Below are 60,948 nucleotides of genomic sequence, written 5' to 3'. Positions count from 1 at the left end.
AAATCAAGGGAGGTGCATTATAAGATAAGAATATTGTAAAAGATTGTAAGTGAAAGGATGTAAAAAGATAATTCTGCTCTTGACCTGGCCACAGGGTTTTCTGCAGTGGACAGCAATGTAGAGACTCAAAATAGGTTAAATATTGAAGACAAATGACTATTAATCATATGTATATATGATATGATATATATATATATATATATATCATATCATATCATATCACTCAGCCCTCAGTGAGACATCTCTATCAACCCCGCCCCCACAAGGTTTAGAGGTCATTGTGGGAGAGGGGGATGGAAAGAGCATACAGCTGGAGAGTGAGGAGGAGTACTCTGAAATGCTGCATTCTGGACATCACTACAGCTATGGTTACCTGCACAAGACATGGATAACACCAAACCAATGAGATCAGTCAAGTTGGATTCAGTGGTTACAAAAAAAGGAGCAGCATGAAGATGAGATTGGGACATGTTAGGGGGTGTCTTGGGGAAGTGGGAGAGGGGAGTTGGAGGTGGTAAGTGTGCTCAAGATGTATAGAATTTTAAACACGGTCCTTACACACACAGCTGTACCACAGGGCTCGTCTGTATAGGGGCAGTCCTCTCCCCCTTTAAAAGATTATTATGAAGGATTTGGATAGCACATACAGGCTCAGGCTTCACAATTACAGAGTTTAGAGGCAACTGTGAAAGCCTGTGATAGACAATTCAAGAACAAACAGGAGGGAATGCCTTTACTGAGTCCACTTTATGGTACTTTTTATTCCCTAAAATGTAGCACAGACCAACATGACAGAAAAGTTCAGACCTTGGGCAAAGAAATGTGTGATGGTGTCATAATGGGCTATTGAGGGGATCAAGGATTATTTGAAATAAATCATATTACCATTAAGTATCATCATACCACCAAATTTGGACACCATGGAGATTTAAACAGCCTCAGTGATGCTTCCAGAGGCAGACAATAGAAGACATGGACCACAGGACCTCAAAGGATGCTGACAGGGCTCTTTCCCCTAGTGGGTGTGCTACACAAAATGTATTTGTATTTGTTATATGAACTCTCTGTCTAATCTGTCTCTCTTGTCTGAAGAAAGGTACAGAGCAGTAGACAGTCATGAGTTACTGCACGTAGCAAACATCAGACTTCTTGCTACCACACCCAGTGGCCTGGAACTTATGAACCTTCTGCCTCTACCTCCCAAGGGCTAGGTTTCCAAGTATGTATCACCACAGTTGGTTTATGGGGTGCTGGGATCAAACTGAGGGCATTGTGATGCTAGGCAAGTACTCTGCCAACTGAGCTACATCCCTAGCCCTAATTCCATAATTTTTAAGAGGCACATTACATTATAAACCACAGAACTTTATGTAAATGTTAGTAAACTGATAACCTATGTCTTTGTGTGCATGTGTGGTATGCTCCTGTGTGTGTGTGTGTGTGTGTGTGTGTGTATGTGTGTGTATGGGGTGTACATGCATGTGTGAAGACAGGTTAATGTTGGGTGTCTTCTACCATTTTTTTTACTTTATTTTTTGTGTGTGGGGGTCTCTCTCTGAATCTGCAACTCATCAATTTGACCGAGATGACTGGCTAAGGATCTCCAGAGATCATCCAGTTCTCCCTCCCAGCCACCCAGCGCTGGAGTTACAGATGCACGTTGTCAAGTTTGGCTTTGTACATGGGCACCGGGGATCTGACTCAAGTCTTCATGCTTGGGTTTGAGGCACTTTGCCACCTGAGCATCTCCCCAATGCCCCTGATTACCTATTTTGATAGCAAAAGTATTTTGTTTGAAACTCTTTCCAGAAATGTAATCTGACTCATATGGTCTATAAAACAGCTATTTTGCTTAAAAACCAACCAAAGCAGTCATTAGCCAAAGCAAAACGCATGCTCCTAATTAAATACTGAGCTATCAACAAAATGGTCAAACTACTCATTCCACTAGCAGTTTCTTCGAGTTCTGCTCTCTGTGTAGTCATGCATGCAAACAATTCCTCAGAGTCTCATGTGTTCACTACAGAGACCCAAGTAATCAGGGCTTGAAAGGCTGCCGGGGATTTTTCTATTTGATACGGAGTTTGTCAAAGAGAAGGATGGAATTTTGCAATGTGGAAAAAATAGTCTAGGAATAGAGATGAGCCCATGATAAACACTAGCTATGCACAACTTACAGTACCCCGTTCTAGAGAATAAATGGTATTTTGGAATTGGAGGACTGAGGTTGGAGTTTGGTCTATTTAAAAGCTACAGATCTTGGAATAGTCATTTTCTCCCGGCCTTTGATTTCTTATGTATTGAAATGTGAAACCTCTTTCTAGGGGCCGCTTTTTTCTTCTGGGCTGTGATGCCTCTTAAAATTGATGTGAGAAGCTAACTATTTGAAATGAGTGATCTAAGATACTTGACTTTATTTCTTTTGGTTTATTATATTTCACTTGTTTTGAGAGAGGGTTTTACTATGTGTCCTGACTGGCCTGGAACTGGTTTTATTAAAAGTGCAGCTCACTTTATGAATGTGCAGCAGGAAGACTGTCATAAATATCTGCATCATCACTTCAAGCCAGCCGCTCTGTATTCCCATTTCTCATTTCCACTCTGCAGTCTTGGACTTGCTCCTTGTTGCGTCATCGGGGGTGGGGCAGGTCTACATGGTCAGCGTTATCTTCAACTTCATTCCCCTCCTTTACCAGCACACTGTTTTCTTCAAGTCTTCTAGTGACTAAATCCTTTCAAGAAGAACCACTGTCCCAGCTGTGGAAAGTCTCGAGGCTCTATATCTTGGCCATGAAGTTTGTGTTCATAGGAAAAGAGCAGGGCTTTCTTGGGACTATGACTGGCTCTGTGCATGGTCCTTGCTCTTGGGCTCCAGTGTCAGAGATGCCATAGGTAAGAGCCACATTAAAAGCATCAACCCAGTAATTCCTGAATATAGTTTGATTTGTTCTCCAAGACTCAAGAATTTGCTGCAAAGCCTTTGTCTGTCATTCCCTGAGACAGGGCTGGATGACTTCTGCTGCACAAAGTAGGAAAATCTGAAAGTTTCACCTATGCCTCTTGGGAGAAATGAAGAAGAAGAGGAAGGGAGGGACTTTAGAGACCTAGTGAAGGCAATAGTGTGTGTGTGTGTGTGTGTGTGTGTGTGTGTGTGTGTGTGTGTCCCTTCCACAAGTTCAGCCTTCCCCTGTCTACCAGTCTAAGATCACCCAACATTTTTCGTATATTACTCAGGGGCTACCAAGTCCTTTTGGAAGAAATTGAGTTATTGGAACTTGGGTAGTCCTGGGGATAACTGTACTTTCCCAGAGTTTCATATTATTCATTTCCAGAAAGTAATTTGAGTTGATTGCCTTGTGGTCATTCTGAATGAGGCGTTTTAAGAAATAGGAAAAAATTGAAAGGGTTGGCTTGACCTCAAAACATATCCCTTCTGAACGCTGCTAAGAGCTTGGCCTCTGCCAGTCTGGGAGGGAAACTTGTTGGAATTTCTCCCTGGAGGGTTGTAATGTTAAGGGTTTAGAGTTAACAGGCAACTCTCCTTCTTGGTCCATGTAGCTGGACAGCTGCCCAGGACAGGAGTATCAGGTGATCCTGTAGTTATGTGGAGGAGTTCAGGCTGGCTTTATGTTTGGGTGGTAGATCATGAGGGTCTAGTAGGCTGTTCTGCATCTGTTTTAATATTTTGTTCAACGTTTCTTCACATTGACTCTCCAAGAAGATCTTGAATTCTTTGAGATCTGGCATTCTATCTTATACTTCTTTACATCCCACACAGGAAAGGAAGAGGCTAGGTAGAACTAGTGAGACAAGGCTCTGGAAGAGAGGTATTGAGGAAATGGGAACAAGGAAAAAAATAATCCAAATACTCGTGAGTTCAGAGGGAAAGAACATATGTTGCTGTGGCTTGGTGTTGTAGACTGGTATATACGCCTCCAGCTTTTATACCTTGTGGCCCTAACCCCAGTGTGGCTATATTGGGCTTAAGGAAAGAATGCAAGTTGATTGAAGTCATAAAGATGGCGCCCTGATCCAGTAATATTGGTGACCTTATAGGAAGTGAATCAGACAGCCTGCTCAGCACCATCCCCTCTCTGTGTTCACACACTGAAGAAAGGCCGTGTGAGGACATGGTGAGGAAGCAGATAGCCTCTTCAAGCCAATAACCAGGCCTTCACAGACACTGAATCCTGCCAGAACCTTGTTCTTGGACTTTCCAGCCTTCTGAACTGTGAGAAAATATGTCAGTTATTTGAGCCACTCAGCCTGTGATGTTCTGACAGCCCTCACTGACTAACACGCTTCATCTAAGTACATTTCTATGAAGAAAGGATGAGGAGGCACTCACTCTGGAGCCCCATTTTCATTGACAAAGGAGGTATCAAGGTTCTAAGAGGGGCAGAATCTGGATGGATGTACTTGGAGTGGTTACTGGGGGGATGACAGCAGACACTAAGTACAAGTGGCCAGGGAGAACCAGGAACAAGGAGCGGGCCAGTGCTGTGAGCTGACAGGCTTTTGTCTGCAATGTGGAGGGGATGGGCGTCATGACGGAGACAGGGGATTGTGGCAGTGGCCAAGGGTTGGGGTTTCCTTGAGAAATGTGATAGCAACGGCAGGAAAACAGAGTCACGGAGGTTAGCAGGGAAAGAACACTTTGGACAACCCACTTGGAGGGGTGGGGAGGCTTGGTAAGGCAAGGAGAAGTGCCTCTGTTTCTGGAGGGGTGCAGAATGGAGGAGCCAAGGAATGGGTTGACCCCTGTGACGCCAGGGATCAGGTGTAGCAGGAGTAAGGAAATGAAGACCATAGAACAGGGTCGAGGAATGGATAGCAGAGTTCAGGATTTTTGGGGAACGACAACCTTGAGTTTGGCTGTGGCGATGGGAGGCTCCATGAAGCAGGGTAACTGTGAGCAATGTCGGGGGGGGGTGTGGATTTCAAGCTCTCAGCGTTGGGTGGATTGTCACCCAAGTGCTTATCTTTGTGGACATGCCGTGTCTACTAGGATTTGGTCAAGAGGGAGAGTGAAATGCACGGTAATGAGGGAGGTCTCAGGAACTCTGGAGGGGATACTCCAACCCTTTGGGGACCCACAGAGAAGTCTCAGTTCAGAGGAGCAAGGTTAGGTCTCAGGGGTGTCATGGCTGGCATGCTCCTGAAGGATAAGAGAAGTTATCCAGGGAGGGAGAAGAGCAGGAAGGAGAGCTGGGGACAGAGGGCCGGAGTGTTCTATGTAGATGCAAGTAGAGCCATGTTTTACAAAATCCTTGGGTTTATAGAGTGACCTATATATATATGGAGATGAAGCCTACAGCTTGCTAATTCTGACCACTTCCAGCAACACCCCTCTTTGTCGTTTTAATTAAAACCTTTTAAATATCAACTCAGTTCCCGTCTTCAGGGGAACAACAGACTTTGAAACTTGTGTCTGGTAGGAGAGGAAATACTTTTCAGAAATGCTATGCGTTCTCCACATGCCATGTGATTTAACTTCTCTCTGTATTCATCATTGCTTATGGAACTAACTAACTAACTAACTAACTAACTAATGAACTAACTGGTGTGGGTGGCCGAGTAGAGGAGATGAAATGGTGGATGATGAACAGCAAAGCTGAGAACATTTTGACTCCTGTGAGGTGAGGCACAAGTGGAGATGTTATTAATGTGTGTGATGCCCATGGGCAAAATGTGGATTAAGAAAAGAGAAAGGCACTCGGATAGCAAAGCCAAAATGTCTGCCAGGGGGAAAATGTCATAAAAGGAGCCAGCTCTATTTTGACCAAATGCCTTGAGCTATGAGTTATTTCCGAGGAGACTCGGCGAGCTGACACGTTGAACTTGGAACTGTATTCCCTTCACTGCATTCTCAGTACGGCTGGGGCTAGATATGGTGCAGTACGAAGAACCCAGGCTTTGGCCCAAGATGGCCCTGGGCCAAAATGCTGGCTCTGTCACCCTGCAGGTGATCGGCATGACCTTGACTTTGCATCCAGGCTGTTTTGAGTCCCTGTTTCAGCATCAGCAGAAGACAAAGCAAAACTGTAGGTCAAGGGCGAGGGCTGGGAAGGTCCTTAGTACGAGATCTAACACATAAGCTGTACATGGTCGCCTGGATGCTATGATGAGCTCCCCTGATCAGTGAGTCTGTACGGTAGAAGCAGGACTTGCAAGGGCTGTGCAGATACGTCTATGCTGCTCTCTTAATAAATGATGGTTTTAAAAAAAATTAAAAATGCAAATGAGCCCCTGCAGTGCTGCAGACAGGGTAGAAGATGTCTGTGAGCGTGTGCGTGTGTTCGTGCTGATGGGGGTCTCAGCCCTGGGAAGGTGACAAAGAGCCAGGGGTGGCTTCTTTTCTGGCCTTGTAGGACTTTCCTCAGACTGACCCAGAGAAACAATCCAACCCTCATAACCATTTCAAAACTGCTGCAGGGACCCACTTTCCAGAGGGAAGAGAGTGGCGCTTTGGGGTGTCCCCAGATCTGAGAGGGGGTGACATTGGAGTGACTGGTGTGAGGACTCTGACGGGCTGGGAAGAAGAGTGCCTTGTAAGAGCAGCTGGGGTGCAAGAATTGAGGGCCTCACTCTTAGCATTCCTGCGTGAGCTACCCGTTTCCAGGGGGCTCTCTGGACTTTCAGCCTGACTGTGCATCTGTTCTGAGGAGACTCTAGGGAGCTTCATCTTCCTCTTTGGTGCAGGAGTTAAGTGACATTTAAACTTGACTGTTTCATAGCCTCTAATAAATAGACTTAAAAACATGTAACTCCTGTTTTGATGACTCCAAACAAATAAACACAAACAGACAAATCAGGCTTTATTAGGAAAGCTTTGGGGAGGGCTGGGGACATAGTTCGGTGGGCAGAGTGCTTGCCCAGTATGGACAAAGCCCTAGATGAAGTCCTCATCCCCTCGTACACCAGCCCTGGCAGTGTGTGTATACCTGTGATCTCAGGCATGGAGGAGGTAGAGGCCGGAGGACCCCAAGCTCAAGGGCATGCTGAGGTATGTGAGACCCTGCCTCAGAAGGACAAGAAAGCTTCAGGAGAAAGTGTCTTTGAGATAATACAGTGACCAAGTGGAGGCGATTGAGACGGGAAGTGGCTAGGTGATTTTAGAACTGGGAAGAGCACACCCCTTCTGGAAAAGAAGCTTGCTTGGTTTTGTTTTCTAATGTTTGAATTTTAATCAATTCAGGAAATTCTAGGAAAATCACCCGAGAAAAACATGTTTTTATTTTCTCTGGACTCCCTGAGGACAGGTCTGTGAGCACCCGGGATGCAGGAAGAAGACGACTTGCTGACAGGCAGGGAGTAGATGGGAAACCGCCAGGCCCCCTCTGGACCTTCTCCTTCCGGGTTAAAGGGCAGAGTTGCTGACATTAATCACAGTGCTTAAAGACGTTTAGATGAGCAGGTTTCCAGAGCCGTGCAGCCAGCAAAGCGCTTGATTTTCCCTCATCCACAGAGGCGAACCTGGCTTGTGCTGGCCGGTGATGCCGTGAACTCACAAGATGCTCCTATTGGTATGGAGGCAGAGCGTCATGCTGTTTGAGTGACATGCCTTCTTGCCCCACTACTTTCAGTTTTTGCTGGCCAGAACCTCAGGATTGACAGCCCTATTTTGACATCTATGTACAGCCTGGACCTGTTGTCTGGGAGGAAACATACGGGCATTTGGTCACTGTGTCATTCTCTGCCTCTCAGTCCCATCTTGGGTCCTAAGGCTCTGAGTGATGAGGGCTGACTGTATCTTGTACCACAAATATTATATTGGAGTCACACTAATCTCTGGTGTTAATATCTCCAGTCAAAATTCTAACATGATAGAAGATGCTCCTGGCAGGCCCTACCCATCCTAGAGGAGCTCTCGGCCGTTGATGGTGGCTGAGGGAGGGAGAGCCACTCTCTTGGGAGTGTGTCAGACGGTACGCTGCCCATATTCCAGTGGATGGCTGCACACCATGTGCAGTGGCATCTGTTGTTATTAATAACTCATGATGTTATTAATAACAATAGACAAATAGGACATGAAGCTGGGAGGGAGATGGGGTGGATGCTCTAGAGGAAGTTAGAGGTAGGTAATGGTGGATGGATTTGAGCAGAATACATTCTAAAATGTATGAGAATTTTAAAGTGAATGGGAATATTATAGAAAGGAGTTAGAAAACTTCTGACATTTTTGACTGTTTCCTACGTCAGACATGGACACTAATCTTCTTTATGAGCTTTAGGCATAAAATTACACCTGTGGTTGTATACATTATATTTAAAATTGTAAGATATCAAGCCAGGGGGGTGGACTCAGGAAACAAGTGGGATGTTTCCATTGTATAGCCCAAGATGGCCCTGAAAACACCATCCCCCTTGCCTCAGTCACCTGGGTTCCAGGATTACAGGCATGTGCTATCACCCTGGTTCTAAAGCTAACAGTTCTAATGATGACACCATTTAACCGAAAATTTAGCTTGATTGAGGGAGATACACAAACAGGTAATGGAACTCATTAGCTGATCACACAGGCACATATCTTTACCAAGCAGGACATAGCATCACATTTGTTATCAGATATATGATGCATATATCATATACACACAACATATCATGTTATATATGTGATATATGTGTATATATAGATATACAATAACATGGTGTATATATAGTTATTGTTGTTGGATCTCACTACATACCTTAAGCATTGAACTCACTATATATCCCAGACTGGCCTTAAGTTCCTCCTACCTCAGCCTCCTGAGTACTAGGATCACAGACATGCAGCACCACACTGGTTGTCATTTACTGAGTCTTGGAGCAGGAGAAATTCTGGAACTCAGTCCTTTTCCATGATAATTCACTTCAGGATTACCACTGCAATCTCATTTACAGAAAAAGAAGTTCTGGGAGATGTATATATGCTTCACAAAGCTCTAATCATCCCATTCATCTCATTGAAATGAATATGGCACTGAGATGGTCTAGGTCTGTGAAAGGTCATGGATTGATCAACCGATCCATCATCCTCATCACGTCACAGAAGCAATCTTTATGTCATCCTTCAGAGTTCACAACATTGTTACCCAAATGATCTTGTTTGGTTCTCCTGACAGTCTCAGAGACGGATGGACAAGTCACATATCATTCACCCTCGTTTTTCTGATAAGTAAATTATGGCCCAGAGAGGTTGATTGACATTTGTGGTTTGAAGTCAGGAAGTGTCATGGTGTGGACCAGAAGCCAGCACTTTGAAATCTGAGTCTGCCCCTACGCCGATGTGCTGTTGTGCATTGAGTGTTTATAGTCAATGATGCCAAGGACCTGCCAAGAGCTTGGCTGACCAATGACCACATGAAGTGTTTTCGAACCACTCCCCACTACAGTCTCTTCACCTGTGATCATGCTGTCTGGATTCCAGAGAGGGAGGCCAGCCTGGTCACCCTGGGCATCCTTTGCTGCTCCTGTGCATCTCAGTGATAGGGGTTGAGCTGTCCCGATGTGAAGCCTGGGATACTTGGATGTTAAATTCCTGGAGAGCCAGAGGCTTATGGCTTTGTGTCCCACATCTATAAAATGGGGTGATTTGTCTAAATTGGATCTCTGTTTTCAGGATGATCCAGACTGCAGACTTGAGATGGCAGAGCAAAGCCAGATTTGGCAAGATGATGACGGGAGACTCTTGCTATGTGGACACATGAGAGGACACAGGTTCAAGATGTCACCATATGCACTTTAGAACTTTGTGGAGGGGTTGGGGATTTAGCTCAGTAGTAGAGCACTTGCCTAGCAAGCACAAGGCCCTGGGTTCAGTCCTCAGCTCCGAAAAAAAAAAGAACTTTGTGGAACATTTTCACATATGTTTTTTTTTTCTATGAGTGCTCCAGACTCTCATGGCTGACCCATTTTACATATCAGGAAGTAGAAGCTTTTGTTTAGGTAAAGGCAGAGGCTTTAAGCTGCCAGCTTATGTAGGAATATGTAGGCTTTCCTTTATTTCTTTCATGCATGGATGGTTTGGTTTTGGGTCTTATTCCAACTTAAATGGTCTATGTTTTGGGTGACTGCTCAATTGTTTTCTTCCTAGGTTCTCTTTTGTTATAGAGTATTGGGAAATACATTCTCCATATTTAAAATTTTATTTTTGATAGGAATAAAAGCTCCTTGATTGGGGTCCAAACTTCTACAATGAGCATAACGTAAGACTCAAGATGCTTCTTATAGTAGTTAACACTCCAAGAACACAATTGCTAATGTTTTCACAGTCCGTACTGTACCATACCATACCATTACCATACTGTACCTATGATTCTACCACATTCTTTGGTTCATGGCATTCAAACACTGGGTTTGCCTTCATCTTTCAGGTGTTGTTAGAACTATCCACATGCAGTCAAGGGTCTTGTGGGCATCTGGGACGGGGTGGGCTGTTCTCAGCTAGATAAACAGCTTAGTCGTTCTGTGGGCTGTTGCCCACTGGTTGTTCTGCTGTGGCTCTCTCTACCCATGCCCCTCCTACAGAGATGTGGGCAGCAGCTGTGGAGTTGTATTAGCTACTTTCTTGTTGCTGTGATAAAATGCCCTAGCAAAAGCATCTTGAGGAAAAGAGCATTCATCTTAGCTCACAGTTCCAGAGGGATACAGTGCAGCAGGATGGCAGGAAGACAAGGCAGCAGGCAGAGAAGGCTTGGTGACAGGCCAAGGACACTGCTGTAGTCTGCACGCAGAGGACAGTGAATGCTTGTGCTCAGCTCCTTTTCTCCTTTTTATAGTTATAAGGTTGGGGATTGCCACCCACAGTGGGCAGATATTCACACCTTAATCAGTCTAATAAGATAATCTCATCAGGCACATCCAGAGGCCAGTCTCAGCAAGCTGACAATTAAGTTTAACCCACAGACGTCTTTCCCTCTGTAATCCTATCTGAGAGACTTACTTACTTATTACTGACCTTTCACACCTTTAGCCTCTGTCTGGAAAAGGGAAATTCTCTGTCCAGGGTGGGCCATGTCTGGGTAGTGGAGGCCTGGAAAGCAGATTTTGGGGAAAGAGTAAGAATAACCAGGAAACCACACAATGTCACGGTAATAGGGTTTCTGATAACATTAGGTAAAGATTCCCAACATCACAGCCACAGTGCATTCAGGTCAGAAGATGCTCAGACTGATTTCTGCTGTTAAGAGGCATTTCAATTCATGTCACACGAATGCTCCTGCAATTTCAGTAGGAGGGAGCATAATTACTGAATGGGCATTCATTACAGACTGCATCAATAATACATTGGCTTTTGCAGTATGCTCCCTTCTGTTATCACTGTGGTGATAGATTGTGAGTCTAAGCAGAATCAGTAATGTCCCCGTGATTTATGACAATATGATGTGTTCAGAAAGGTCTGGAAGTAAACTGTTCATGGAGGGCGGAAGAAAGATGTTGTCATGATGGTGAGCAGCAGGTGGTAACTCTTCTATTTTGTTTAGGCTTTGGAAATACAGATGCATCCCTGGATACTCTATTAGCCATCTCTTTTCCTTGTCTTTTGTATCCCCTCAGGAATTGTGAGTATTTACATTTCTATTTGTAGTGAGATATGGTAGAGCAAAACAAAAACAAAAAACCCTATTTTGTATTAATATTTACAGAAAAAGGAAAAATTGGAGTCAAGCTTTGGTGGTAATATATATCATGGAACCTGATGGGTCAAATACATTTTGATCGTTAGAATTATTTGTTTTTAAATTTATTTATCCAAGTATCAGTTCCATTAAATGAAAGCATTACTGAGTGCCTGCTAGGATACAGCAGTTGATGTGTCCTAGAAATAGACTTAACACAAGACAGAATGAAGTAAGTGCCACTCACAAGCTCACAGGTGGAAATGAGGTCAAAGGAGGACAAGGTCATGCTTATTTAGTGTGCTGGCTGTAGGCCATGAGAACAGAGTCTGCGGTAAAGCTGCATGTATGAACGCCTTCCTGTGGGCACAATCCTGGGTACCAATAGGGTAGGAAAAGTGGCAAGTGAGGTGAGAAAGGGGGGGAAGGTAAGGCAAGTGCATTGGCAAGCTGATGTCAGTGGTTGGAAAACCAGAGGGCTGCTCCAGAGAACCTGGGGGAGTGGGTAGCTCTGTCCTATAGAAGGTGCTCTGGAGAGCTTGCATGGAGTGGGTAACCCTCCTACAGAGGGAAGGAGAGGACATGAATTGGGGGTTCTCCCCTCTTTCCTACTTCCTAGTAGACAAGTCAAAGTCTTCTCCTGAGACACTGATTTTCTTACTGTTGACTTGTGTTGTTTAACCCTCCAGGAGACTGCTCTTGAGGCCAGCACCTCAGTGATGGGTCAAATTTGTCCCAAGATCAGGTATAGTAGTGAGTACCTGTGGGTACCTCTTCGGTCTGTGATGGAAGTAGCCATGGCTTGTGTTCTATGATTACTGAGGCAATACGAGACATCTGAGGACCACTCTAGCTTGTAATTAGGACAAGTAAATAAATCTAAGGATGAGGAAAGAGTCACCAGGAAGCAAACATGGAGTGGTCCATATCTTTCTAGTTAGGATCAGGAAAAGCTTTATTGAGAGGTAGAACAGGAGAGGGCACTTAAAACGATAACCACATATGATGGCAATTCTTGATTGTCAACTTGACTACATCTAGAATTAACTAAAACCCAAAGGGCTGGGCACACTTGGGAAGGATTTTTTTCTTAATTAAATCATTTGAAGTGAGAAGACTGACTTCTAATTCAGATTTTTGAGGTGGAAAAACACACCTTTAATCCAGATTTTTTTTGAGGTGGGAAGATCTACCTTTAATTTGGACCACATCTTCTGCTGGCAGCCTATAGAAAGGACATGTAAGAAAGAAGCTTGCTCCCTTTGCCTACTTGCTCTTGCTGACAAGTCCATTCCCTCACTGGCATTAGAGCCTACTTCTTTGGGATCCTGGCATATACTGCAGACCAGCTGAGACATCCAGCCTTGTAGACTGAAGAACTACTGGATTCTTGAATCTTCTGTTGGTAGACAACCTTTGTTGGACTAGCTGGACCACAGACAGTAAGCCAATCTAATAATTATCTTTCTCTCTCTCTGAACACACACACACACACACACACACACACACACACACACACACACACACACACTCATTCTATAAATTCTGTTCCTCTAGAGAACCCTGACTAATACACTGGACATGGCAATATTCCTCATGTCTAAGTTACAGAACCAGACTAGGTGCCCATCAATACATGAATGGATTAAGAAAATGTGATATGTAATACAGTGAAGTATTATTCAGTCATAAATAAAAATAAAATTCTACCATTTTCAGCAAACATAGGAAAATATAAAATGAAATGCATTAGACACAGATGAGCACTCCATGCTCTTTCCTACTTGTCAGAACTAAAAAAAAGGTTGACTTGAATGTAGATAGATGAGTCATTAATAGAGGTTTGTAACTGGGGGAAAGGGTGGACAAAGTGAGGTTGGATTTGATGAATGAATGCTGTGTACCTGTGTGAGCATATCACACTGAACTCCTTCAATAAATATAATTCATGTGTTAATAAAAATGATGGGCAGTGTTTTGACCGAGATACAAAGAGATGTTAGCAGTGAGATTTAAGTCAACTTAAGGCATGGAGGTAATGCTATGATTAGAATCTAAGGTGTTCCCCCAAGGGCCTATGTGTTAAAGGTTTGGTTGCTAGTTTGGTGCTATTTGGAGGTGGTGGAACCTTTGAGGAGTGGAACCTAGTGGCAGGTCATCAGGTGTTTGGGGACAAGAAGGACATTGGAGCTTGGTAACTTCCTCTTTTGCACTTCCGGTCCATGAGATGACTGGGTTGTCCCCTCCACATGTGCTAGTGGAAGTCTAGAGGCCATGGGGCCAACGGAACATGGACCTTTCACAAAACTGTGAGCCCAAACAACCCTTTTCTCTATAAAGTATTAGTTGTAGTGACAGGAAGTTGAGTAGCTCTAAGATACATGTAGAAGAGAAGTAGAGATGAAGTTAGAGACGTAGACCGAGGTTTGCTTAGCAAAGGCCTTGAGATCTAGTGTGTCAGTCTGCTATTGCTGCATAACAAAGAAATGACATGTTGAGTGTCATAACAATAGGCCTTATTTCTTGTGTCTCTGCTAGTCAATTGAACTAGCTTTTCTTCACACTTCAGGTCCTTGGGTTCCTTGGCAAGTCTATGTCTGTCAGTATTTAAAGTGTCAGGTTAATGACAGAACCCATGCTCCACTTTATACGCATTTATTCTGGTGCTTACACTAAAGTAATAGGAGATCTCTAAGTGGTGGAGGCGGGGGAGTCTTCTAGTGGCAGAGGTAAAAACTAAAGATGCTCTTGGTGTCACACTTGCTAGCATACCACTGTCTCAAGGAAATCACACGTTGAGACCAGAACAGGTGGGGCCAGGAAATGCACAGCTGAGAGGGGGAAACCTCTATAAGAGCCAGTTGTAAGGCATTTTCTTAATTAGTAAGGTGGGAGGGCCCAGCCATTGTGGGTGGGGCTGTCCTTGGGCTGGAGGTCCTGGGTTCTGTAAGAAAGCAGGTTGAGCAAGCCACGAGGAGCAAGCCAGTAACATCATTGCTCCATGGCCTTTACATCAGCTCTTGCCTCCAGGTTCCCACTTTAAGTTCCTGCCTTGGTGTCCCTCAGTGGACCATGTGATTCAGGATATGTAAGCCAAATAAACCATTTTCCTCCCAAAGTTGTTTTGGTTATGATGTTTCATTGCAGCGATAGTAACCTTGACTAAGATGCATTCCATACTAGATATTTACATTTTTTTTTTGGAGCTGAGGATCGAACCCAGGACTTTGTGCTTGCTAGGCAAGTGCTCTACCACTGAGCTAAATTCCCCAACCCCTGAGAATACATTTTTAGGAAACACAACATAACACAACACACACACACACACACACACACACACACACACACACACACACACACACCAAAAGGCAGTTGAATGAGATAATGGGCGTGTTAACTTACTTTGCTGTATTAGTTACTATATCAGGATAACATATCATCCACCTTAAATAGATGTAATGGAAAACAAGGGGAGTAAAGCCCTGTGTCAAAGGGGAAGAGAATGAGTCACACCCCCCTTTCTGTGACCACCAAGCCGCACTTCTTTGCCTTAGTAGCCTGTATCCTGCTGCTCTTGCTGTTAATGGTCTGCTGTTCTCGGTGGCCCCTCCTCACACTACTGGTACCCAGGCAGTGTACTAACCACAGCACATGATTCCGTTTCACAGGAGAGAACATCCATTCTCTTTAGGTGGACCTCGTGCCGACTACATAAACATGGTATGAACATACCAGGCTGTTTTGATTTCTCCCTCTGAAACCATGAGGACAGTGAACATGGCTCTCTCTCTGCTAGGGTTGAAAGGGGCAACTGACTTTGTCCTTTGTGGCGAGGAAGATTCTGTTTTCCTTATTTCCTCAGAGACATCCTCCCTCAGAGTTGTGCTGACTCAGGGACTCGCTGAGGGAAGCTGTTTTTTCAAGCGGTGGAGGCAAACACAGGATCTGGCCTTCCTGTGTCACAGGCTGCTCATGGCAGTGGGCAGTTCTGTTGATCCAGAGGATGTCCAGGGAAACTGGGACCGATCCAGCTTTGTCCTTTGTGCCCTTCCGTTCCTCTTTCCAGATCCTCTTAGTGCCCTTTTCTCTGGGATACCTTTTCTCTACCTTCTTCAAAGCAGCACAACGATGTCCTTACAAACTTAGGGGATTTATAGGAACATGGCTGGGATTGGGAAATGTTATATTAAATGTGGCGATTCCGGCTCAGGAAGGCAAACGGCGTGTGCTCTCTCCTACGCAGGTCCCAGCTCCCAGGTTTTACATGTGTGTGTTTATGTGAGAGTGAGTGTGGGTTGAGGTCAGAGGACTAGAAGGGACCATGAGAGGGAATAAGAGGTTCTGATGGACGGGGCTGGGAAGGATGACATGTGCGGCGTGGAAGTGGAACATGGGGGCAGAAGGGTGGGGCAAGGGGACAGAGGAGGGGGTGGGGGACAAAGTCCTTTTGGAGTGGGTGGGACGGTGCAGCCCCAGCTTTATTTACCTTTTTCTCAACTGCAAAACTCAGCTAACCAGTGCTTCGTGCCCTCGGGGCCGGCTTGTTGTCACAGCTTTTTACTTTCATTTTTTAAAAAATTATTTGACAGGCTCATACATTTACATAATGAATTTTAGTTGTTTTTGTTCCCAGTTTTTCTCTTTCCTCCTTCCCTCTCTCTGGAACCCTCTTCTCAACAGGTCTCCCTTGTACATAAAAGGACTGTCATAATTTTAAATTTATTTTTGTTTTACTTTATTTAAAAAAATAATATCCAAAATTTTTATTCCATACACACTTGTTTTTTACTTAAAAATTCTTTTCATTTTACGTACCAATCACAGTTCCCCCTCCCTCCCCACTTCCTGCTCCTCCTCCACTTCTCCCCCACTACACCTCCCATCCACTCCTCAGAGAAGGTAATGCTTCCGTGGGGAGTCAACAAAGTCTGGCATATCAAGTTGAGGCGGGATCAAGCCCCTTCCCCTTGCATCAAGGCTGAGCAAGGTGTTCCTCCATAGGGAATGGGCTCCAAAAAGCCAGTTCATGCACTAGGGATAAATCCTGGTCCCACTGCCAGGGGCCCCACAAACTGACCAAGCCACATAACCGTCACCCACATTCGGAGGGCCTAGTTCGATCCTATGTAGGTTCCCCAGCTGTCAGTCCAGAGCCTGTGAGCTCCCACTAGCTCTTTGTTTTACTTATATATATGGGTGCTTTACCTACCTTTATTCCTATGCATATATTCCTATATTTATTTAGTACTAGAGGGGGCCAGAAGAGGGCATCATGCCCCTTGGGCTGGAGTTACTGATGGTTGTGAGCCATCATGTGAGTTCTGGGAATTAAATCCAGGACCTCTGGAACAGCAGCCAGTGCACTTAGCCACTGAGTCATCTCTCCAGCCCCTGTTATAGTTTAAAATAGATTCATGAACACACTTCTTTAAAATTAAAAAAAGGGTTGATGTATTTTGCGTGTATGGGAATTTTGCGGGCAATGTATGTGCACCACATGTGTGCCTGGTGCCTTCAGAATTCACAAGAGGGCATCAGAAGCCCTGGAACTTGAGTTACAAGTGGTTATGAGCTAACATGTGGGTGCTGGGAACTGAACCTGGGTCCTCTGTAAGAGCAGCAAGTGTTCTTAACCACCAAGCCACCTCTCCAGATACACAACATACTTCTTAAGCAGAATTTCCTGGTGACATTAAGAAAGCACTCCAAGTCACAGGACAATCCACATGTTCTCCAGAGTCAGTCTTATTCAGTGAGAAATCATTTTAAGTATCTCAGGATCCTAATGTGAGTGCTGGTAAACCTGGGAACAGAATGTCAAGTTCCAGTGAGGTTTTAGGTTAAACCATGAGATTTGAAAATCATGTGCCATGTATGGGGCATTTTGTACATGTGTGAGCAGTATGGGATATTTTGGGCTGTGTGCCCTCTATTCACCCATGCTTTTATTCCTAAAAGCTTTAGAGGGTGTGATGGTTGGTCTTGTCAACTTGTTACAACGTAGCATCACCTGGGGAGAGGGTCTCAATGGATTATCAACATGTGTTGGTTTGTGGGGGCTTGTCTTGGTTGCCTTAGTTGATGTGGGAACACCCACCTTAAATGTGGGTGGTACTTTCTGGAAGCTACCAAGGTAAGACGACAGAGTAGGAAAGCTTTGCTCTTTCACTCTTGCTGTTGAGTTCATCTACCGTGTTGTTGCTACTGCTGATTCCTTCGCCGATGTTAGAACCACCTTCTGGCTTTCACTGTGGACTGAAGACAAGTACCCTTCCAGGCATCCTCTAAGCCTTCGGAGCCAGATTGGAAGTGGCAAGGCAGCTAGTCTGGTGGACTGAGCAGCTACTGAGGTCTTAGTCTCTCTGGTGTGAGACGGCCTTTGTCGGAGTACTCCAACCTTATTGTCTAAGCCAATCAAATTCTCTGCTAATATATTCATTCTACCAGTTCTGGTCCTCTAGAGAACTCTGACTACTAGAGAGGGCAATGTTTAAAAAGCATTTTGGGAACATTCTCTGGCATGGTGAGGCTGTGCACGTAAACTGACTTCTCACTGAATAAGACTGACTCTGGAGAACACGGGGGGGGGCAGTTATCCTGTGACTTGGGATGCCCTTTTGCTGTCACTAAAAAATTCTGCTTAAGAAGTATGTCATAGGGGCTGGAGAATGGCTCAGTGGTTAACAGCACTTGTTGCTCTTACAGAGGACCCAGGTTTAGTTCCCAGCACCCACATGGTGGCTCACAACCATCTGTAACTTCACTTCCAGGGCATGGAGTGGACGAGGGAATCAGCGGATCAAAGTCAAGGTCATTCCAAGGGCAAGATACACCACCTCGCAGGAAGGCTGCTGGGAGAAACCTAGGGCCCAGAAAGACAGAGGCTAGGATGCCAGGGCAGGATTGAGGATTGGGATTGGAAACTTTGAAGTCTTGGAGGACTTTGTGCTGGTTCTACTGATTCAACTAAAGGGCTAGTCCAACTGTTTGGCATTAATTTTGTTTGGGTTTGAATAAAAGTACCTCCATCATGGTCAGTTTGGGAATGATAGACACACAGAAAGGTAACTGTGACTCAAACAGTTCTCACAAAATAATAACTTAGAAAGCATTGCCTGTAAGGGCCATGGAGGCTGCAGTAGAAAACCCTGTAGAGTACCTTCACAGATAAAGGATTTTAGAGTTGGGAGAAGCCTCAGTGGAAGATAAACTCCCTAACTCCATCTCATGTTACAAGCTTTAGTGGAAAGGTTGACGTGTCTTTTTTCAGTTCACCCAAGATAGACTACTGTATCTGTGTATGGCCAGCCGTATACTGTATACATCATAAGGTGAATGATAGGGGTTTAACCTGAAATGTCCCCCATAGGCTCATGTTATGAACCCACGTTCTCCAGCCGGTGGCTGGTGGTACCTTATTCAGAGGCTGTGATGACCTTCAAGAGGAGAGGCCTACCTGAGGAAGCAGACCACAAGGTCAGCTCTTTGAAAGGTATATCCTGGCCCTGGTTCTCATCTTGCAGTCTGCCTCCTGGTCTGCTGTGAATGGCCTCCAACACACGCTCCCACAGTTGTGACTATTGCCATGCCTTCCGCGCTATGATGGATGGACCACCGTCTGAAACCGTGAGCCAAGACAGACCTTTCCTGTCTTCTGCTGTTTCTGTCGGGTATCTGGTGACAGTGACACAAAAGTAACTAATCCAAGTCCAAGTCTGTTGTATCTAACTCTTACGTTTGTTAATCCAGAACAAATGCCTTGCCTGGATGTGTGGGTGAAGGTCTAATGTCTCCTTGGTTATCATGATGGAATGGTAGAACACTAAGGCCAAGGGACAGGCTAGAGGTGTCATGGTATGTGGGGTATGAGCTCTTTCCTGTGCTCTGATCAAAACTTCATCTTTACTCCCCTCACCTTCACTCCTTTCCACTGAGATTTTATATAAGAAGTAGTCACCTAGCTTTGTGATAGGCTGGGAGAGCAAATGATGCATACAGGGAGGGATGGGGAAGAATCTGGACCCCTAGAACTTAATAGTCTCTGGGGGTCCTTTGTGGACTTGAGATATGATAATTACTAGCAATTACTGATGCTTCAGATGGTCTCATTTACTCTTTAGGTTGGAATGTAGACATTACAGTAGTCATCCCATAGATAGACCCCATAGGAAACACAGAATCAGGGTAGTGGTAGCCCTTGCTCGATTAACACTATCAGTTCATTTACTGCTAGTGGTTATGGCATGCTGCATCTCTGTGGGCATCATTCATGTGGCGTTCTGATGGTGACAGCATGTGGTGGTGCTCTCTGGAGCAGTGTGGCTGCCAGAAGAAAGACTGATTAGTGAAACCAGAGCTGTTTGCCCCTGAGGACTGTGCTGAGACATTGTGACAACATGAGGGACTGATCGTTGGCTGAGACATTGTGACAACATAAAGGACAGCTCTCAGGACTGATAGCTGGAGGAGTGGGTGACACTTCCTTCCTCTCTCTCAACCTGTGAGTGTGTTAGGCATGAATCCTAGTTGAGCTGGACCAATACCAAACTAGTTCTGAGTTCAATAGAGTACTTTGAAAATAGGTTGATGCATGAGACCTGGGGAGGTCGTGTGTGTGTGTGTGTGTGTGTGTGTGTGTGTGTGTGTGTGTGTGTGTAAAACTGTGGCTCCGTTTGCAAGAGATAAGAATTTTTCTTTTCTTTCTCTCTCCTTCCTTCTTCCCTCCCTCCCTCCCTCCCTCCCTCCCTCCCTCCCTCCCTCCCTTCCTCCCTTTATTTGAGACAATGTTTTACTATGCATCCCACGCTGGTTTAGAAATTGAAATCCACTTGCCCAAGCTTCCCAAATATTAGGAATATATGAATGGCTACCATGTCCAGCTGAAGGCTTTGACTTTCGTGGGAAAAAGATGAAAAAATGTTAGACAGTCCCCCTAGTGAACTGTCTTGATCTCCATCCCTCTTTAGCCACAACTTCATGTGTTTGTGCTTACATGTATGTGGGGAGTTCTGTGTGTGTGTGTGCTGGATCTGAAATTCCAGCGTGGGTGAAGAGAGATTGATTAGTGGAGGAATGGAAGGCCATGTACAAAGCCTCTCTTTGTAGTTGGCTCTCCTTGGAGGAGCACATGAGCCCCTTCTGTGTGAGGTGGAGGAACACACATAAAGGTTATACTCCTGACCACACAGGACCAAGAACACAGACAGCAGGGTTAGGAGTAAGAAGGCAGGTATTGACCGAGTCAGCTTGGTGACCTGGTGACCCTGTGGAAGGTGAACAGACATAGAGCTCTGGCTTCCACATAGTTCACCAGTGAGAAAACCACCCAGAAGCCATGCTTTGGGAGAAGGTAGTTTTAGCTCCTTTCACTAATATTGGTATGTGAGATTAAAAAAAAAATGTGTGTACATGTGTGAGTGTGTTTGCTTATGTTAGTGCAGCACCCATGGGGACCAGAAGAGGCACAGGATCCCCTAGCCACAGACCTTGTTCTTGTCAAATTGTCAATGTTACCAAAACTGACTTCTAAAACCAATATAGACATTCAAGGACCCTCCCCCATCCTAACATTAACCTTCAATTATACATCATTGTAATCATATACTTTTCCCTTATGCTTATATAAAGCAGACTGAGGGTGGCCATTTGTATGAGTTTGGTTGTTGCTGAGACAAAACTGCCAATAAAAGCAACTTACAGAAGGAGGAGTTTATTTTCGGCTCAGTTTGAAGGTACAGTCAGTTCATCATGCAGTCTGAGGACCCAGTGCTTGAGATGGTACTGCCCATATTTAGGATGAATCTTGCCTTCTCAGTTAAGCCTTTCTGGAAACATGCTCACAGACAGAGTCTGAGATGTATTTCCATGGTTATGCTAAATCCGTTTAACTTGACAGTGAACACTAATGGTTTCACCACGTGCTCTCCAAGCCTCTTAAGACCTTCCTCCTCTCACACTTGACATTTGAATTATATTTGATTTTGGAGATTGATGCAAGCAGAAAAGTTGCAAAGCATAGCCATCTTAGCACACTGCACCGTTTCCAAGGAGGCGATGGCGTATGCTGGTCACACAGCTTCTATGCTTTGTATGCAGCACAGGCTCCTTGATGGCTCTTTTGTTGTTTATTTCACGGTGCCCGTGACTGCTCCCCTGCAGCCGTAATTACAGATGCTTCATGGGGAAGGTCAGTGGACATCCTCTTATACCAGCTGAGTTCTACAAAGCGCAGCTAGGTAATTCCTGTCTCCCCTTCTGAAAATGCATGAAGGTTCCTCGCATTCATCTCATTCCTCCAGTTGACAGGCAAACGGTTGCCCTCGCCAGGTGCTCATTCTTTTCCTGCGGGACGTTGAAAAGTGAGTGTCCTACACTTCTCAAGGTGGTTACTGGGGGAAGGGTGGAACTGTGTAACAAAGGTCAACCTACTGTGTCCTTCTTGCCTCTCCTCTTCTGGAAGCTTTCACAAACATTGGCTTCACATCCCTGTGGAGTTACATTGGCACCATTTTGCTGGTGGCAGGAGGCCAGCGTGGACAGTTTCTCCATGTCCCTTTCTTTAGATGGCTCCTACATATACCTACAGCTTTCGGTGTGCAATATTTACAGCCATGTCTTCACGTTTACATAAAAATCAGCTTATCAAGACACTCTGGAGGCTCCTCCTCCTTCATGCCCCTTAGGATCAGTTGAGTGTTAGTCTGTAGCCAAATCCTGACTCAGGAACTCAGCCTGTGTCCCTCCCTTATGGAACTCTGTGGTGATGCTGCTGAAGGGAGAGGAGCCTCCTGGACCATTCATTCTGCCTTGAATCATGCCACTTGTTCCTTGGGGTGACGATGTCTTCTGCTAAGCTCTGTCAGAGCACCAACAGTTTTGCCTAACTTCACATGGGGATATATTCTGGGAAATGCATTGTTAGGCAGTTTAACATAACTTTATGTGACACCATAAAGAATCAGACATGCACTAAGATGGCTACAATGTCACCAGGTGGTATAATCTTATTGAGGTCACTATTGTTGACCAACATGTCATTAAGTGGTATGTTAGCTGTGCTTCCTAGTCTTCTTAGGCATTGTGGTTTTGGAAAGACACAACTTCTCTAGAGGTGGGGTCAGGAAGGCATATGTACCTAGTTCCAATCCCTTTGCTGGGAAGGTCTCAGCAGAAGGGGAAGGGCTGGCAAGGGCATGTAGATGCTCTCACTGTGGACATGTGAAGTCTGTCTTTGATGATGCTGTACTTCAAACAGGCCATTCTCTTTCTCTTGGAGTTAACACAGTGTGACGCCATTAGGGATTCAGATATATGCATCTTCTGTGGTGCCTCTTGTTATCTGTCATCTGAAGCCTGTGCAGTGTGCACTGGATGGTGTACAGGCTCTGGAGTCAGTCTGTCTGGCTCTACCACTTACTGGCTTTGTGACCCTTTGCAGTTACGTACCTTCTTTGAACCTCTGTCCACTCATTTGTAAAGTAAGGATAGTAGTCATACTTACCTCATTTTTTTCTGGAAGCCTTAAAATTAATTCAGAAGTGTTAAGAAGAGCATCTTTTACATAAAAATAATCAAAATGTCTCCCCCTCTGTACTGATGATTGAACAGAGGGCTGTCTTCAGCCCTTTTAGTTTTTGAGACAGGGACAACAACTCTCTTAGTTGTTGAGGCTGGCTTTGAGCACACTGTGTAGCCCTGGCTGGCCTTGAACTGCTCCTCCTGTCTGCTTCCCGGGTAGCTGAGATTATGAGCATGCACCACCACACTGAGCAATGCCCAGTCCATTCTTCTTATGCTGTGTTCTGGAGCGTCCCACATTACTGGGGTACCACTTTACCGTAAACACTTCAAGGCAGAAGAGATGGCTGGTTTATGCAATCGGCTCACTTAGCACTCAACAAAGAGGGTTCTTACATCGTTCCTGGTACGAGAATAGACAGGCAGCCTTGGCATCTGCCCCTTTTGATGTTATTATCATCAATACCTATTAAATGTTGAAATTAATGGGACTCACTGTGATGCTCTATATACTCATCCATCATACGCTGATCATGTCTATCCATCCATCTCCCATCTTCAATCATCCTCCCCCCACTCAGCACATTCTTCTCATTCCCTAAAAATCCCTCTTAATTTGCTTCTGTTCTCTCCCCTCTACGTTCCTCATCCCCAGTGACCGTGATTCTCTACCATTCTTCTAGGCTGACATACTGGTTTCCATACTTGAGCGAGAACATGTGGTCTATGTCCTCCTGTGTCTGGTTTCTTTCACTCAATAGACAGCCTCCAACTCTATCCATGCTGCAAAGGACAGAGTTTCATCCTTTTAATGGCTGAGCACTATTCAAGACTGCACTTTCTGCATCCATTCACCCAGTGAAAGGCATTTGGTTGCTAGTGAATTTTGGCTGTTCTGAATGATGCTTATCTGTTTGGTAGAAAGACTCCATTTCCTTTGAGTATATATACCCAGGAGTGGACTTGCTGGATTGGTTGGTAATTCTAGTTCTAGTTTATTTATTATTTATTTATACTTTTTTTTGAGGAACTGTCACAGTATTTTCCATAATGCTTGTATAAACTCACAGTGTCATTACTTGTGTATAGGATCCATTTCTCTATATCCTTTCCAGTGTCTGCCGTTCTCATCCCCACCCTGACCCTTGTCTTCTTCCTCCTCCTTTTCCTCCTCCTTCTTTAGGATGATAGCCGTTTGAATTGGGATGGGATAATACCTCATTTGACTTTTTCATTTTTCCAATGACGGGTGAAATGGAGTGTGGTTTCATTTATTTTGTTGGCTGTTGGTATTTTGAAAAATGTTTGTGTATTTTTTTTTTTTTTGGTGCTGTGTATCTAAACCAAAACCTTGAACCTTTTCAGGTAAGCATCTTGTGTGATCGACAGTCCATGCTCTGTGATCTATAGTCCGTGCTTTGTGATCTGTAGTCCATGCTCTGTTTTGTGCCCCTTCTGCTGAGACCTTCCCACCAAAGGGACTGGAACTAGTCTCACTCTGTGGCTCAGGCGGGTCTGGAATGCACTGTATAGTTCAAAATGGCCTTGAACTTGGATCCTCTTGCCTTTGCCTTCTCAGTGGTGGGATTACAGGCACGAGACACCATGTTTGGCTTCTGCTTTGTTCTTTAGCCTATCTCAAAGCTGGATTCTTTGCTTCTCGGGGTCCAGCTTTTCAAGTTTCTTATACTTGCTGCATGCCAGTTCCTTGTCAGATCTACCATTGGTAACATTTTCTCATGCTTGGTAGGTCGTCTCTTAATCCTGTTGACTGTTCCTAGGCTGTGCCAAAGCTTCTAATTTGTCTAACTCTGCTTTGGTTATCTGAACTTTAAGGGCCCTAAGTGGCTTTGTGTGTGTGTGTGTTTACTTGAAGCAATTTCATAGTTTGAAATTCAAGATTTAGGGCTTTGATCCATGTTGACCTGGTTTTTTGAGCATGATAGGAGAAAGGAATCTAGTCTCCTAGCCAGCATCATTTGTTGGAAAGATTTGTCTTTCTTTCATAGCATATAGTATGTTTTGGCTTGTTCCTCCCTTTTTTCCATTTGTGTGTGTGTGTGTGTGTGTGTGTGTGTGTGTGTGCGCGCGCGCGCTGTGGATTGAATTCAGGGTCTTGCACATGAAGCACTCTGCCCCTGAGCCACACTCCAAGCCTTTAGTCACACTCTAGGGAACTGCTCTATGTCCCATACAACTCTGCTTCCCTTCTTTTGGGGTGGTGTGGGGGGAGGTGGGGAGGAGTGGGAGAAGGAGAGAAGGAGGAGGAACTGTGGTTGGTATGTAAAATGAAAAAAACTTAAATAAAACAAACAAACAAACAAAACAATAGATAGCCACCTTAAGCTGGAGCTATAGTTGTTTGGTAACAGAGTACGTACTTAACATGTGCGAAGTCCTGGGCTCAATCTCAATAACTCTCGCTCCTATCCTCTCCCTCTGAATAGAAAACTATGACTTCCAGGTCCGTAAAATGAAAAAGTTAGTTAAAGCCTTGTACACACCGAGCAAAGATCTGCAGGTGGCAGGGGAGGCAGCTGTTTCTATAAGAGCTTCACACTCATAGACTCTCAGGGTTCAGAGCAGCAGCAGAAAACACAGCCAGGTAGTACCAGATGCACAGCCTGAGGAGCTTTTCAGAGCCCTGCTCAGGTGCAACCAGGATCTTGGCTTATGCCACAGAAGAGAATTTTAGGACAAATTGGTATAAAGCACAGTTATTTGGAATTTATTAAGGAAAATCTGGGAGGGATAGGAGAGAGAGAGAGAGAGAGAGAGAGAGAGAGAGAGAGAGAGAGAGCAGTTGTACATGTCCAATGGCCTTCTCAAGAGAAAGAGAGAGCCACCTTCGTCTCTGCTCTTGAAGAACCCGTATCCTAACACACCAGCTCAGCAAGTATGTTGAGATGAAGAGTGATGTCACAGGTGTGTCCCTGTGGTCAGCCATCTCTGTAACGCAAGGCAGTGAGAATAACTCAGCGTTAGCACCGGCACTTCAAACTTGGACGCTTATTTCTGCCTGTGAGAACTTAGAGAAGTTTCTTCCCACTTATGTGAATCAATTTGATCATTTGGAAAATAGATGTCATAACGGCATGACCTCCTAGGTTGTGAGGAATAAGTGACAAAATGCCTGATATTAAAACACCTCCCCTCCTCCAGTCTAAACACACACTATGTGGGGTGTTCCTTACTCTCCAATCCCGTCTGTATTGGTGAGATTATTAGACTCCAAGGATCTAGAGATTGGACCAGTTCACTCATTCATCACTTCCTCTCTCCCTCTCTCCCTCCCTTATTCATCATTCACATACTCACTCATTCATCTCTCACACACTCACTCAGTCACTCATTCATCTCTCACTCACTCACTCACTTGCTCACTCACTCACTCACTCACTCACTCGTCACTCCCTCCCTCCCTTCCTCCCTCTCTCCCTCCCTCCCTCACTCATTCATCACTCACTCACTCACTTACTCACTCACTTGCTCATCACTCACTCATTCATTCATCACTCACTCACTCACTCAACCAGGACTCACTAGAGTCCTTCTGTGGGCTAAGATTTGTTCCATACATTGGAGACACTGCACCATGAAGATGTGCTAGTATATTAGTTACTTTTCTGTTCCTGCGATATGATAACCTAATAAAAGCAAGTTAGATGAAAAAAGGCTTTATTTTGGCTTAGAATTGCAGAGGGGATGCACTCCATCCTGGCAGCAGAAGCAGGGCAGCAGGACTATGGGTGGGTCTAGTAGTCGGCAAGCTGATGATCACATTTCATTTACACACGGGAAGAAAATAAAGAGAATAGGAAGTGAGGCAAGGCTGAAAAATCTCAAAGCCCTCCCCCAATGATGTGCTTCTACCATCAGCTGGGGACCAAATGTTTAAACACATGAGCCTAAGGGGGCATTTCGTAGTCAAACCACAATAACAAAAAAAAAAAAAAATCCTCTCTCAAGAAACCTTTAAAGGGATACACACAACTCAAACAACCAATTATAATTTTTACAATGTTAAGTATAATGAAGAAAGTAGTGACTCAAACAGTTCTTTACATGGTGGTGGGTCTCTCTCTCTCTCTCTCTCTCTCTCTCTCTCTCTCTCTCTCTCTCTCTCTCTGTGTACAGGGTAGAATGTAAAATCACTGGTCTCTTTAGAGTTATTCAGGGAAATGAGAGCCTTTGCTCCGAGATCATCCCTCTAGTGCCTACAGTTCTCTAGATGAACTTTAATTTGCCACCATCCTTCTTACAAAGTGATGCTCAGAACTGAACCCTGACCCCACCCCTGGGGTCTGGCAGGGTCCAGGAAGAACTGTGCTGTTCTTTTGGTTGCCCGCTAGACACATCTGTGATGCAATCCAGGCCTGTATTTGCTTTTTGACAACCAGAGACTGCAGTTATAAACGGAGTTCTAGAGCTCTTCAGGGCATGCTAAAACACTACTCTGACTCTCTCCTAGGTGTCTACAGATATATCTGGGTCTCCCTTTCTCAGTGTTTCCTTGGTTAGGTAGCTGAAATTGTCTAAAAACCTGATGTACCCCACATTTCCTAGACAGCCCCCATTCTTCATGGGATTGTGTGTATCACCCAGGTTGAAAGAATTAAAATCTGTTTCAGGAAGACTCTGAAATGGTAACTGAATGGAATTTCTGGTATCTCCAAAAGCTATGTAGGCTGGCCCAGGGGATTCTGATGCAGAGTCCCTGCTGTGGGCAGACAGTATGTACAAGCTCTCTTGGTCCCCACCTTGAGAATCATCACTCTGCAGCTTCTGCTTCTGCAAATGTGAGCTGCCAGCTGGGGTGCTAATCCACCTGAAGACGGACCAGATGTTGTTGTTATAAGTCTCCCAAATGATCTGAATCTGTTTTCTGGCTCTAATGCCTTAGACTGAATAGCATTTCCAGTCCTTGATCTTGATGATATACATGTATCCCCCTACCCTTCCATTATCCCTTCCTTCCTTTGTAGGCTGGCTGGAACCTGGGTGGGCTGGTGAAATATGAAGGCCTCTCTCTTTCCCACCAGCACTTTCCAGGTCTGTCCCAGAAGGGAAAAAGTTACTTTTCAAAGAATAAATCTGTAAAAGTAGCAACATTTCAGGGCAGTAAATCTTTTGCAATGTGTGTACAGGTATGCATGCCTGCACATGTCTGAACTCCATGCCTGTGTGTATATCTGTGGGTCTGAGAGAGGAATTCTGTGCCTAGAGACCTTTAATTTCAATAATAAGGATTTTGGAGGGAAAGACATGGTTGGAGAATCCAGGGAGGCATAAAACTAGGGGAGAAACAGGGTCAAGGGAAGGGGAGCTGGGCAGAAAGTCTTCCCGTAGATTGCTTTAGCAGAGATAGGGAGAAAATGACATAATTTGAGGGGATTGTGTAGTGTCAGAAGGAGCCCCCCATTCTTGGTAAGTCCCCTTTGGTGATCTTTGGAGGTAGTGGAAGGAACTCCTGACTTCCTCCTCATCATTCAGCCATGTTTTCATAGACACTATATTTCTTCTCCAATCCAGAGGAAGCAGTGAGAAGAGGAAGAATGATGGAGTGGAAATGAGTTTAACTCTATGAAAAGCTGTGAATGACACAAAACCCCTTCAGCCAAGAGCTGATGAGCTCATCGACACTCCCTCTTGCTCCCCTGTAGAAACCAGATGCACGGAAATGGTAAAAACACTGGGCAGAGATACAAATTAGGTTTCCATTACTGTAGGTATGAATGAGATAGGGGGAGGGTAGCATAGGTCAGCCAGGGACAAAGCTAATGATGAGGAAGGGTCCTTCCTTGGACCGCAGGATTGCTGGGAGGATGACTGAAAGTCCTATGCCCTTATAATAGCCATCTCCCACCAAATTACTTATGAAGACCCCTGGGATGGATAGGGTGATGAAAGGTAGCAGAAGGACCACAGAAGGCATGGGTTTGGCTGATGAGACAGGTCTGGGGAGATATATTGAGGTCCTATTAATATGTATCATTCAAAGAAGGACCCTGAATCTTTTCAACCATAAGTGGAATGTTGTTGCTGGAGTGTCAGAGGGAAGTGAGGTGGGGTGGTAGGATGTGGGACTCACAGGAAAGAGGAGTCAGAGGGCTACGGAGATGTTGTGATGGAGGAGATGCAGGCTTCAGAGATGGAGGGAATCAAGAGCATGCTGCCTTAGCTCAGACAAGGCAGAGAGGCTCTGGGATTCAGGCGTGCCTAGAGATGGCAGATTCTGCCTGAGTCAGCCATGTGGGCCACTGCTGAGAGCAAAAGCATCTTATTGACCTGGAGGCAGAATGAATAGCTGTCAGGCTCAATTGTGAAAGCCTGTACTTTCCCAGGGACAGAACTAGCTGAGAGGGTGGTTGATAGCAAGTCTCCAAATTACAGTTTTGGGAGGGAACTCTTGGGCTGGAAAAGAGATAACAAAGGAAATGCCCGGTAGACTTGTTTAGTTCCTTCATCCACAAGGGAGGGTTGTATCATATGGCTGCATCTAAATGGTGACTTTGTCTGGATTGGGCAGGAGTTGGGCCTGGGGTTTGAGTGTGCTGAGCTGAGTGAGAATGCATGCAGGGAAAGCCTGGAGGAGTCTCACATCATGTGCATCATCTTTGATTCAGTGCTCTCCCTGCCCCCCTACGACTTCTAGCCCCTTTCAATACCTGTGTGAAGGTGAAATCATATCCAAGAAGTATATTTGGGGCTAGAGAAATGACTGTTGGTAAAACAGGCCTTGATATGCAAATGTGAGGACCTGAGTTCAGAGCCCAGAACCATGTAAAATCCAGGTACAGTGACACAGGTCTGTACGCCCAGTACCTGGAGAGCCTTGGGAGACTCGAGGGTCCCTGGGGTTAACTGTCCAGCCTAGCCAATCAGCGATCTTCTGGTTCAGTGTGAGACCAGCCAATCAGCGATCTCCTGGTTCAGTGTGAGACCAACCTAGCCAATCAACAATCTCCTGGTTCAATGTGAGACCAGCCTAGCCAATCAGCGATCTCCTGGTTCAGTGTGAGACCAGCCAGTCAGTGATCTCCTGGTTCAGTGTGAGACCAGCCAGTCAGTGATCTCCTGGTTCAGTGTGAGACCCTGTCTAAAAAGATAAGGTGAAGAGCAATCAAAGAAGACACATGACATCAACCTGTGGCCTCCATACATGACATCATCAACCTGTGGCCTCCATACATGACATCATCAACCTGTGGCCTCCATACATGACATCATCAACCTGTGGCCTCCATACATGACATCATCAACCTGTGGCCTCCATACATGACATCATCAACCTGTGGCCTCCATACATGACATCATCAACCTGTGGCCTCCATGCACAATCTTACATACACACCCTGGAGGGAGAATAAAAAGGAGAGAGAGAAAAAATGCATTTGGAAGAGCCTTGTTTTCATCACAGTTTTTATTCTGAAACATTTCCCAGAGAAAATATAGTATTATGTGATAGGTCTTTTGGGTTGTGTTTCTCTTGTTTATTTCATCTTCTCCTAGTGCTAATGAGTGGAAACATGCCTAACATCTAGTGTTCTCTCTGGTCACGGCACATTATGAGAGCCACATACTGCCCTAGGATAGTGTGATTATGGTAGATGTGAGGGAGATAAATGCACAAAGACAGAAAAAACACACAGGGAGGTACATCTGAAAATGGACCCAGATGGCTGAGTTGATTTTAAACAAAACTATGCATGACATAATGACACTTTGTCAGTGACAGACGGCTTGAGTGTTGGGGAATTCCATAAGATTAAAATGAAGATTAAATATTCCTGCTGCCTAGTATTTTCAATGCATTTGCACTTAGATATGTCAAAATATACAATTCCTTATTATCATATTGCGAATACTTTCAGTATCCAGGAGTATGGTTCAGTATGATGCGGTGAGATTTGTAGCCTAGGAACCATGGTTTAACCTGAAACATCTCCACAGGCTCTTGTTTGGAAAGCTTGTCCCTCAGCTGACGACACTGTCCTTGAAGGTTGTGGCATCTTTAGGAGGAGGGTCTTACCTGGTGAAAGTAGGTCGCCAGGAGCAGGCCCTTGATGTTCATGCCTAGCCCTTGATTCTGACTTTCTTTTTCCATTTCCTGGTCTACCACGAGGTGACGAGTCTTTGCCACCTGCTGCTGCCACTGTGAGCTGAGCTTCCCTGGGGCGCCTTCCTCAACATGATGGGCTGAGGCCATCTGAAGCCACGAAACGAAACCAATCTTCTTCCCTTAGGTTGTCGTGTCAGATATTTTGATCTCAGTGATGCGAAAATAACCAAGCAATAGGCTTAGAGGCAGGGGTGGGGGGTGTTTAGGGGTGTGGGTGTGGGTGGGGCTTAGGGGCAGGAGTTGGGGGTGCTTAGGGGCAGGGGTGGGGGGTGTTTAGGGGTGCGGGTGTGGGTGGGGCTTAGGGGCAGGGGTGTGGGTGGGGCTTAGGGGCAGGGGTGTGGGTGGGGCTTAGGGGCAGGGGTGGGGGTGGGGCTTAGGGGCAGGGGTGGGGGTAGGGCTTAGGGGCAGGGGTGGGGGGCAGTCACCTCATAAGTCTATTCAAGCCGTCTGAATTGGTTTTCTCAGGTTCTGGTGTGTGGTGTGGCAGTTGTGGACACCCCCACGGCCGCCATATTATCTCAGAGGGAAGGACCACGTGCTTCAGGGGCAGCTCCGTTCCATGAACACACGTTTCTGGTTTCTATTTTAGGCTCGTAATTTTCCCTCCCCTGCTTATTATTTATGGATTCCAGATCACCACCCACTTGGAAAACATATAAAGCTGGCTTGTGTGTGGAGGGAACAGCTCTGGGGAGGTCAGCCAACAAAGCAGTGGTATGAAAATCACCCATCAGCACAGGGCTCCATTCAGGGCCACAAATCAAGTCCAGGTGTTCTCTGCCTGGGGCAGAGGTGGGTTCTCGGTGCCTGCTGCCCACGATCAAGAAGTCTCTATCCAAGGCCGAGGTCAAACTGTGTTTAAAAGGATATTACAGAAACCGTATGTGTGCACAAAAACATACTGCCCTCTTTCCTTCCTAGGGCTGGCAAAATGTGCTGGTCCTTTTTTTCCTTGTAGTTTTTTTCTGAACTGGAAACAATGTAACAACCAGGGGGAGACACCTACTGCCGCCACTCCCAGCATAATCCAGCCAACAGGGACACTGAAGACAGGAATGAACTATGGACGTTTCCAGCAATGGTTTTTTATACAATGACAGCATTTGAGGGACCTACTGGACATTTTAAGGAGCCAGGAAGTTCTGGAATATAAAATAGTCCTAAAAGCCTCATGGCCCAATAGGAGAATATCTTATTTTTTTATGAAGTTATTGGTGTGTGGGCATATGTGCACGTTTGTGTGACTTCATGTATGTACAGGTGCATGTGTGCATGCATCACGTGGAGACCAGAGGTCCGCCTCAGGTGCCATTCTTCACCTTGTCCTTTGAGACAAGGTCTCTCACTGGAACTTGGAGCTCATTTATTAGGCTACATTGGCTCACCAGCAACCCCCAGGGATCTGCCCATCTCTACCTCCCCAGTGCGGGGATGACAAGCCTGTGTCACCACACTGGCTTTTTAATTTTTGGAATGTGGGTTCTGGGGGATTGAACCCCTGTCCTCAGATGTGTGATGCAAGCGCTTCTGTCTGGGCCATCTCTTCAGCCCCACAGAGTTCATTTTCTTTCCTATTGACATAATTAGAAATCCGTGTTCTCAAGACTCCAGAGTCCGCCGCCATGTAACCGGAGCCCTGCCAGCTCCGCTGACGCCTTCCTGGCGTTTGGGAGGCAATGTCTGTGCATCTTCTTCTTGCTGCTGTGATCGTTCAGAGCATGACTGTGCAAACGATTGTCTCGATTCAGCATATAGAACTAAGGGACTATGTCAACCTGCCCATTGTCCTTACGTGCAGACACACAAGATTTTCTTTGTAAAATGTTTTCTAAGCAACCCAGAAGGCAGGGGTCAGAGTTCTAGAAGCTAGAATGACCATTTAGAACTTTGTTGTTGTTTAGAATTTTTTTTTTTAGAAGATAGATTCTAGGCTGATCTCATCTAGCCAAAGATGACCCTTAAATTTCTAATCTTCCAGCCTCTACCTAAGACCCCCTTAGTGCCGGATTACAGGCATTCACCACCACACCTGGGTTCTGCAATGCTGGGATTGAACCCAGGGCTTCATGCATATTAGACAAGCACCCTACCAATAAGCCACATCCTCACCCTGAGAACTTAATTTTTGATGGAGAGCAGCTAACCACAAACATAAAACACATAATGCACAGCGGTGATTTTCAAAGTCAGATGCCTTGAATGCTGGTGTCAGGCTCCTTGGGAATTTGGCTGTGACTCAGAGGCCCAGGCTCTATGGGGTTTACAAAACCAGCAGCTTTCATGGAGGGGCTCAACTGCCAGGTCTCAGCAGGTCTTCTGGGTGCTTCTGAGAGCCAGAGTGACAGGTGCAAGGATGATGATGTAATCCAGCATGATGGGAACCAAGGTGGTATTTGTCATAATTTGGGGAAAATAACCTTGTGTTTCTTCTTCCAATTTTAGTGGTAGAAGAGGAGATTTGAGCCTAGAAGCTCTGTGGTCCTGCCATGGTGAGAGAAGCCCAGGGGAGCTGACCAAACATGCCAGAAGTCAACCTTGCCCCTGAATCTTAATATTTAGGAGTCCAGCACACCTGTCCTTTTTTTTTTTTCCTGTTTAAGCCAGATTGATTTGCTTTTTCATTTGTGTGTGTGTGTGTGTGTGTGTGTGTGTGTGTGTGTGTGTGTGTGTGATTTGCCACTCAAGGAATTCTAAAATTCACAGGTCTTAAAAACAAAATGATGATGCATTTAGATTAATACGCTTTGATGACTCAGGAGGCCTTTCAGGAACCCCCGACCCCGACACACACAAATGCTCTGACATCTGTGCCTGTATTGCCTGGTGACAGACTGAATCTCCTGAGGACAGCTAATTCTTAGAGATAACAAAGGACTTACCAAGGAGCAGATCCTTCAAGTGCACATCAGACTCACCAACCCAGAGCCCACACTCTGAGGCCCCCTCTGCCTAGCTCCTCCACTACAGGAGGCCTAGTCCTCTGTCCAGAACTTTCCAGAGCTAAATTTCAGATGCTGGGAGGTCACTCCTGTTGCAGAGACCAGGTACTGCTCTAGTTTCTCCACAGCTTTCAGTCCGGACCACCAACAAGGGGCACTATTAGACTGAACAGTAGTTTGCGTCATTTTGAGGTAGAAGGACGCTATGTCATGTTTATACAAATCAACAGCCACCACCTGCCCAGTCTGGGCCCCGAGGCATAGACTATCAACACATAACTTATCCACACATCTAAAACTCATAAACTTACCAAAGTAGATACATCAGGAGGACCTGTTTTCATGACTATATCTGCGAGAAAAGAGGCAGTCTGAGCATGCCTGTATCTAGTTCCTTTTGCCTTTGTTCTAAGTGTATTCCTGAGCACCAGAGCCATTTATCCTACAGCAGAAGGTGGTGACCAGGGTCCTGTGCTGTTCTTAAACCTGCTGGATTTTATCTTTCATTTTCAGGTGATTTTGATATGAAGAAAGGTCTAATTAGGCACAAAATGACCATGCATATGCTCTGTTCTGTATCCCAGCAGCCCCACCTTGAGGGTACTAGCGTACTGAAAGGCATCACTTCAATTTGTACCCCAATTTTTAAAATACGAATTTGAGTTGGGGATTTAGCTCGGTGGTAGAGCGCTTGCCTAGCAAGTGCAAGGCCCTGGGTTCGGTGAACCCAAGAATCAGTAAATGGTTTAGGAGCCCAGAGCAGTGTCACTTGTACTGTGCACGATCCCTAAAGAAAGAAGCGTGGAGCCCAAAGCCCTCACTTTGTTCTGGGATTGCTTTGACTATGAGCCACCTTTGTGGCTGGCAAGACCACCAGGTCAGACAGAACGAGGAAGGGGGGGGTTGAGTTCACTGCTTAGGTTTCTAAACACACATCTGATTATTCTGAAGAGGGCAAAGCATACTTCATTCATTCATGGGGTCATTCATTTGTAATACTACACCCAGGATCTTGACTGAATGCTCAATTTTTTTCAAGCCATGAAACTACCATTTGTAGGTTGCAAGTGGTTTCTGAATCATCTTTGTGTAGAGCCTTCCAAGGTAGCCTGTGTGTCTGGTTTTGAGTAATAGAAATCAAGGCTGCATAGCTCAGGCTGAGAGAGGATTTTGGAAAGGCCATGGAGGGATGTCATGTCACAGAACAGACAGGAAAGTCTGAGGAACATGACTTGGAAAATGGCAGAAGCCAGGGTGGCTTGAGAGTAGAGGGAACCAGTCCAGAATATGGGCATGACCACTTTGGGGTATCGCTGCCACTGCTAGACTCAGCCGCTACTCCACACAGCCACTACTGGGGATAGTCACTCGGGATGTACCTTTCTCCCCCCATTTCATTGCCTGTGTCTTAGGGTGGTGGACGTAGCTCCACGTGTTGACTGCTGGTTCAGATCATACACTCATCCTGCAGTGTGGCACCCCCAGAGGGCAGCAGTATTGGTTCCAAACTTGTACCTTTCCAAGGATTCAGTGGGGGCATTTTATCATCCCATAAGCTGCTTTCAGGTGATAGGGCACATTAAATACTGTTGAGTTTTGTGGACATCAACCGTATTAACCTTATTTCTTTCCTTTGTCAAAGCTGATGTTCTGTGGCATACAATGGTATATAAGGCTTACTGAAGTGAATCAGTGAATATACTGCTATAACCATAGTAGTTAAGGCAGAGAAAGTAAGTCACATTAAAAATGAACATATATCATGGCGAGAACAGTATAGGGAGGACACTGATACAAGCAGCCTCTATAGGTGGCTGGCTAACCCCCATGAGCTTTAGAGTCATGTCAGAGATTCTAAGTAGGGTGCTTCAGGTGGACTGGAAGAGATCTTGTTTTTAAATTTAACAGCAACATTTGTAGGTTATAATGATGCTGACCGAAACAGCAATACTCTGGAGAGAGGGGGAGTTGGCAGTGTGGGAGACAGTGGTTATGAGTGCGGTGCTGGGTTAGGGGAAAGGACATGAACTCTAGTAGGTAAGTGAAAGGTTCGCTAAAATAGGACCAGAATTCATGGCAACGGGAGGAGAAAGTGAGAGATGGGTATAGATGTGTTTCATTTGCTCCCGTTCCCTTCAGTGGTGAGGAATGAAGCTATCAGCTGAAGATGGAGATGGAGAGAGAGAGAGAGAGAGATTGAAGGAGGCACCAGAGCTACTGCAGAACACAAAAAGGGCATGTTATAGTTCCTGCCAAAACAAAGAAACAAGTGTATTAAAACAGTGGTTCTCAACCTTCTTAATGCTGCAACCCTCTAATACAGTACTTCATGTTGTGGTGACCACCCCCAACCATAAAATTATTTTCATTGCAACTTCATAACTGTGGTTTTCCTATTGTTATGAATCATAATGTAAGTATCTAAATATGCAGGATATCTGATATGTGACCCCCGTGAAAGGGGTTTTGACTCACAGGTTGAGAAACTTTGTATTAAGGAAGACGGTAGTTTTTGCATGGTTGTGAGTCTTTCTCTAGCTATGAATGTCTGTCTAGCTGTTTGATAAAAGCCAGAAGCTGGAATAATCCTGGCTTTCACAGAATCAATGTGGAAGCTGGAATGTGAAAACATGGGAACCCTGGCTGCAGACAGTGGGGTTAGCCCACAGAGGATCAGTGCAATGGACCCTTGAGATAGGCTGTGACTATGGCCACTGCTTTATAGTACCACTGCTGGCACCATATACAGCCACCACGTTATACTGTCACCACGATACATCACAACTCTTAGATATAGGATCCAGGACTATTCACCTAACATGGTCAGTGAGAGTGAATCTCCCTCAATTTGATCTTTATATCACTTGCTTATGATTTAAAGTATTAGAGGGGGCTGGACCAGGGCCACTATTAGTCCAAATGAAGCTGTCCCCCTCTGAGACATTTTAATCCCCTCTGCTGGAATGCTGTTTGTAATGAAGACTTAAATCCAGGAGGACTGTGATGGGCAGGCATTGAGCAGTGTAAAGCATCACCATGGTAACCCTGCCCTGGATGACTGTGATGGGCAGGCATAGCCTGCAGTTGAGCAGTGTAAAGCATCACCATGGTAACCCTGTCCTGGATGACTGTGATGGGCAGGCATAGCCTGCAGTTGAGCAGTGTAAAGCATCACCATGGTAACCCTGTCCTGGATGACTGTGATGGGCAGGCATAGTCTGCAGTTGAGCAGTGTAAAGCATCACTGTAGCAGCCCTGCCCTCGACTTGTTGCCAAGGTGTGGAAGGAATAACAATCATCTACATTTAGCTTCTGTGAATTTGCACAAAGTTTCCTCAAATGGGAAGGGAGCTTTTAAAAATGTTTTACTTTTTATTTTTAATTATGTATATGTGTGATCATCTATGTGTATGTGAGTGCAGGTGCCTCAATGGCCAGAAGAGGGCGTATGACCCCCTGGAACTTGCAGGCCATTGTGAGCTGTCTGTCATGGGTGCTGGGAACTGAACTCAGGTCCTCTGCAAGAGCACTATGCATTCTTCACCACTGAACCACCTCTCCAGACCTAGAAATGAGTTTTTGATTGTGATCCTCAATCAAACAAGAAATCCCAATATACCCCCATAGTTTATGGAACTACCTTAGATTGATCTCTTTAACTAAGCAAAGTTGAGGTGTAACCCAACCCAACACAGTGAGAAAGATTTGGACCAGTCAGCAGACACACTACACACTGAGATCCTGAATCCTTGGCTTTGTGATGCAAGTTAAATCTTATACTGGAAGGCTTTTCTTTTTTTCTTGGCAATTTGGCATTCTGTGAACCAGGTTTATTCAGCTTATGTCATGAGGGGTGGGTAGGCTTCATCATTTCCAGATGAATGACTGTGACAAGGATTGGGTATGGGATGGGAGCTGTGTTACTGGGGCTATAGAAGTAATATTGCTATTGGTACTAGTTAAGATGGAATGAAACTAGTTAAGATGGAATGAATCCACATGTTAAAAGTTATTGATAAATATGGTGATTTGGGGGAGTGGGACAAAAGTGACAGAGTTCCTTCTTCCTAAAGAAGATGTTTCCACTGCCAGTCATTCTGAGATGGGCAATAAGACAGGGTGTGGTGGAGTGTGGTGGGGCAGCTTCCTGTTCTTCTGCCCCCAAGCTGGAATGGAGCTATGACCTGGGACAGTGGAAGGCCTAGAGATTCCTAAGATGATAGGGAGTCCCTATCCCATATCATCAAATGTAGCCCATGGAGAAGCAAGCAGGAAAAGGAAGGAGACTTTAGAGCAGCCATTGGTAGTTGCACATGAAAGTACCTTGGGCTCTCCAAATCTCTGGTAAGGGATCTGTTATGTGCTGTTGCCTCCTCTTACCAATACACTGAGAACTCAGCTAGAGTGATGTGGGTTGCCTTTCAGTTGAAATCATACAGAGTGTGCCTCAAGTACCAACTAAGGGGCTGGAGAGGAGGCTCATGGTCAAGAATGAATACTGCTTTTCCAGAACTGGGAGCTCAGTTCCTAGTGCCCACATATGCAGCTCACCACTGGATGTCACTCCACCTCCAGAGGGACCTGACTCCTCTAGATTTCTTGGGTACTTGCACGTACATGCATAATCCCCCCACATATACATAATTAAGAATATTAAAAATAAATCTTTAGAACTCCAATGAAAAGATGACAAGAAGTAACTTCTATGAATTCTGATGGAAGGACTATTTGTCACTAGGATAGATTAGTGGACATATTAGCCTTCCTTGAGAATGCTCAGGAATTATTTCATGGGTAGAAATCTAAAAAATAAGAACTCTACAAAGAAGTATAGAGATGGGCTTGGATTCTTTGCAGTAGATATATAGAACACTTCCATCAAAGAGGCTGACAATCTTGGTAGCACAGGGGTAGCACACTAACAAAAACCTTCTCTGCCTCTGTCATGTGACAGGCATTGGTTTTTAGCGTAAGTGGTAAAGCATGCAAATGTGATGCTGCTCCTGTCTTTCTCTGGCTCAGTGAGGGAACTAGATCAGACCAGCAATGACAGCCCATCAGTGTGAGATTTCAGGTAATCAGTCATGTCATGGCACGGAAGGCGAGGTCTACAGAGAAGCCACTAACTGACACCTACCTCCTTCCCCTTCCCCGACCCTGTCTCCTCCAGTAGATTTTCTAGTGTTCTCTGGGGCTGACACCGTCCATGGTGCAGGACAGTCACATTAACATTCTGCACACACCAGCACTTCAAGTCCTTCCTTGGCTGTGATATATAGAGATCTGCAGATCTGGTGTTGTAGCCACTGGGGCTGACAAGGTATCAGCTGGGCTCTGTGGGGGTGTTCGGCTGCTCATAGTGGATGTAGAGAACACCTGGGATAGCATCTTTGCCTTTTTGGATCTCAGGGGTCAAGGGTAGTAAATCTGGAGGCCTGTGGAGAATCTTGCCAAAGAAACTTCTCAGTTGCGTGAAATATAGCAGCGGCTGCTGTTTCCTGGCCCTCACTTCTCAGCAGTTGCTTTTTGTACAGTCTCATTTTAATACTCAACAACACTGCAACCCTGTAGAGAGGGGAGGTGAAGGGAAGACAGTAGAGCCAAAGTTTTCTAAGGTCACCACAGCAGTAATTAGAACCAAGATCAAACTTTCCTCTTTCTGACCCAAAGCCTCAAGACATTGCCTCTCAACCAGAACACTCTGCCTGTAGGGGACATTGGACAATGTCTGGACACATTTTGAATGGTCGTGACAGGGATGATGTTGACATGAGGGGCATGTAGATAGGATGCTGCTAATCATACTACATACCCAGGATGCTCTTCTTTATGGGTTGAACCACGTCTCCCTAAAAAGACCCATGGAAATCCTAATTCTCAGCACCTCAGAACTGACCAGGCCACTTATTTCCAGGTGATGGTGTGATGACAGAGACTAAGAAAGCCAGGAGGAGGGGGCAAGCAGAGACTGGAGTGATGTATCACATCAGCCCAGGAGCACCAGGGAGTGCTCTTTGTACGTGCTATACTTTTTGTGGTGGTGACCAACTGCTTGGCAGAAACGACCGAAGGGAGGAAGGTTTAGGTTTAATTTGTGGCTTCAGACAGATTTCAGTCCAGTGCAATGGGGAAGTGTTGGGAGCAGCTCAGACATTGGAAGTGTGAGCTTGTTCACATTGTAACAGACAGGAAGCAGAGAGAGCCACACCAGAACAAGGGGTAGACCCTCAAAGGTCCATGCCTTTGACCTGCTTTCACCAGCCAGGTCCCACCTGCTGAAGGTTCCACAGTCTTCAAAACAATGGGCAATCTGGGCTTGAGTGTTTGAAAGCATGAGCCAATGGGGGTGCATTTTGGAGCCAAGCCCTAACACTGGCCATTGTCAGAAAGCGTGGAGAGGGACATGGACTGTATCCTCCCTCAGAGTCCTGAGGAAGAGCCAACCCTACTGACACCTTGACACCAGACTTCCAGCTTCCAGAAGTATGAAGGAATAAACCTCTGTTGTTTTTAGCTACTCGGTTTGTGGTCCTCATTTGCAGCCACATTGGCAAACCAACACGCCCCACAATGGAGGACTACCTGACCTACAGTGTCAATAGTGCTACTGCTGAGAAACCCTGAATTAAGAGGACACCACGCTTCCCTCTGCTTAGCAAGCATTTGGCCTCTTCCTCCCTCTTTGCGGAGGCCACCAGCCATTCTGGGGAAGTTTGAAGTAGTTCTGCCCAAATCCAAATAGAGGCTTTAGTGGTGCAAGCTGCTTTAGAGGTTAGAAACCTGTCTCTCAACATGTTTAACATGCTTAGTTCATCTGGTAACCCAATTAGCCTCAACTCTCCATGGGATCAAGAGGAACCAGCTGGAGCTGTGTTAATGGATTGAGACACTGTTTTCATAAGGTGAGAGCCTGGGTTTCTTCCTGGCCTGTTGAAAACCTATGGCCTTCAGGGGTTGGGTGGGTGGGCTGTTTCTTCTACAATGTCACATCTTATTTTGTTGGCCCCTGTTTTCTTTATAAGATTTAGGGCCATGTTTTAACCTGGATCCCAAGAGTAGTATTTCACGAGCATTGAGAGGGAAACACTGCACCATATTGTAATGGGAAAAAAAGATAGTGGAATGGTGGGAAGACTGTTCCTGCTCAGAGCAAACGGAAGAAGCCATCGGTGTCCTTTGCTCATTCACTCTCTGCTAAGGTCTCACTGCACAGTCTGAGTTGTCCTGCAGCCCAGGTAGCTCATTCAGTACTCACTCAGTGCTCATTCAGTACTCACTCAGTGCTCACTCAGTGCTTATTCAGTACTCATTCAGTACTCACTCAGTGCTCATTCAGTACTCACTCAGTGCTCATTCAGTACTCACTCAGTGCTCATTCAGTACTCATTCAGTGCTCCTCACTCAGTGCTTGTTCAGTACTCATTTGGTGCAAAATGCTTTTTATTAATAAACCCAGCTCTGCAGAACTTGTGCTTTGCTTGCCTTGTATGCTGGGGTGAGTTAGATAGAACATTGAAAAGGCAATGCTTCTTGCTTGGGCATTGGGCATATAGGCAAACACATGCACACAGACACACACACACACATACACACAGACACAGACACACACACACAGACACAGACACACACACACACATACACACAGACACAGACACACACACACAGACATAGACACACACACACACCACACAGACACAGACACACACACACACCACACACACAGACACACACACAGACACAGACACACACACACATACACACAGACACAGACCCCCCACGCCCCCCTCCCCACTCACACACTCAGAAAATGTACATGGAAGTTAGCTTGAATGGACTTTGCAAATAGTGATCCTCAAACTTGGTATAGAGACTTTTAAAATGACTCCCATTTATTTATTATATTTTATATATTTCTTTAGTGTGTGACTCTGTGTGTGTGTGTGTGTGTGTGTGTGTACATGTATACATTCCACAGAACATGAGTGGAGGTCAGAGGTCAGTTCTAGGATTTAGTTCCCTCCTTCTACCATGTGATCTCCAGGACCAAACTCAGGTTCTCAGATTTGGTAGCAGGCACCTTTACTGGCTGAGCGTCTTGCTGGCACCTAAGACGACTCCTTTTCCATCAAGGAAGAGTGATGATGTGGGTGAAATAAATTCAGATGGAAGTGAACAATGACCTATAGGAAACAGAGATGTGGCTAGTGAAACATGAGTTCCCAGGGCCCTTAGAGGGAAGCGTGGCCTCCACTCTGTGGCCCCACCTTTGCCTTGGGAGAGCTGGTTTGGTGGGCTTTCCCAGGGCAGAACAGTGCTTTCTGCTTCATTGATGGGTTCTCCCTCCATCTTTCTCAAGGCCTGGTATCTAGTGGCCACTCAGTGATGTAGTTAATTAGCAATGAACCTCACGGTGGCGAGATCTGGGAGTTTCCTTAGTTCATTCTGGGCCTTAGATGTGCAACGGCCTCCATCCTTTGGCATCTCTGTGTCTAAGTGCGTTTGCTGGGACACAGGTGAAGTAGGACGAAATCCAGGTGGGTTTTCAAGATAGGAAATGTTGAGGGATGGCCTTCTGATATCACGGCTATCATTTCTTCCTTTCCTTGTAAAAATTAATTAATTTTTTGTGTATGAGTGTCTTGCCTGTATGTATGTGTGTGTACCACATGTGTGCCGTGTGTCATGGAGGCCAGAAGACATTATTAGATCCCATGGAAGTAGAGTTGTGGATGGCTGTGAGCTGCCTTATGGGTACTGGAAATTGAACCTGGATTCTCTGAAAGAGTGGGTAAGTACTTTTAACCACTGAATCATCTCGCTAGCCCCAGTGGCTCTTGTTTCTTGACCCTCTGCTTGGGCCAGTTTGCTTCTGATGTGCCATTTCTAGAAATTTGACAGCCTAATGCTTCCTTTGAGACTTTATTATTTTTTTTTTTCATGGTGCTGGGCATTGAACCCAGGGCGTTGTGCATGCTAGGCAAATGCTCTTCCACTGAGCCACATTCCCAGGCTTTTTCATTGTTTCAATCAGTTCTCATGACAGCAGATTTCCCTAATGGGAAGCACTGAGGTGGGAGCTTGGAGACCTAGGGTTAAGGCTCAGCTCTGTCACCAGCTGTGTGGTCATAGAAAAGTCACGTAACGCTTTGGATTATAGTTTTCCCATCCGTCAAAGGGAACCATACCTGTGCTGCCTGCATTTAAGAGGTTTCCTGAGCACCAGATTTGATCATGACCTGAAAGGGCTTTGAAAATAGCATGGCAGTATTTAAGGGTCACATATAATAGTGAATCCATTGAAATTCCCTTCCGGTTTTCATGGTGTAATGCACTCACACCTCTCGCCAATCTTGCTGCCTATGCAAGGGGCAACAGTACCCTTCCCTGTGCAGCTTGATTATAGTTTGACTCTTCTCCTGTTGTCCAGGCTTGCTTTGCAGTGATCCGACTCTGAGTTTACAACCCCAGGTCCTTCCAGGGAGCATGCTGACTTCCCAATGTCATCGATTAAGGTGGTGACAGTGATTTTAGGGATACACAGTTGCTCGGGAGCTGACTTTTAAGAGTGTCACACAGACCTCTGCATCTTCAAGCAGTGCCTTGCATGTGTGCCTGAGTTTAATTGGCAGTTTAAAATATAGATGGGTTGGAATGCTCGGTGCCTTTCACGGCTCCGACCGCGGCCGCTGTGGAGGAGTCAGGAGCACTCATGGGTGAATGGGTTGAGTGATCTGATGCTGGGGTTTCTGGTGTTTAAGAAGCTACTGACAGGGTGGAGGGGGGCAAGACTGCATCCTGCTAATTAGATCGCTTGCTGTCTGGTATTTGCATATCTAAGAAGGATGATAGATTTTTTTTTTTTCCTCTTGTGAGAATGACAAGGCATTTTCTTCCTCTCCTGCCCGCCCCCACCGCCGGTCCTAGATGCCGCACACCGTTCCTTTTATTTCCGACCCTCATGGCTAGTGCTCTCTTCTTCTTGACCCTCACAGGCACTGGTCTGTCGTTTCTTCTGTCCACACCGTCTTGGTTGTGAGGGCCGGGGGCAGAGGGCCTGGGTGGATAATGGTGCAGAAGCTCCTGGCTCTCTTCAGCTCTGGGGCAGTAGCTGAAGCAGTAGGGATGGGCTATGTAGCTGCACGTGAAACCAATGAATGGGAACCCCCCAGACAGGTCCCCACAGAGAGCTTCTGGGTACTTCTAAGTCTGACCTGGGTGACCTTCAGAGTATCTGTGAGCCCAGTGGAAGGTAGTGGGGCCCCAGTTTCTCTCTCCCATGATTTCCTTAATACTGATGCCCCCCATTTAAGTCTGACTGATTGACCTACCCCTGCCTAACTGTGGGTGGCCAAAGTTTGGGTCCACTTGTATCAGTGATTTCCTTGACTGAAGCATGTGCTGAGTTCTGCTGATGAGCGGACCATCTAGAGATGCATGGTGATGTTCAGAAGGAGCAAACAGTTTTTATAGTGCTCTTTCATGGGAAAAGTCTTTTATATAAATTGTCCTTGGAACCCTGGAGAGTAGGGAGGGGATGACTCATCATGCTCTTTACAGTTAAGAAAAGCAGAAGGGTGGAGAGAAAACTCAGTCAGTAAAGCGTTTGCCTTGTGAGGACTAAGACCCAAGTTCAAGTAGAACCAATGTAAAAATCTAGCGTGGTAGTGCACACTTGTATCTTAAGGTCACAGAGGCAGCTCTCTGGGACTTATTGACCAGCCAGGCTAAGCTTACCTGTTGAGCCACAGGTCCCAGTGAGAGACTCTGCCTCAAAAGCAGGGTGGGCTGGAGAGATGGCTCAGTGGTTAAAAGTACTTGTTGCTCTTACAGAAACGCCAGTTTTGGTTACCTGCACCCACATGGTGACTTAGAACCCTCTGTAACTCCAGTTCTAGGGTATCTGATACCTTCCTCTGACATCCATGGGGACCAGATACATACATGTCACACATATATAAAAATAGGCAAAATACTCATACACATAAAATAAAGTCTAAGTAAGAAAAATGGAGGAGGGTAACTGAGGAACAACACCTGAGGTTATCATCTGGCTTACACACACACACACACACACACACACACACACACACACACACACACACACACGAAAAGTAAAGAAAATCTCAGGGAGATGATACCACTGGCAAACAAAAGAAGTCAACTTCCACATGACGCCTTTTATGTCTGAGGCTGGGGCTCTTTCCTTCACACCACTGGATTTTGGGATTGTTGAGCCATGGGCAGGAGTACAGAGGATAAATAAGCTGGCAGTTCTCAATCAGCCATGCTTGAATCAATCTATATAATTGGTTCCATTGGAGGCCAAGAGTTCTGCTTCATCTTCTATTAGTACATATTCTTTATTCTTTTTAAAACAGCTCTGTCCAGAAGACCTCTGGCTTTTGCCAAATAAAAGCTGGCACAGATCTGTACACATGAATCTGAAGTTGAGGAGCTGTGATTGAGGGGAGGGGTGGGAGTACCTTGCCCACTCTACCCCTCTTTGACCTCCAAATTGTCCTCAAGACACCTTTGAGAGCTCAAAGAAGTGAACACGGGAGCTTCCAGATGGAGAGACATTTTTCTCCTTTTTTTCCTCCCCTTTTTGTATTACATGGCTATGGTGATATTTTATTTGTACTGAAATGTGATTTTATTTGTATGTTAATAAATAAAGTTGCCCGGGGGTCAGAGCTATTAGAGCCATAGCAAAAGCTGGGCAGTGGTGGTGCATGCCTTTAATCCCAGCACTTGGTAGGCAGAGCTAAGTAGATCTCTGTTTGGTCAAGGATACAGCCAGCATTGGAGACACACGCCTTTAATCTCAATACCAACCATAAAAGACCTGGAAGTTTGTACAGACAGGCAGTGACGAGGTGGTCATGTGGTTGGGTTTACAACCAATGAGAAGGCAGAACAGAAAGTCTATATAAAGACAAACACACAGGAAGTAGGTCTCTCTTGGCTGAAGAGGCTAGCTGCAGCAGACGGGTAAGGCTCTTAGCTCTGATCTCTTGGGCTTTTATCTTTACATTGGCTCTGTGATTCTTATTTAATAAGATGGTTGATTACTTCTACACGTGGTGGATACCAGCCTTTGTGTGGCTCAAGCATCCTGTATTTCTGCTCAGGTCAGAACACAGAGGGCACAGTGTGTGGTCCAAGGACACGTCCACTCTCAGGCAACTGGTCAGCGAGCCAAACCCATGGACCTATTCTGGGCTGTCAGCATATTTCATGGGTATCAAAAGCACCAAGCCATAGCTGAAGGTTCCCCCTGCCCCAACTATACACGGGCTGTGGGACCATTGAAGAGATGCTTGCCATCATCCAATTAGGATGATTGTAGCTAGAGTTTTCCTGCCTGGCCCACAGTCAGGGCAAATCTCTTTCACCTGCCAGTCCCACAGCCTCTCAGACCCGACCAAGTAAACACAGAGACTTATGTTGCTTTCAAACTGTATGGCCGTGGCAGGCTTCTTGCTAACTGTTCTTACAGCTTAAATTAATCCATTTCCTTTAATCTATACCTTGCCACATGACTCGTGGCTTACCGGCATCTTCACAAGCTGTTTCTCATGTGGTGGCTGGCAGTGTCTCTCTGACTCAGCCTTCCACTTCCCAGCTTTATTCTCTTCCTTGCCCCGCCTATACTTCCTGCCTAGCCAACGGCCAATCAGTGTTTTATTGATTAATTAGCAACACATTTGCCATACATCCCACAGCAGATGATCCCATGGACTAGTGCCTGGTTGTAAGTGATCTAGACACAGCCTTTCCTGTAGGGTTAGAACACTTCCTGAACGTCTCCATTGGCCTTGGGGTGGCTCTTCCAGCTGTGCTTTGCTTCCAGAACTTTTCTCATACTGCCTTACCTTGAGACTAGGTGGTCACCTGTGGAGCTGGGATGGGATCTGAGGCTGCATTGGTTCTTAGCTCAGCATGTGGGCTCTCCAGTGCCCTTTAGAAAGAACTTTTCCACAAAGCAATAAACTTATGGATAAACTTTCTTGTTTACATCACCTTTCTTTCTTTCTTTCTTTCTTTCTTTCTTTCTTTCTTTCTTTCTTTTTTTTTTTTAGTTTTTTCAAGACAGGGTTTCTCTATGTAGCTTTGGAGCCTGTCCTGGAGCTCACTCTGTAGCCCAGGCTGGCCTTGAACTCACAGAGATCCGCCTGCCTCTGCCTCCTGAGTGCTGGGATTAAAAGTGTGCACCACTACCGCTCATTGTGTTTTCTTTTCTTACATCAACAATTTTTAAATTATTGGAGGGCAACAAACCTAGACATCTCCTTATCTGAGTCAAGTACTGACAAACACCCAGACCTTCTTCACCTCTTCTTCACCTCTACAGACACTCTATTCCCTTGGCAAGGAAAGGTGGCCAATGTCCAGTGTTTTGTTTGGGTCTCTGGTGGCACAGTGCTCTGTTGACATTGTTCAGCAGACTGCAGACTTGCTATGAAATTCTGCCATATTCCTCACTCCTGGAGTGTATGCTCAAACATGCAGTAGGGCATGAAGCTGCTTGCTTGGTGGAGGTGGAAGGCTCCACTTAGGCCTTCTGTCCTAAACCATGTGGTACTATTTGGTTTTGCCCCCAAAGTATTGTTTTTTAGACTTAGTCACTTTCTCAGTTATGGGAATAATGTATTTTGCTTTGTGTACTCTCTATTGGAAACTCCATCAGGGAAGAGTGAGAAGTAAGATTTAGGCATAGAAAATCTGCCTTAAACCTTAATATTGCAGATAGCTCCAGTACATTCTAATCCTCTACAAATTCTGGGAAACATTCCTCCTTTTTAAAATATGTGTGCCTCTGTATGTGTGTGTGTGTGTGTGTGTGTGTGTGTGTGTGTGTGTGTGTGTGGTGATGCATGCAAGTGAATGGATGCCCAAGGAAGCCAGAAGAGGGTGTTGGATCCCCTGGAGTTGTACTCACAAGTGATTGTGAGCAACCCCAAGTGGACACTGAGGTCTGAATGCTCATCCAAGCAGCAAGTACTCTTAACTCCTGGGCCATCTCCCCAGCCCCACATTCTCCTTCCTCTGTTTGATTTTGGAGTTTATAGTATATGGTGATATTTTATTTGTATTAAAATGTTATTTGTATGTTAATAAATAAAGTTGCCCAGGGTCAGAGCTATTAGCAAGCCATAGGAAAGCAGGGCAGTGGTGGTGTACGCTTGTAATCCCAGCACTTGGTAGGCAGAGCTAGGGAAGTCTCTGTGTGTTCAGGGATACAGCCATTATTGGATACACATGCCTTTAATCTCAATACCAATCATGGAAAACCTGGAGGTCTCTACAGACAGGTCATGATGAGGTGGTCATGTGGTTGGGTTTACAACCAATGAGAAGGCAGAACAGAAATTCTATATAAGGACTGTAGATGTAACCAACCTTCTTATTAAATAAGAAACACAGAACCAATGCAAAGAAGAAAGCCAAGAGGTCAGAGCTAAGAGCTAAAACCTTACCCTTCCTCCTGCAGTGGTCCTACCTCTCCGAACTCACTACCCCTGTGTTAATGTCTTTATATAGTGTTCCTGTTCTGCCTTCTCATTGGTTGTAAACCCAACCACATGACCGCCTCGTCACGGCCTGTCTGTATAGGCCTCCAGGTTTTTCTTGCTTGGTATTGGGATTAAAGGCATGTGTGTCCAATAATGGCTGTATCCCTGAACACACAGAGACTTACCCAGCTCTGCCTACCACGTGCTGGGATTACAAGTGTATGCCACCACTGCCCTGCTTTCCTATGGCTTGCTAATAGCTCTGACCCCTGGGCAACTTTATTTATTAACATACAAATAACATTTTAATACAAATAAAATATCACCATAAAGGACTTTAACACAGAAAGTAGCTCTGGTTCGGAGAGGTAGGACCACTGCAGGAGGAAGGGTAAGGTTTTAGCTCTTAGCTCTGACCTCTTGACTTTCTTCTTTTCATTGGTTCTGTGTTTCTTATTTAATAAGAAGATTGGTTACATCTACAATAGTACTTCCATTATTCATTTTCAACTGCTTTTGAGTACTATGAGGAATGACCAGAGGCAGCCTGTGAAGGGTTGCAAATGAGTTAAGTATTCTCCAAACCAGTGGCTCTCAACCTGTGGGTCACAACCTCTTTGGGGGGGGTCACATATCAAATATCCTGCATATCAGATATTTATATTATGATTCACGACAGTAACCAAACTGCAGTTATGAAGTAGCGACAAAATAATTTTATGGTTGGAAGTCATCACAACATGAGCAACTGTATTAAAGGGTCCCAGCATTAGGAAGGTTAGGAACTGCTGCTTTAGACTATGTCTCTGACTTTGTCAGCTACCTCTCTACTCAAGTTTCTCAGCCACCATGTAACGCCACTGCCTTTTCAACTGGCTATCAGGTTCTGGCTGGTCCACATGCAGCCATCTCTCAGCCTCAACCACGGCCTCAGCTCTCAGCCGTCATCCTTCTCTCCCTATGTTCTCTGTCCTGCTGGGCTTACAGGGCACTGAGACTGACTGAATGACAATCTTGTTCAGAGTTGCAGAGATAAGGAATCATATAGCCAATTGGAATCGTTTGGAGCTGGTAAATAATATTTCTTCCTTCACAGACTTTTTGTTGTTTCTTTATAGGTGCAAGTCATTCTTGACAAACATTAGCGTTCTCAACTCCAGCGGTACATTAAAACAGTGACCTTGACACCTCCTTAGACTGTAGTAAAAGCAGCAGACATTGCTGTTGCTGGATCAAGTTTATTTTGTCAAGATAAATTCACAGAGTGAAATGATTGGGGGACTGGGGAAAAGACATTGTAACTCTCTTCTGAACTCTCTCTGAGCCAAAAGGAAGCCTCTATCTGAGCAGCTCCTCATTCTCCTCATGGCTGGGAGCGTCTTCCCTGAGGAACAGATGACATGTCTGTGCCCTCCTCATCTGGAGCTCTTCATTTCCCTCATGGCTAGGAGCATTATCCCCCATGTGTGGATGAGGTGGCCACGCCCTCCTTATCTGCGGTCTTATCTGTTCTCAAGTTCTTCCTGTCTTCCACTCTTACCAGGTTCACAGTGACACATCCCTCTTCCCTTTCCTCTGAAGAGAAGAAAAATACAAGGCTCCATTCTTCTTTAATCCCTAAGAGAAAGCCACATCAGCAAGCTGAAGCCACACCTGCCTCTCTCTACTACAGGGCTTTATAGCTGCAATGGTTCCCACTTGTGACCATGCCAGCGGCCCCTGCCTGTGGGAAGCAGTGGAGAGATCCCTGGTCAAAAATTATCCTCGGGAGAGCAGATCAGCAGCAAAAGGAAGGTGAGTCACAGTTGATTAGTGTGATGTGAGCTGTCCCTCAGGTCCTAATTCTTTGGTCATAAACGGAGGCTGGAACACACTGTTTGGAGTTACCTAATGGTAATCTATTTTAGCTGCTGGACGAGTGATGCATAGATAGGCTCTGTCGCATTTTGGGATTCATCCAGATACTGGTGTAGGGTACATGGAAGAACTAGCTATGATGGAAACTCTAATAGTGAATGCCTCACTGAGATTTTAATTTGGTCAGCTCTCTACACTACGAGCTGCAGCTGGTCTGATGCACGGCCTCCGAAGAGCATCTATCGATGTACTGCAGAGGAATTAACTTGGACATAATGGGATTTCTGTTTTCACCGCTGCTCATAAAAACAACTGCCTTGAGCAAATGAAAATGTGTGTGGCAATTTGTGCATTTGTAGTAATGACCGTGGATGGACAGAGGCTTCTTAGAGATGGCAACCATGTCCCTGCAGATCAGGGGTGGCTTCTGAATGATTAATGAAAAAGCTCTGTAACCCAGATACTGGCTCTGGGGAGATAAGGGAGAAGGATGGAGCAGGCTACATGGAGGCAAAGTGCTTGAGAAGGTTGGTTCTCTCCAGGGCCAGGTGCCAAGGAATCTGACTGGTACCAGGAGCTACAATCATTTCAGGGATGAGTGAGCAAAAGCAGGTGCCCTGAAGTGGGCAAAAGATAGTCAGAATATGAATACTCCCTCCCCACAGATCTTCCTGGAGCCTCTGACCATTCCTTCTGGGACAGGGAACACTGTCTTCTCAGTGTCTTTTCTCTTCACTGTGACATCCTTCCCCTGCAGTTCCACCCTGTGTTTTCCCTGCTCTCTACAGACAGGGTCCTTGGGACCATTGCCTGCTTAGCCATTACTTCTTGCCAGTCTCTGGGTAATAAAATCCCACTGCAGGTTACCATGCAAGTGTGGGATTCCATAGACCAGCAATGCTCCCTGCTACCCTCACCACTGTTGAAGTAAAGCCTCCAGATGATTTCTGTGCTTGGCCTGACCTAAAACTCAGCATTCTAGCACAACGCTGTACCTGTTCTTTGGATTTTCACTTGTCATTTCTGTGGTGTGTTCAAGAATAAGATATCTGAGTTACTGGAGATATTTCACAAAGCCCAAACTCTATGTCAGGGTCAGGGGAATTCTGAGTCCTTGGGCATGGAGCCTGGGTCCCTGCACCCAGTGATGGGCTTTGCTTTAGATTCAGTAAAGGGCCAAGGTCCTCAGACAGCCTGTGCCTTGGTTGTACCATGGATGTGGGGAGGAGTCTGGGCTAGGCTCACTTCTGTTTTGCATTGGCGGCTGTGTAGGAGCGCATGTGCAGGAAGTGAAATGTGAGTAGATTGGGTGGTAATGAACCCGGAGTCTGACTGAACAGAACTGAGACCCAGCTCAAGCACTGTCATTACTTTTGGCTGCTGTGATAAAACACCATGACTGAGGCAACATAAGGAAGAGAGAGTTTATTTTGGCTTATGGTTCCCAAGGGATAAGAGTCCATCATGATGGGGAACTATGGCACCAAACGACAGGCATGGTGTCAGGAGCAGGATGCTGAGAGCTCACACATCACCACAAGCACTAAGCAGAGAGAGAGAGGACCTGAAAGTGCCTGTCTCCAGTGATGTGCTTCTGCCAGCAAGCTGCAACTTCTAAACCTACCCAAAGAATGTCACCAACGGGGGACTGGATGTTCAGATATTAGCACTGAAAACACCACAAACACTTATTTTCTTCCTAATCTTGAAAAATCACTTGCCTTCTGTACGGCAGGTTGGAGATGGCCACTGTGGTAGTTAGAAAGAAAACGGCCCCCACAGGGAGTGTCACTATTAGGAGATGTGGCCTTGTTGGAGGAAGTGTGTCACAGTGGGGGCAGGCTTTGAGGTCTCTTTTGCTCAGGTTTCCCCCAGTGTGATTTTCAGTTGACTTCCTGTTGTCTGCAAGATGTAGGACTCTCAGCTCCAGCACCATGCTGCCATGCTCTCCATCATGATGATAATAGACTGAACCTCTGAAACTGTAAGCAAGCCACCCAATTAAATGTTTTCTTTTTAAGAGTTGCTGTGGTCATGGTGTCTCTTCACAGCAATGAAAACCCTAACTAAGACAGAAGTTGGTACCAGGGTCTAGGATATTGCTGTGATAGGCCTGATTATGTGTTTGTTTGGAGGAATTTGAACTTTGGTGCTTTGGGTTTGGAAAGCTGTGGAGTGTTTTAAGCACTGCTTAATGGGACATACTAGTAGGAACATGGAAGACAGTGGTGCTAAGAGTTATTTGAACTATGGGGGAGCTCACTCAAGAGGTTTCAGAGGAGGAGAATTTTAGTATGTTGCCTAGGAATCATTCTTGTTGTATTTTGGTGAAGAAAGTGGCTGCCTTTTGCCCTTATCCGAACAGTCTGCCTGAGGCTAAAGTAAAGAGTTTTAGATTTATGCCATCGACAGAAGAAATCTCAAAACAGTCCAGTATAGACTCTGTGGATATTAGTGGTAACTCTAATGAAGATTTATAATGAAAAGGAGCTAGCTGAGCAGGGTAAATTACAAAATGAAATTTTTGAGAAAAAGAGTACCAGGAAATGGAATGGAGCTAAGTTCTGTGTGCAAGGAGCTAAATGGATTAAGAAATGGAATAAAGGGAGTGAGTAGTAACCCCAGGGAAAGATTCTACCCAGCTAAGTGTCCAACTTGTGAAAAGGAACTAAAGAAAGGCTTAGAGCTGGGTGTGGTGGGGCACACTTTTAATCCCAGAACTAGGAAGGTGGAGGCTGGTGGATCTCTTAGTTTGAGGTCAGCCTGGTCTACAGAGCAAGTTCAAGGGCAGCCAAGCTTAGGCAGTGAAGGTAAACAGAGGGCTGATGAAGATGTAATTGAGCAAGGGGGCCATGGTCCAGCCCCAGTAAGCAGCAGAACTTGGCAGCTTCAGCCATGTGGTTCTGGATTTAGAGTTAAGGATAGAAGAAAGGAGTTATGGAATAAAGCTGCTGAGGCCAGGCATGTGTCAGGGATGTCCCCGAATGGAGGTCTAGAGAGGTCATTAAGTGAAGCTGTGAAGTTGAAACCTGGGTTGCCTTGGAGCGCCGAAGATGTTAGAGATGTCAGAGCCTTGGGATACCTGCCAAGAAAAGCTGCTAACAGAGTGGAACCAGCTCAAGAGAAAGAAATGTGTTGCAGTCAACAAAGCTGAGCAGAGTTGGAGAGCTCAAGAGTTTTTGACATCAGACATGGAGCTGAAGAGATTGGAGAAGGCTGGCTGGCTTTGGGTATAGCTAGAGTTTTCCTGCCTGGCCCACGGTCAGGGCAAATCTCTCTCACCTGCCAGTCCCACAGCCACTCAGACCCAACCAAGTAAACATAGAGACTTATATTGCTTACAAACTGTATGGCCATGGCAGGTTTCTTGCTAACTGTTCTTACAGCTTAAATTAATCCATTTCTATAAATCTATACCTTGCCACATGGCTCGTGGCTTACCAGCATCTTCACATGCTGTTTGTCATCGTGGCGGCTGGCAGTGTCTCTCTGACTCAGCCTTCTACTTCCCAGCTTTATTCTCCTCTTTGTTCTGCCTATACTTTCTGCCTGGCCACTGGCCAATCAGTGATTTATTTACTGACCAATCAGCAACACACTTGACATACAGATCATCCCACAGCAGGCGCTGTATCTTATGGGGACACAAAGAAAATTTTAGAATTATGGAATAGTCCATGAGGGTGTATCGTCTGAGCCAGTTGCCTTCAAATCGTTCTGGATGTTGGATCATCTGGGCCATGGTGTCATCAGAGACCTTTCAGGGGGTCTTGGCTGGTCAAACCTGATGTATCTTAATCTGGAACAAATCCATAGCCTTTGGCTTTCTGTGGGAACAAAAGCAGAGTCTCCTTTCCAAAGCAACATATCCTTACATCCAAATTTTGAAGTCAAGGTACCTTTAAAATATACATATTGGTTTAACTCAGCTTCCTTTACAATCAAAGCTCTCTGCAGTTAAGAATCCCAAAGACAACACAATCCAGATTCTCTGTGTAATATTCATCTTTACGTGGCTTATTTTCTATATTAATTTTACTGTCTCTTTAAAGACTTTATTTTTTAAAACTCTGTATTTGTTTATATAACTGTATATATCACCTTTTTTTTAATCTCTTTCAAGCCTATGTATATTTTACACACATTGTAAACTATTACATCTGAATCTGTCTTATTGTGAATCTATTGCTTTAAACTGCAGCAGCTGTGGCTGCTGGCTCTGCCCACCTCAGCTTCCCAACATGGCGGCAGTACGTTTTCCACCAGCTCTGGGAGCTATTGTGGGTCTATGCTTTTATCCAAGCAGCGTGTAGCCCAGAAACCTCTTTTTTTGTTTTGTACTAGCAAAGGCTAAATACTCCACGTAGCTTAATGTGCCACTTGCAGAGGCCTCATTCCCACCATAAGGCAGCAGGTCAAGCGTGCACGCTAGGAACCCACCAGTAGCTCAAACCAGCAGCTGCCGCTCATTTGAGAGAGACAATTAGGAAGCTGTTTTTAGCTCCATTTTAGAATCTTTTTTTCTCAGTTTTTAGGTGGAAACTCTTGCCAACATGTTGGGTGCCATTTGTAGCTAGAGTTTTCCTGCCTGGCCCACAGTCAGGGCAAATCTCTCTCACCTGCCAGTCCCACAGCCACTCAGATCCAACCAAGTAAACACAGAGACTTATATTGCTTACAAACTGTATGGCCATGGCAGGCTTCTTGCTAACTGTTCTTACAGCTTCAATTAATCCATTTCCATTAATCTATGCCTTGCCACATGGCTCGTGGCTTACCGGCATCTTCACATGCTGTTTGTCATCGTGGCGGCTGGCAGTGTCTCTCTGACTCAGCCTTCCACTTCCCAGCTTTATTCTCCTCCTTGTCCCGCCTATACTTTCTGCCTGGCCACTGGCCAATCAGTGATTTATTTATTGACCAATCAGCAACACACTTGACATACAGACCATCCCACAGCATTTGGGTCTTTATTTTGTCCAATATTTCCTTGCTGTGCTCCCTTCTTGTGTTTTGGAATGGTGATGTATATCCTGTGCCATTATATGTTGGAAGTAGGGGATCTGCTTTTTGATTTTGATTTTTATAGGGGGATTACAGTTAAGGAATTGCTATGTGTCTTGAAAGAGACTTTGTACTTTGAAACAAGTTTGAGACCGTTACAGACTATGGGGACTTTTGAAGTTGGACTGAATGCATTTTCTTGCATTATGATATGGCTATAAGTCTTTGGGGGCCAGGGAGTGGAATGTGGTGGTTTGAAAGAAAATGGCCCCTAAAGAGAGTGGCACTATTAGAAGGTGTGGCCTTGTTGGAGGAAGTGTGTCACTGTGGAGGTGGGCTTTGAGGTCTCCTGCTCAAGCTTCCATCAGTGTGACAGTCAGTCATCTATCTGTTGCCTGGAAGATATAGGGCTCTCAGCTACTCTAGCACCACGTCTGCCTGCATGCCACCATGCTCCCCATCATGATGATAATGGACTGAACCTCTGAAACTGTATGTGAGCTACCCCAATTCAATGTTGTTGTTTTTTTTAATAGGAGATGCCATGGTCATGGTGTTTCTTCATGGCAATAGAAACCCTAACTAAGGTAACCACTTATTACTCTCCTCTTTCCTATCAAGAAGTGTAGTCTTAAATCTAGGGTGGTCTGAGATTGTGCTGACCAATTCAACACACTGGAAGTGATGCTATGCCAGTTCCAGTCCCTCAAGAGCACTAGTAGCTTTGCCTTGTCCTTGTGGGCGTTGTCTAGGTGTGTATTGTGCATGTGTGTGTTCATGTGTGTGAAGGTACATATGTGTTGAGGAGGCCAGAAGATAACCTTGTTCACATCTGAAGGTGCGTTTGATTTGTGGAGTTCTGCTAAGTGCTGTAACCGGCAGCTTAACACAGTGGTTTCATGACTTTTGGTGACCGTGAATGAATCTAAGAGCAAGGCCAGAGGCTGGTTTTTATTTCACTCGTGCTTTCTAGATAGCACCTAAAGGAAGACAGTTGAGTTGGAAAAGTGGTATTCAAAGTGGGCTTGGGGTTTAGCTCAGTGGTGAAGCATTTGCTAAGCAATAGTGAGACCTTGGGTTTGATTAACAGTTCCAACAATAAAGAACATTAAAGAAATTGTAAGTAACATTATCTGTTGGGCCATGTGGCCTAGTTTTGGACTAGTGTATGGGTGCTTGTCCAATGGGTCTCCAGGTAAGGAAAAGCCCATGGAGACAGTCTCACTTGGCAAGGACCAGTGGACTTCAGGATAGCGCAGAATGCTGCTGGGACTGGGCGGCCTGCGTGTTCTCTTCTCTCTCATAATATTGATGACACTCTTGGCGGTTTTTAGTGTCACTTTGTCAGTCATGTATGGGACAGATGTGATCACTCCTGGAAACCCCATTTTTCTCAAATATTTTGCCCTAAAATTCTTTGGGAGCTGATGATTCTTCTCAGGTTTCTTGTCTGGGGATGGCAGCTGTTACTCCAGACCCTCGGAGCTGTCCTGATTCAGTGCTAACAGGATCGGAGAGAGATCACCCCTATTTCTATAAGTGTTTTGAATGAGATTGTTCTTCTTGAAAATGTGTACCTAAGTCAATTACCTTTTAGTTTTGTAAAGACAGGATGTACCTGGCTCGATATTTGGTCATGCTAGCAAAATTATAAGTGTTGTCCTTGGTTTAAAGATGTTTTGATGTATAAATGGGAGAAAACATATTTGACATATTTGTTTTTGCTGGAGGTTAACATTGGAGGATGGGAAAAATTTGTTTGTTAGTATGGAAAACATGCTTGTTTTCATATATAAACAAAGATGACTGGAACTATTCAGGGCATAGGAGACCTCAAAGCCTACCTCCACACTGACGCACTTCCTCCAACAAGGCCACACCTACTCCAACAAGCCACACCTCCTAATAGTGCCACCCCCTTTGTGCTTATGGGGGCCAATTTCATTCAAACTACCACACCTAGGTTTATCACTATGAGAGCAAAACAGTGCTGTGAAGTTCTCTGTTGAATATCAATTACTGCATGACACTGTGGTGGGTGCTAGATGGTGTTTGTAAGGAGATGTAAGATGTCCCTGCTTTAAAGACTATAAAATCTTGTGTGGAAGCAAAACATCTCTGCATTGAAAGATGAGCAGTTGAAAGTAAACAGTCTAGTTTTGAGTGGGAGGTGAGGTGAATTGCTACTTACCTCCCCTGCCCTGGATTTGGGGGCTAGAACTACCCATGCAATGCTAATCAAGTGAAAAATGAGGTACTGATTTATTACTCTGGGAAAGAAGCCCATAACCCCAATAAGCATTGCATTTGCTAAATTGTACTGGGGACCATGACATAGGTCTGAGGTCACAGAGGGGACTCAGTGTTCCTACCCTATCAAGCTTGGACCAATATAAATATGATTCTCAATATGCTAACTAACAAGCCGAGTGGATGAGGTCCACAGAAAAGGTCAACAATACCCATGGGTTCCATGATTTACAAAGACAGAAGGAAAAGCTACCAATGACCATAGGGAAATGAAAAACAACATAACAGTTGGTCAACTGAACAGTTTTCCTGGTAAAACATGGGCCACTGGATGTCAGTCTTCGGTTCATCAGAGATAATCTCTGTCTCAAGGACTCTGGTCATTCTAGACAGAGTGTGCAATTCTCTCTTGTGATAACCCCTTTTTACATGGAGAAAGAATTATTAAGCAGAAATATCTTTGAAATATAATAGGTTGGGAAAATATGTCTCCTTTGCCAACAACGTACACTATTAAGATGGCTTGGAGGAGAGAAGCAATAACTATTAGTACAGGAAGGGCCAGACTGGGAGATCTCACAGGCTGGTTGGTTTTGAGCTGTCTTAAGAGTGTGGTGTGAGAGGAAGAGAGAAACCTCCCAGGTGGGCGACCAAACAGGGAACGTCACAATCACAGAGAGTCATTGAGGAAGGCACTGTGAATGGAGGAGTTCAGAGTAAGAAAGCCATGGGAACCAGCCCCATACATTTGGATTTGATACTCCATCCTCACCCTCCATCATTTGGAGAGGGTCCTGGGAAAAGGCTATTTTTAAGAATGGCTTAAGTGGATGATTACAGAACTTCTGTGATCCTGTCACCCAGAAGTTGGAAGGGAGCGGCAGAAGGCAACCCCATGAGCAAATACCATTACATTATTGTGTGCCCCCCTTTAGAGCGCCCCCTTTTAGAAGTTTACAATGAGGCAAAGGGGGAAACTTTGGGTAGGGTCAGTGCTATACAGCTTTCAGATACAATCCATTTACTGTGGGAACCTTTGCTCATAAGTCACTCACAGAGGCCGGGGGATGTGCCACCTCTGCGTGAACGGTTCTAGAGATCTGATGATGCTGGTAGACACCATTGTTCCATCTCTCCTTTCATACAATACTAATTCTGAAAGTTTCCTGTCTAATTTCTAAACCCCGGTCCTAGGATAATAATCTATTTCCATCTTCCTCTTCTGACTTCTGTCTTCCAGCTCCTCTTCAGATCCTCTACCGGCCTTTCAAACACTTGCATCTTGCATCCCACAACCTCTTTTGTGTATCACAATTCTTCCTAACGTCATCCAATCTTCCTGTCTTTCCCCTTTAGAATCTTGAATTCCAGCAACCTTTCAATCCTAGAAGGACCCCACAATGAACTGATCCTACTTGGTTTTCATGACCCCCCCCCCACCATTATTCTGACACAGGCCCTTTACTCCGTACCATGAGCTTTCTTTATAATTACTCACCTACTCACCTGCTCTGTTCCTACACCCTCCTCCCACTCCATGCTTTTATTGACAACACCACCCTGGCGACATCTCCACCTGTCTGTGCGCACACCTATACAGATGAATGCAACTGGGAAAAATCACACTCTTGATGCCTGGTTTGACTTTATATTCATGACTATGAACTTGAAATGAGAGCTTAATGTTGCCCAGGGTCATTATCTTGGTCCATTTCCCTTATTCATTCACTCTCTCGCATTCCTTGATAGCCCTTTCTCCATTTCAAACTCCACAGCCCTCCCTCACTCCGTCCTCACCCGCTGACCTTGAATCCTGCTTAACTAAGAAGCAGTCAGAAGAGAATGTTGGCAGGCTTTCCCCTCCGCGTTTGGTGTGCCTGTCAGTGTCTCTCTTGCTTCAGCCTCCTCCCCATGGTGTATGGTCTCACCTAAAGCTCACTAACTCCTCTCTCCATGCAAGTCCCAGACTGTGTGTCCACAATCCCTTCATTATCTTTCCCTCCTCTGTCGGATCCAAGGATAATGTTACTTCTCCCATTGCAAAGAATTCCGTACAGGCGTAGAGAATAAGCGTCCGTGGAATGCTCAGCCACAGATGGGATTTCTGTATCATATCCATCCCCACAAGGCTCAGAGACTACTGTGGCAGAGGAAGGGGACGGATTGTAAAGACCATGGCAAAATAATGACTTCTGGACACACAGGGCCGCTGCAGTCATGATCTAACGGTAGCTGATTGTCTGTACATCTCGCCTTCGACAAGATCAAGCTAATCAACATTGAAGCATGGAAAGGGAGGGGCCTACGAGTCCCACCCCCGGCTGACAGTTGGTGGCTCCTGGGGAGGGAGAGTCAGTTGTCTCTGACTGGTATCCCCATTTCTCTCTAGTTCTTGACAACTTGGTAACTGGAATGCTTTTTTAGAGATACAAATCAGGCTGAGGCAGGACTGCAATCCCATCTGCTGGGGATGATGGGATGCATCTATCTGGGATGCAGAGTGAGTCAGAGTGAGTTCAAGGCCAGCCCGGATAACTTAGTGAGGCCCCGTTTCAAAGCAAAAAGCAAAAAGGGGGCTAGTGGGAATGCATCGTGTTGTGAGGTTGCTTTCCATCGTAGTGCTGACCCCTGCTGAACACGTTGTCATGGCTTCTCATTTGTTTTCAGAGTTAGCGGTCTACACTGCCAGCACCGGCTAGTCCTTACCCCCACGGGAGACCTTTTGGGTTTCACAGCCTTCTTTCTTCCTTTATTTCCTCTTCTTCCTGTTAGGCCCTCTCTCCTCCCTTAAGTATCCGAGCCTGCGTCCTACTGGGGGGCCTCTGTACTGCTGGTTCCCTCTGCTTATCGCTCTGTTCCTCCAGGAGGCCTCCTGGCATATTGGTGCTCCGTCTTCAAGCCTACACTCAAGGACCACCTCTTCAGTGACGCTCACACCCACAGTCCTCTTCAGCGTCGTCACCTGTGCTCACCCGTGAGGATTTCTGCTCTTCCTTTTTTCCATTTCCTACTTGATTGTACCTATAGAAGTTTCATTTTTTTAAATCACAGTTCAATGAATTTGTTTATTGTAGTTATTGTCAGTCCTCCCCAATTCTCCAAAGGCTTTAGATGATTAATCTTACAGATATAGAAATGAT

General features: G+C 45.4%; 2 long non-coding RNA genes across 3 annotated transcripts; one reads left to right on the top strand and one right to left on the bottom strand.

Moving 5' to 3' along the window:
* The first annotated feature begins 20,042 nt into the window (after positions 1-20,042).
* Positions 20,043-32,378, top strand: LOC131925075 (uncharacterized). Of its 2 annotated transcripts, none has more exons than XR_009383146.1 (4): positions 20,043-20,103; positions 28,653-28,803; positions 31,246-31,366; positions 31,832-32,378. It is a non-coding gene; the product is annotated as an uncharacterized LOC131925075 (long non-coding RNA). The 2 variants fall into 2 exon arrangements; XR_009383145.1 differs by having other exon boundaries at positions 31,708-32,378.
* LOC131925076 (uncharacterized) lies at positions 21,297-22,491 on the bottom strand. Its single transcript, XR_009383147.1, has 2 exons — positions 22,032-22,491; positions 21,297-21,944 (listed from the first exon to the last, which is right to left on the bottom strand). It is a non-coding gene; the product is annotated as an uncharacterized LOC131925076 (long non-coding RNA).
* Positions 32,379-60,948: the final 28,570 nt, after the last annotated feature.

This window comes from Peromyscus eremicus, chromosome 15 (genome assembly GCF_949786415.1).
Source record: "Peromyscus eremicus chromosome 15, PerEre_H2_v1, whole genome shotgun sequence".
In the NCBI taxonomy this organism is placed as follows: domain Eukaryota; kingdom Metazoa; phylum Chordata; class Mammalia; order Rodentia; family Cricetidae; genus Peromyscus; species Peromyscus eremicus.
This window is presented reverse-complemented; position numbering and strand designations above follow the sequence as displayed.